The sequence below is a fragment of the Hylobates moloch genome, unplaced genomic scaffold, assembly GCF_009828535.3.
Source record: "Hylobates moloch isolate HMO894 unplaced genomic scaffold, HMol_V3 SCAFFOLD_4, whole genome shotgun sequence".
NCBI lineage: Eukaryota > Metazoa > Chordata > Mammalia > Primates > Hylobatidae > Hylobates > Hylobates moloch.
Window position 1 is genome coordinate 155,603,904 of NW_026652279.1, and position 72,089 is coordinate 155,675,992.

Below are 72,089 nucleotides of genomic sequence, written 5' to 3' on the forward strand. Positions count from 1 at the left end.
TAGCCGGGCATGGTGGTGGGCACCTGTAGTCCCAGCTACTTGGGAGGCTGAGGCAGGTGAATGGCGTGAACCCAGGAGGCGGAGCTTGCAGTGAGCCGAGATCATGCCACTGCACTCTAGCCTGGGTGACAGTGTGAGACTCCGTCTCAAAATAATAATAATAATAATTTCTATTTATTATTAATTTTCCTCTCAATAATGAGTAATTGTCATCATAGTCTGTTTTACTCCTTTCAACAGATTCTTTGAACATATTTATAAGAGCTGCTTTAAAGTTTGCCAAGTCTGACATCTGGGCCCTCTCACAGGCAGTTTCTGTTGTTTGCTTTCCCCCGTGTATAGTTTCCTGTTTCTACGTCTTATAATTTTGAAAATTGCATATTTTAGATAACTTATGGTAGCAACTTGGGATACTGTTTCTTCATGCCCTCTTTGGTTTTTTCATCTTGTGTCTCTCAGAGTGGAACCTGGAGTGGGGGCAAGGGCTGTCATGATTCCAATATTCTCACCCTGCTGAATCTAGGGTAGAGCCTCCATCCTATGAGTGGTGGCTGGTGGAACAAGAGAATCTGTAGTCTCTTTGCTACACTCACTTAGAATTTAGCTTCTGCAACATGAAGGTGGGATAGAAAGAGATGAGAAGTGTGGGGGACCTACCCCTCCTGAAGAGACACCATAGCCCTTGACTGCGGGCTGGGATATAGAGAATCCTATAATCTTGGCCACATCACATGGAATGGAGCTTGTGCCAAAGTGTGCTGACAGAGGGGAAAGAGGGAGCAAGTTGTTGTTCAAGTACCATCACCTCGTGCTGCTCTTACCAAGATGTAGTAAATCTCTTTCTTTCTTTCCCTTTCTTTCTTCCTTTCTTTTCTTTCTTTCTCTTTCTTTCTTTCTTTTTCTTTCCTTCTTCTTTCTTTCTTTCTCCCTCTCTCTTTCTTTCTCTCCTTCCTTCCTTCCTTCCTTCCTTCCTTCCTTCCTTCCTTCCTTCCTTCCTTCCTTCTTTCTTTCATCTTGTTCTGTTGCTCAGGCTGGAGTACAATGGTGTGACCACAGCTCACTGCAGCCTCGAACTCCTGGGCTCAAGTGATCCTCTCACCTCAGCCTCCTGAGTAGCTGGAATTACACAAATGTTTCTGTATGCACTGCTAATTTAAAAATATATATATATTGTGTGTGTGGAAATGAGGTTTCACTACATTGCCTAGGCTGGCTCAAACTTCTGAGCTCAAGCAATCCTCCTACCTTGGCCTCCCAAACTGCTGGGATTACAAGTGTGTACATCTCATGCCTAGCCCTGTAGTAGATTTTCTTGAGTAAATGTTTTTCCATTTGCTCTATGCTCTTAGGATAACTTATGGAGACTTTTAATTATTGTTTGTTTTAAATAATTTTTAACTAGTTGTTTTACTGGGAAGAAAAAACTTTCCAGAGTAGTCTTGTTAGTTCTGTTGATCCAAATATAATGCAAATAAAATCAAGGCTTTGGGTGTGATCTCACAGTTGTTATTCAGCTTTTATTTATCTTGAGGTTGTGTGCCAATTGGGATGGGACTAAGAAAAGGAGGTGTATATGTGTAAATCTACCACCACTGCTGAGTAAATTAACTCAAACATTTTCCATTAATGAGGAGGGAGATTAGATAAATAGTAAATAAAAGAGCAAACAATTCCCATGGCATGGAAAAATACAGGGAGGAAATACAGATCTTATTATACAAGACAGGAAACTCTGCTTAAAGATTAAAAGTAATATGATTGAATGTACTGAGAATTAACTTAAGAAGGAATATATGTCTGTGAAAAGTTGACATATAATTTATAAATGCTACAAGAGCCCAAATTATTCTTTGATGTAATTATTTTCTTGGAGCTGGTGTAATTTATCAATGCCCTTGGAATTATATGGAATCCTCACAGATAATATTTCAAAATCAGGGTTAGATTTTAGATCTACCTCTGCTATCATTCTTTTACTCATTTATTCATTATGTGTAAAGCATATTGTAACTGCAATGAACTATATGACTTTTTCTGGACAAACTAACTTTTAATTCACAAAACAAAAAGATTGGAGCTCTAGAATATTTTTTCCAGCTCTAAAATCCTAAGTGGCAAAGTAGAATTAATTATTATTTCATTAATTCAACAAATATTTCTAGGCATGAAGCACTGTGTTAGGGCCAGTGGATATTTTAGACATAATTCCTGCCTTATTGAAAGTAATGGACATTTAAATAAATAAGAAGAAGAGTGATGGCTTCAAGAAAGGGAAGCGTACTGAGTGCTATGCAGGTATGTCAGGATTTTCTAACCAACTCTGGTGGGATACAGGGCATTTCAGGGAAGGCTTTTCTGAGGAAGTGAAATTGATGCTCATCTTATCTGTTCCTGCTACTACAAAAAAAAATACCACAGACTGGGTAATTTATGAATAATATAAATTTATTTCTCAAAGTTTGGGAGGCTGGGAAGTCTAAAACCAAGGTGCCAGCAAATTTAGTATCTGGTAAGGGCTGGTTTTCTGCTCCAAGGTGGTACCCTGTTGCTGTGTCCTCTGAAAGGGATGAACATTCTGTCCTCACATGATGGAAGGGACAAAAGGGAATAAGGATGAACTCAATTCCTTAGGCCCTTTTATAAGGGCGCTAATCCCATTCATGGTGGTGGGACCCTCACCTGTGGGGTGATGGCCTAATCACCTGTGATGGCTCTCACCTCTTAATACAATTACCTTGGTGTTTAAGTTCCAACATGTACATTTTGGAGGAAAATATACGTTCAAACCATAATGTTGCTGGAACCTGACAGAGAATTAAATAGGGGATAGTGTGGGAAGAAAGCTCTAGAGCGTAATACATATTCAAAGCCCTGAGGAAAACAAATAGTCTCAGAGGTTTGAGGATCTCATACAAGTCCAGTGTGGCCAGGATTCAAGGCAGAAATTTGATAGAAATGAGATTGGAGTGGAATAGGGGGACAGAAATCCCAGAGAGCCTTATGTCAGCCATTTAAAGAAGTTGGTACTTCCCATACGCACAATAGTAGTTTATTTAAGCTTAATCAGATTTGTTTTTACAAAGATGACTCTGGCTGTGGAGTGGAGGGAGGAATTAGAGGTCTCCGAAATATCCACATAGACTGCCCCTAGGGTGTATATGAGGATGGTGTAAGTGGGTGCTTGAAAGATTTATAGAAAATTAAGTGGAAAATATTTGCTAATAGATTGGATGGGGGAAGCTAATTAAATAGTTCATTAAAACTATACCTTATGCCTAAAATTATCTAATATAATGGTGCTTATAACTTAGCTGGACAAAATATATTTACATGATTGCTAAAATGAAAACAAAGGAAAATAGTTTTTTTTTTTTTTTTCCAAAAGGAGTCTTGCTCTGTTGCCCAGGCTAGTGCAATGGCATGATCTCGGCTCACTGCAACCTCTGCCTCCCGGGTTCAAGTGATTCTCCTGCCTCAGCCCCCTGAGTAGCTAGGATTACAGGCACCCGCCACCACGCCTGGCTAATGTTTTTTGTATTTTTAGTAGAGACGGGGTTTCACCATCTTGGCCAGGCTGGTCTCGAACTCCTGACCTTGTGATCCACCCGCCTCGGCCTCCCAAAGTGCTGGGATGAGCCACTGCGCCTGGCCAGGAAAATAAAAATTTTACAAGCAGTCAGGAGTAAGACTAGTTCTTGAAATGAAAACCTTACATTCCTATTCTTTTGGAAATAGGTAACAAATTTGAGGAATTTAGGCATATTTGAGTTTCTCTTGAGAGCTGAGAAGCAAGGAAATATATTTTTCTGCAGGTGATTTTTAATAATAGTGTAGTTGGTTTTAATTTCAATTTCAATTGTTGGGAATGAAATAAATCCTGCTTCTCTTTATTTCTATGAATAAACTTGATCTAGGCTTTGAGGCCAGCCAGGTTGGCAGAACGTTTATCATCAATTATTCTGGGAGGTCTTTTCAAATTTCCTGGGTTTTATGCAGTACCAATCAACCCTTCAAATCTAAGGGCCCTCTGTGGCTTCCATGCTGTGTCTTGGACTCAGGACGATCTGAGTGCAACCTGACTATCAGTCAGATCCCACTGGGAAAACAGAAACCACACTAGGTTTCTGTAGAAGGGACTTGATATGGAATTTGTTACACAGGTGGTTAAGGATTGAAAGAGCAAAGGATTGCTAGGTAACCAGAGGTACTAAGTAGGAAGCTACTACCACCTTTAGTATTAGAAAAATAAAAGGAAAAATGGCCTTTACCAGACTCTAGGAGCCCATGAGAGGTCCGGGAGAGTTGGTTCTTACACCTCTGAGTAGGTAGTACCACTTGGCTGCTACTAGTATCTCTAGAATGATGAGGCTGGTTCTGATTGAATAAAAAGATGAAAGCTGAAGCCAACTGCATTTTCTGGGGCCATGCTGACAAGGAAGAAGAACAAGAGGAAAAGGAGAAGGAGAAGGAGAAGGAATGAAAACTTTTCGTCCTACATTTATTTATTTATTTAACTTTATTTTTGAGATGAGGTCTTGCTCTGTTGCCCAGGCTGGAGTGCTATGGCACAATCACAGCTCACTGCAGCCTCAACCTCCTGGGCTCAAGCAATCTTCCCTCCACAGCCTCCCGAGTAGCTGGAACTACAGGCACATGCCACTATGCTCAGCTAATTTTTAAAAAATTTTCATAGAGATGGAGTTTCACTATGTTGTCTACCTTCCATCTTTTAATTTTTTTTTTTTTTTTTTTTTTTGAGACAGGTTCTCACTCTGTCACCCAGACTGGAGCACAGTGGCGTGATCTCAGCTTACCACAACCTCCACCTCCCAGGTTCAAGCAATTCTCCTGCCTCAGCCTCCCAAGTAGCTGGGATTACAGGCGTGTGCCACTACTGCCTGACTAATTTTTGTATTTTTTAGTAGAGATGGGGTTCCACCATGTGGGCTAGGCTAGTCTCAAACTCCTGACCTCAAATGATCCACCTGCCTCGGCCTCCCGAAGTGCTAGGATTATAGGTGTGAGCCACCACAACTGGCCTCCCATCTTTTAATTTACCTGTAAAACTTTGTCTTAGTCAGCTTGGACTGCTATAACAAATTACCAGTCCTAGAGGCTGGGAAGTCAAGATCAAGAGATCAAAGCAACAGCAAATGTGCTATCTGGTGAGTGCTCATTCTTCCGGTTTATAAATGGCATCTTCTAGCTGTGTTCCCACATGGTGGAAAGGCAAGCAAGCTTCCATCAGGCCTCTTTTATAAGGATGCTAATCTCATTCATGAAAGCTTCACTCTAATTAATCGCTCACCTTCCAAAAGGCCCCACCTCTTAATACTATCACACTGGGGATTAGATTTCAATATGAATCTGGGGGGTGACCCAAACATTCAGACCATAGCTGCCCTCTTCTGGGTTCAGACTGCCATTTTCTTGTTGTATCCTCACATGGTTGAAAGAGTGCTAGAGAGCTCTCTAGGGTCCCTTTTATATGGACATTAGTCCCATTTATGAGGGTTCTACCCTCATAACCTAAATTATCTCCCAAAGGCCACATCTCCTAATACTACTGCATTGGAATTAGGATTTTAATATATGAATTATTTTGATTGATATATGCATTTTGGAAGAACACATTCGCTCAGTCCATATGAAGCCTCTTCTTGCTGGAACATAACAAGAATACCAGTTGTCAAAGGAATCTGGGAAATGAAATTTGCAAAGTCTCAGTTCCCGCATTATAGGCAGAATATGGAAGGGTGGTTTAGAGATGAGATGCACTAGGTAAAGGACAGGCTTGTTAGGGGACCGTATTGCTGGCAGCCTTGCTACTCCAGGACTCACAGCCCTCTCTTCTTCCTGCACCCCTCCTTCCTCTAACCTGAGGTAGCTCCATTCTGCCCTTGGCCTTTCTTTTCTTTTCTTTTTAAAATTTTACTGTAAATTGACAAATTATAATTATATGTATTTACAGAGTACAAAGCAATATTATGATATATGTATACACTGTGGAATGATTAAGTCAGGCTAATGAACATATCCATCATCTCAAATACTTATCTTTTTTTGTGGTGAGGATGTTTGAAATGTACTCTCTTATCAATTTTGAAATATACAATACATTATTATTTACTGTAGTCACTATTGCCCTTGGCTTTTCAAATTCTCTCAAATCCTTCTCCAACTCCGTCTCTCATCTCGATCATCTACAATAAATGCTGGTGTCCATTAGAACCAGAGCCTGAATCATTAACAACCAAAAGACTAGTTTTGATCTCCTTGAGGACAGATCTCCGAGCAGGTGAGGATACAGGTTTGCATTCTATCCTTATAAAGAAGAGAAAAAGAAAGAAAACAAAGAGATTACCTTCTGTAATAAAGCAAAACAGCCAACTGTGACCACGATCATAATACTGCCTGTGGTGGGCTCAATAAGGACCCCTGCTGATATCCACATTTGAATCCCTGGAATCTGCAGGGGTGTTACCTTACCTGGCCAAAGGGGCTTTGCAGGGCTGATTAAGTTAAGGACTCTGAGATGGGGGGATTATCCTGGATTATCTCAGTAAACCCAACATCATCTCAAAGGTTCTTTATGAAAAAATTAGGAGAGTCAGAGTCAGGGATGATGTGACCACAGAAGAAGTCTGGGTTATGTGAGACCGAGTCAGGGAATGCGGGTGGTCTCTAGAAGCTGAAGAGGTCGGGAGACAGACTCTACCCTAGAACCTTCAGAAGGAATGCTGCCCTGCCAACACTTTGACTTCAGCTTGGAGAGTCAAACTTTGGACTTCCAACCTCTAGAATGGTAAACTAATACACTTGTGCAGTTCTAATCCACCATGTTTGTGGCACTTTGTTACAGCAGCAGTAAGAAACTTATATGCTGACCACAGTTGAGCCTCAGGTTCTGGGCTGGAAGCTGAGCAAGCACCAGCTGCCCTTGATTCACTCAACAACTCAATGAGGTTAAAGGTATGATTCTCATTTCACAGATGAAAATGACGAGACTCAGAGAAGAATTAAATAGACTTTCTAGACTGCCTAAGCAGGGTGGTCGGTATGGACGCAGCTGGCACGTGGAAGCCACCAAGAAGCCTGTGCTTCTAACCATCATGAGAACTGCCTCCACCTGGATCCTGGCAACCAGCCCCAGAATAAGTCCTCCACACATCCTTTAAGGATTACAAAAGGCAAACAGTTCTGATTATGTATACATATCAGCAATTAAAGCAACGAAGTGCTGAAAATATGGCTGAAATGGCACCTTGAAATTTTGTTTATGATGTTAATTTTTTGAGGACCTTTTTGAAAAAACAATTGTTGCAGAAGTAAATTTCAAACAGTGTGGATTAACCTATAAATTCAGAATCAATGGAATCAAATAAAGTTTAATTCCATTTTTATATACAGACATGATACTTAAGAATACAAGTCTAAGCAGAATATTATTACTTTAAAATTTATGGGAAATGAAATCTTGGTATCAACCAGGAGACTGGTAGAGTTTTTGAGGACTACGGGCTTAAAAACAAAACAAAACCCTACTTTAAAAAATTAATACACCCATTTATTTAATAAATATTTACTGAATCTGTTATATTCAGAGCACTGTTCTAAATTTTTAGAACCTTATGTCTCCTAAGAAACAATTCGCATTCACAAATGGCTACAATATTAGGTCTTATGTAAGAAGTTTTTTAAAAAGGTGTATAAAGTAGGTGTGTTACTATTTTAGAGAAGTGGCTAGGTTTATGACCAGACTATTCAAGAAAAGCAGAATATCTATTGTCTGTTCACAAGTTAGATCACTTTCTGTTCTCTTCTGTCGTTCTTCTGCATCTCAGGCCTTAGAAAACAAGCAGCTTCGTTTTCCTGAATCCTTTGCTAGCAAGATTTTAGGTTAGACTCTGTCAATGACAGGAACTTACACAAAATTCACAGGCAAAAGAAACACAAAGCCATGTTATTGTTCCTTCAACAGTAGCAAACTATGGGGTGAGCTATAGTATAGTTGAGGCAAAACCATACTTCTTAATCCAAAAGTTTCTAGGTGTGTTTAGAAAACTAATAAATACTAATAAGAAAACAAATATTAATTGATCATAAGCTTATGTTCCAAAATTAGTACAAGATGCAAGAGTTTGAGATCTGTGACAGGGATACAAACTTAACCTACTCTACGACAAAGATGTACATAAAAAATATAGTTTCTCTGAGGCAGAAGGAGTGCTTAAGCCCAAGAGTTCAGGGTTACAGTGAGCTGTAGTCATGCCACTGCACTATAGCCTGGGCAACAGAGAAAGACCCTATATATATATATAGGTGTATATATATACATGGTATACCGTGTATATATATACAGACTATATATAGACTATATACATAGTGTATATATATATATACAGAATATATATATACATACTATATATATACAGAATATATATATACTATATATATTCTCTCTCCCTCTGTGTGTGTGTGTGTATGTATACACACACACACATATACATATATATACGGTTCCTGTATTTTGAGTTTTGTTTTTGTTTTTGTTTTTTTTGAGATGGAGTCTTGCTCTGTTGCCCAGGCTGGACTGCAGCAACTCAATCTCAGCTCCCTGCGACCTCCACTTCCTCGGCTCAAGCGACTCTCATGCCTCAGCCTCCCGAGTAGCTGGGATTACAGGCATGTACCACCACGCCCAGCTAATTTTTGTATTTTTAGTAGAGACAGGGTTTCACCATGTTGCCCAGGCTAGTCTCAAACTCCTGACCTCAGGTGATCCACCCGCCTCAGCCTCTCCAAGTGCTGGGATGACTGGCGTGAGCCACCACGCCCAGCCCAAGTTTTCTGTATTTTCTTGAAAATCTATCTAGTTTTCCTAAGGAGCTCTCACCTCCTAGAATGTCTAATCCAATTTAGACATCTGTCAGAACTAATAATTTAAACAACTCCTTTAGATAATGCTCAATCTTCTGAGATAATTGCATAATGTTTCTTCCACCCCTCTTCCTGCTTTCTCTGCTTCCCTGTAGAGGCATCTGGGCTCAGAGGTTAAATTCTTATGAGGAGGGGTCTGAAAGCCTAGAGAAATGATTAGCAGGCATGGGGCCGACTCTTCTCACCTTCTATCCACAAGGATTTAGGATGGCCTACCAGAGTCCCTAGGTGTGGAACTCCCACTAAACTGATGGTATATTTGAATTTGATATGGAGAAATTAAAAGACTGTCAGGAGCCACTCATCTACTGAACACAGAACATGACCATGATCTGCAGAGCCCCAAATTCTTCTCCGCTACCTTCTTTCTCACCATCATAGACATATGACTATTTTATTCCAATGTGTACTATATATGTCCACCTCTGCCTTTATAGCCAGGATCTATTTCTGATGCAGTTAGTATTCATTATTTTATTTTGAGAACTTTTCCTTCTTTTTCATGAACTTTTCCTTTGATTACAGGTGGTGACATTATCCAGCAAAGTAATGAATCAACATAACAGCTGGGATGTTTGACTTTCACACACTGGCTTTCATTAGGCAAAACATTATTGATCAAGTGACTCTGATGTATGTAATATACATGTGCTATCTGGAATATACATATAAAACACACCTGAGCTTCCTTATTTACAGGGAGTCAAAAAGGGGATCAAGGAAGTGCAATTAAAAAGAGTATTTAATTTCATAACTCTCTTCTTTACCGATTCTTCATATGTTTCTGGTATGTTTGGGCAAAGGGTTTTAATCTGCATCCAAGGAAGGGTAGTGTTGTTGAAAGCTGATGAAATTATGTTTGTTCCAACTTCATTCAGTTATGGGGGGAACGATTAAAGAAAGAAAGAGGCCAGGCGCAGTGGCTCATGCCTTTAATCTCAGCACTTTGGGAGGCTGAGGTGGGCGGATCACCCGAGGTCAGGAGTTTGAGACCAGCCTGGCTAACATGGTGAAACCCCATTTCTACTAAAAATACAAAAAATTAGCCGGGCATGGTGATGCGCACCTGTAATCCCAACTACTCGGGAGGCTGAGACAGGAGAATCGCTTGAACCCGGGAGGTGGAAGTTGCAGTGAGTCAAGATCGCACCATGGCACTCCAGCTTAGGCAACAAGGGTGAAACTCCATCAGAAAGAAAGAAAGAAAGAAAGAGAAAGAAAGAAAGAAAGAAAGAAAGAAAGAAAGAAAGAAAGAGAGAGAGAGAGGGGGAGGGAGGGAGGGAGGGAGGGAGGAAGGAAGGAAGGAAGGAAGGAAGGAAGGAAGGAAGGAAGGAAATAAGGGAGGGTTAAAAAGAAAAAAAGAGGAGGGTCAAAAGAGACTATGGATAAATAATTGAGAAAACCAATGGAGATGACTATGTGCAACGGAATCTTAGGAAGAGGAACTCAAAGCTCACTAACAAAAGCTTATACATTGTGAATGTTGGGCTTGAGTAAAAGGCAATTCTTGCTAAAATCACAATAGGCCTCTTTTTATTTTATTCTCCTATTTTAAAGTCCCAGTGTATTCATCAGCTCAGCTTTTCATAATTCTGTTTTTAAAAAGTCAAATAATATCTTTGTTGGTTACAAGGTCATTTTGTTTCATAGATATTACTTTATAAATGTAACCTTGATTCTTTTATTATTGTTATTCACATCCAGTAATAAAACAAAATTTTAAAAGGTGACTTTTTGCTGTTTCACATGACACTCAGGCATCTTAACCCTTTGTTAGACAAACATACATATACACACAGACCCGAATGCATGTGCAAATCATTTTCACCCTTGCTGACATTAAAAACTTGGTCTTGCACTGTTTTTAAATACTTAAGTTATTATTCATAAATCTTCTCCTCCTTAGATATAATTCATGATTCAATTTTATGTAAAAACTAAATGATACTTTATATAAGTTATAAGTTAGAATTGAATACTTTAAACTGAACCAAGACTATAAAGTTCAGTTATGCTATTTTTGAGCTATTTATAAAGCCAGTTTTCAATACGCTTGTATTATAGAAGGATTAAATTATAGCTTTGCAGTAGATTAGGTTTCTTTGTATTACTGTATTTACACATCTGGTTGGTCTCTTATGCATTTTTTTCCTATACTATCTTATAAACTGATTAGGACATAACTCTTTCTCTATTGTGTTCATAAGAGCCCACCATAGTATGGATTTAAGAAGCAAAATTAAATACCCAATATCTCTGGCTTAGAAAATCATTGGTTCTCAATTGCTGCATTGTAATTCTGTGCATAGATCTACCTACCTACACTGGGCTTTAAAAAGAAAATGCAATTAAAGACGTAGATTGCTGTGAACAAGGAATTATATTCTACCAATAGTAATGAGTAAACTTTCCCCATTCCTGACCCTAAAGACCATCTTTGAGCTTCATTATAGAAAGACTTGGATGATAGTTTTATGTTTTAATATAATACATAATATGTAAGAATGTTCACAGATCAGTTGGCATTTCTTTTGGCTTTAAGAAGCTGAGCTTTTGTGTCCTAAAATTATAGGTATATAATCCTCAAATCTGCTGTATGGCCAAAACAAAACAACAAAACAAAATAAAAAAAAACAAAAAAAAAGTTGAGCATGCTCTTTTTGTTTGTTGAAGACTCAATATGCATTATGAAAGCAAAATGTTTAGTATTTTACTCAATGATAAAGTGTCATTCAAGTGATAATAGCCTTCAGCACTTAGCAGTTTCTGGCTTTCATGTTTAAGGAAAACGGACTAGATGAACTGGTTAAAGTCAGCGCAAGGTGATGAGGCTTTGAAACTTTCTTGCAGTTTTGAGGATCTGGCTATAGTCTGCTGAAAATAGTGTGTATCTCAATTGAGAACTGCAAACTGGGAAGAAATGGGCACTGGTGAAGGTTTTGGTATGTAGGAAATATGTCTGGAAATTGTCCCTATTTGTAAAGTCTGGTGACATTTTTATTTGAAAACAATGAGAAATGAGAGTTTAAAATACTGGTTTCTGGTGTCCCTCCTCTGCACTGCTATTCCCTTGTGATTACTGCTGTACTTACCCCTCTCTTCTGTTAATCTGTGAACTCTCCCGGGGCAAAGACTCAGTTTATATAGCACAGTGACAGTGCCAGGCACTCACTAGATGCTTATGAAATGTTTGTTGTATGAAATGGGTAAATGCATGAGTATGACAGGCTTGGCTCGAAATATCCTCTTTCTTTTCTTTCTTTCTTTTTTTCTTTCTTTCTTTCTTTTTCTTTCTTCTTTCTTTTTTCTTTCTCTCCTTCCTTCCTTCCTTCCTTCCTTCCTTCCTTCCTTCCCTCCCTCCCTCCCTCTCTCTCTTTCTTTCTCTCTCTCTCTTTCTCTCTCTATCTCTTTCTTTCTTTCTTTCTTTCTTTCTTTCTTTCTTTCTTTCATCTTTCTTTCTTTCTTTCTTTCCTTTGCAGGGTCTCACTCTGTCACCCAGGCTGGAGTGCAATGGCACGACAGATCTTGGCTCACCACAACCTCCACCTCCCGGGTTTGAGCTCTCCTCCCACCTCAGCCTCCTAAGTAGCTGGAACTACAGGCGCTCATCACCACGCCTAGATGATTTTTATATTTTTTGGTAGAGATGGGTTTCATCATGTTGTCCAGGCTGGTCTCAAACTCCTGGGCTCAAGAAATCTGCCTGCCTTGGCCTCCCAAAGTCTTGGGATTACAGGCGTGGGCCACCATGCCTGGCCAGGCTTGATATATTCTTCTACTCCCATCTATGAGTTCCATGGATCAAGCCTTTCACTGTGCCCCACACATCATGAATACACATAACTCTACTGCCTACTTAGCTGAGAGGAGTATCCTGGAAGCATTCAGATTTGGGATTTGTAGACCGGAAAATTAAAGTGACCCACCACTTATATTTAACACGCTTTTGTTTTCCATCACCTCAAATATTTAAATATAATTATTCCAAAGGCCTTCTTTTTGACCATATCTCATGTACACTTATATTCTTAGAAAGGAAATGTCAGGGCTGAAATGTTGCCTATGTTACCTCTTATTGCTTTTTTTTGGCTGCATGGAAAATCTGGAAAATTATCATTCTTGTTGAGAAGTGTAAAAGAAGGATTGCAGATTTAGTAATAAATGACACATATTATTTTCTTTCTTCTCAGCCTTCCCAGTTTCTCCACTCACCCTCATTTTTTTCCCCATAACCTTCCTTCCCACCCTATCTCTTGTCAGCCTTTGACTGCAAGAGCTACTCTACCTATGAAAATGTGCATTGGACCGTGACCTGTACAGTTCCCGGAATTGTTCTCAGGGTGAAAAACCTTCATGGGTATTAGAAGCAATTAACGTTTCCATTTACCACTAGACCCAAAGCTTTATGAGCAGCAAAGATGTAAATTTATTTTAACCTTAAATCTAAAGTATAATTTCTGTGTGTGGGAAACCAGCAGTAGGAGACTAGTGTGATTGGGAGATACATTTCAATTAATTCTTCTACCAACACCATATCTCTTCTGCATCAGAACCTTTTATAGTGTTAAAATTAACAATTATGCAGCTGATGGCTGGCTAAATCCACCAGGGGACCCAGAGAGAGCCTCAGATAACACGACACGTATAAATCATTCAGGAGAACAATTCATGAAAGAAAAGTTATCTGTGTTTGGGATGACATTGGAAGAGCTAAATAGGAGTCAATTTGAAGAAGGGACATTTAGTCCCATTGTCCAGCTTGCCTTTTCCTTTTTTAAAAAATTGTGTCATAATATACATTTTTAAAATTAATTATCCATTAGCAGCAAGATAAATGTCTCTTCTTGTGCTAAGGAAATAGTGGCCTCAGTGGTGAAAGATTATTTCACATGAGTAGCACTCATAAAGAGAGCTGTTCCCAGATAAGGTGGCAACTGTTCTTTGAAGAAGCACAATGAAGGGTGACAGGCAAGCCCGTGTTGACCAAATGGAATAGAAGACCTGGAGATTTCAGTCCACTGATCAGTTACATAAGCGGAGAGATTCAGATCAGGAATGACATTTCACCGAACCACATAGACAGCAAAGTAGTAAGTACTTCAGAATATAACAACCCATGAAACTGCATCCTAGAGAGTATCAAAAACTATTTTCAGGGTTCTCTGACACCAGAATGTTTTGGAAGCACCTCTAGAAGTAGTTTTTCATGCTTAAATCTTCAGTTACCATAAAAATGTATATCCCAGGGTTTTTAATAAATGTATTGTTTTTGATGCATGGAGAATATATATGCATTCATTCTCTAATAAACTGGAATTTAATAGGCTCAGTTGCCAAATACTAGTCTTGCAAGTCATCTGTTTTATTAAACTTTTTATTTAATTTCATCCATAATACATTTTATTTAATTGATCCTTTTAAGAATCATATCTGGGCTGGGCACGATGGCTCATGCCTGTAATTCCAGCTACTCCAGAGACTGAGATGGGATTGCATGAACCCAGGGGTTCGAGGCTGCAGTGAGCTATGATTATGCCACTGCACTACAGCCTGGGTGACAGAGCGAGACCCTATCCAAAAGAAAAAATAAATCGTATCTGTGTGGTCTTGATTCATCTTTTTGACTACAGGTTTTGAATTTTAAACTTCACTCATAGTTAACAGAAATATTAAACTTGCAGTTTTCATGCGTGGAATAATAACCAGGCTAAATGCTTTATTAAACACTGGAGGTGACTCAATTGTTATATAACTTTCATTTATTTTAAATAATTTATTTTCTTCCCCACACTTGCACATTCTCCTAGTAACGTGCAGAAGAAATAAAAAAAATATGAGTTTTTGACATGGTTCAATAATTATGTCACAGTTTGGTGACATTTTTGCAATTATTCTTTAATGAGATATGAATTATAGTTGCCTTCATATCTATTTGCATCCAAAATACTTGGATAAAACGTATTGCCTTCTTTTTGTAGTTCATTTCATTGGGCCTAAACATGTTTATGACACACAGTTTTTAAATTGTGAGCACACACACTTGGCTTAGCACATATTAATTATTTCATTCTGGCATTTTGTTCTTTAGGAAGACATAAATGTTTGTGGTCAAATTTTGACAATCAATAATGGTGCAAAGATGTCAGCAATTAGTGCAACCTTTTCATTAAAATATAGAAAATAACAGATTCCAGAGCAGATGCCGTGAAACCACTAACAGTGTGTCCCATAGGAAAGAATCAACAGAAACAGAGAGAGTCTGAATCCAGACTGTTCTGTAACAGAAACTATGCCCCAATCAGGCCTTATAATTCTCCCCATCAACTTTTTAGTGAAGAGAAACTGGAGGTAAACATTGGAATGTTTAGATACTAACATATCTTTTATATATTAAATATACAGATAGGCATAAAAATATTTTTTATGTAATAACATGTCTTTTGTCCTCGCATATAGTGTAGTTTGAGTCATTTGTTATCAAGGAATCTTTTTGCTGTTTTTAGAATTGCAGGGTTAAGAACCCCTCTAGGATTTGCCACAGAAGGATGATTAGGCTGGGTAGACCCAGCTGGAGTAGTTCCTCCCTCTGCCAGACCCAGCCTCCTCCACATGATTCTTTCTGGTCTTTTAGACTCTATTCAATATGTTTTTCTTTTAAATCTAGATATAATTTACATGCCATAAAGTTTACCATTTTCACGTCTACCATTCAGTGGGTTTTGTGTATTCCCAGAATTGTGCAGCCATCATTACTATCTAATTCCAGAATACTTTCTTCACCCCAGAAAGAAATCTGTACCTGTTAACAGTCACTCTCTGTTCCCGCTCCCTCCAGCCCAGACAAATGCTAATCGATTTTCTGTCTCCATGGATTTGGCTATTGTGAACATTTTACACAAATGGAATCATACAATATGTGGCTTTTTGTGTTTGGCTTCTTTCACTATGTGCTATTCCCTCTGCTCCAAAGTAGATGCACATAGGATGGAAGAAAACTTTTCTGTTCTCATGGGGGTTAGAACATTGTAGGACAAGCAGGCTAAGTAAATATGTGCTGTACACAGTATGGGCAACACAGTTTCCTCTTGATCTGTCTCCAGTTCCTCTGGTGTACAATTTATAAATACAAAGTAATAGCCCCATTATGTGGTTGCCAGGGTGACATCACCTGCATAAACCAGAACTAGGCTAAGACGATAAAAGACTCTCATCTTGACACTTTATGTTCAAGTTTTGCATTCAACTTTTTTTTTTTTTTTTTTTTTTGAGACAGTCTCACTCTGTTGCCCAGGCTGGAGTGCAGTGGCGCGATCTCGGCTCACTGCGAACTCTGCCTCCTGGGCTCAAGCGATTCTCCTGCCTCAGCTTCCTGAGTAGCTGGGATTACAGGTGCTCACCACCATGCCTGGCTAATTTTTGTATTTTTAGTAGAGATGGGGTTTCACCATGTTGGCCAGGCTGGTCTTGAACTCCTGACCTCAAGTGATCCGCCCACCTCGGCCTCCCAAAGTGCTGGGATTATAGGCATAAGCCACCATGCCCGGCCTATTTGTTACTTAAGGATCAAGAGAACATAAACACCCATGATGGATTCATGGGGCACTTTTAAGTTGCCTTTAATACAATGGGCAGGCTTGCCTCACTTCCCTCTTCAGAGTTTAGTTTTTCATCCATTCATGGAGTAAGATGCCGTGATGTTAGCTGCCAACAGTCGCACACATTACAGCACATCGCTCCAGAGTGCAGCCTATTGTAGGATATGAAAGGCAATATTTTGGTAGTCTAGAATTAAAAATTGTCTCTTAAAAATTCACCTAACAACAAAAAATTCCTTTTCTCTTAGCTCCTTTAATGTATTCTGGGATCATGTTTTATAAACCAAATCAATAAGATTTCTTTACTCATAAAAGTTGTAAACATTCTCTGTGGAAACTTCAAAACTAAATCATACAGAAGAAATAAGAATCACCTATAAGCCTGCCACCTAGAATAAACTAGTAGTTTGTTTTTGTGTACGAAAAATTTCATTTCTTTTAAATTCAAAAAAAATTATTGAATGCCTCTTATGACCTAGGGGGAAATCAGTGGAGGATAAGAACAAATCTTTGGCAATTTATACAAATTATGATCACACAGGTTATAAGGCTTGTAGTGCCTGCATAAGCATTGCAGTGAGTATACTTTCCCGTATTTTGAAATATTATTTAAAAAACATGACTTTTAATACCTGCATATGATTGGGCTATAATTTCCAAATTGTGACTCATTTATGTTGTTTTCCATTTTTTATTATTAAAAATAATTCTGTCAAAAATAAGTTGAATAAACTTGTATATAACATTTTCAATTTTGTATATAAAATTTTCAAAATCATAAATTTTCAAAAAAATTTATAATTAATCAACAATAAATAATTAATCCTGAGAAAAGATTGATTAGAGAATTACTAAGTCAAGTATATCTTTCTCTTAAGCATATTTATACATATTGCTAAATTACCTACAGAATTATACCAATTTATACTCATAACCAGCTTTGATTGAGAGTGTTCATTTTTCTATTTATTCAAAAACACTGCTATTATTAGCATTTTTAGATAATTTGTAGGCAAATATTCTATCTTTAATTATTGGCAAAGCTGAAGGTTTTCGTATGCTTATTTTCCATTTGCATGTATTATGTATGATTCAACTATTCTTGTCTTTGCCCATTTTTTATGTTGAGTGTCTTTTATTGATTGATTAGTGCTCTTTATATATCAAATCATCTGTCAGATATGACTCAACTATTCGTCTACTTTGTTTTTTGCTTTTAAATGAATTATGGCTTTAAAAAATATATATGAGTTTTAAATGTTTTCGTAAGTTTCATTGGTTAATATTTTTCTTCATGGCTTTTGCCTTTGATTTCATGCTTGAATGTCTTTCTCCAATGTAAAGTAAAAGAAATTTAACTATTTTTCTTCTAGTTGCTATGCTTATTTTTATATTTAAATCTTTAATCTATTCGAAATTTGTTTTGGCATATAGCAATGTAGACATTCAACTTTACTTTTTCTCCAATAGCTATGTAATTGTCTTAGTTATTGAGTAAATCTTCCTTTTGTAAGTGATTTATGACGTCTTTATAAAACACTACATTTCTACTTGAATTAGAATAAGCCAGTTACTTTCTTTCATGGATACACTGAAATCCTGTGTGTTTTGCTATTCTTGTCAATTATTCCAGGAAGAGCCATCCACAAGTCTTACTATGAAAAATAGAGTAAAATTGGTGTCTCCAGATTTGAAAGTTTTCCATTTCTATCTTAAAAATGAAAACTGTGAACTTTTTTTATGTGCTCAAAATAAACTCTTATTAAGTCACTGGTGTTTTTTCAGCTTTGTTTGTTACAGCAGAAGGCATTATCTTTTTTTTTTCCTTTTTCAACTTTTATTTTAGGTCCAGGGGGTACATGTGCATATTTGTTACATGAGTAAATTGCATGTTGCTAGAGACTGGTGTACAAATAATGTCATTACCCAGGTAATGAGCATGGTACTTGACAGGTAGTTTTTCAACCCTCACCCTCCTCCCTCTCTCCACCCTCAAGTAGGTCCTGGTGTCTATTCTCCCCTTTGTGTCCATGTGTACTCAACATTTAGCTCCCACTTATAAATGAGAACATGGAATATTTGGTTTTCTGTTCCTGTGCTAATTTGCTCAAGATAATGGCCTCCAGCTGCATCTATGTTGCTGCAAGGGCACAATTTTGTTCTTTTTTATAGCTACATAGTATACCATGGTGTACTGCATTTTCTTTATCCAGTCCATTGTTGATGGGCATCTATGTTGATTCCATGTCTTTGCTATTATAGTGCTAAAATGAACATATGAATGCATGTATCTCTTTGGTAGAATGATTTATATTCCTTTGGGTGTATACTCAGTAATGAGATTGTTAGGTTGAATGGTAGTTCTAAGTCCTTTGAGAAATCTCAAAAATGCTTTCCACAGTGGCTGAACTAATTTACATCCCCACCAGCAACGTGTAAGAGTTCTCTTTTCTCTGCAGCCTCCCAAACATCTGTTAATAGCCATTCTGACTAGTGTGAGATGGTATCTCATTGTGATTTTGATTTGCATTTCTCTAACTATTAGTAATGTTGAGCATTTTTCCTATGCTTGTTGGCTATATGTATGTCTTCTTTTGAAAAGAGTCTATTCATATCCTTTGCCCATTTTTTAATGGGGTTGTTTTTCACTTGTTGATTTGTTTAGGTTCCTTACATATTCTGGATATTAGGCCTTTATCAGATGCTTAGTTTACAAGTATTTTCTCCTAGAGATTGTCTGTTTACTTTGTTGTTGCAACTGCTTTTGGAGACTGTCACGAAATCTTTGCAAAGGTTTATGTCTAGAATGCTATTTCCTAGGTTTTCTTCTAGGGTTTGTATAGTTTGAGGTCTTACATTTAAATATTAATCTATCTTGAGTTGATTTGTATATACAGTGAAAGGAAGGGGTCCAGTTTCAATCTTCTGTGTATGACTAGCCAGTTATCCCAGGATCATTTATTGAATAGGAAGTCCTTTTCTCATTGTTATTGTCAACTTTGTTGAAGATCAGGTAGTTGAAAATGTGAAGCTTTATTTCTGGGTTCTCTCACCTGTTTTATTGTCTATGTGTTTGTTTTTGTACCACGCTGTGTGTGTGTGTTTTTTTTTTTTGGTTACCGTAGCCTTGTAGTAGTATAGTTTGAAGTCGGATAATATGATACTCCCAGATTTGTTTTTCTTGCTTAGGATTGCTTTAGCTATTCGGGCTCTTTTCTGGTTCCATGTGAATTTTATTTATTTTTATTTATTTTTTCCCCCTCTGGAACATTCAAATTCACTGTTCCAAAGTTTAATTAAAAACACAATTTAAAAATATTTAATATCTTCTGAAAAGCATTTCTAAGTTAAGAATGAAAAAGTATATACATAATATATAATCAAATACCAGGTGCCTCAACTCCCACCAGGTCCACACTCAGCAACATCCATCTTTTTAGGTTCTTCAAGATCTTCTGTTAAATCTACAAAGTTGTTTTCCATGATGGGGGAAGGAATGGAAATCCCCATTGCTTTTTGAAATTCATACAGGCTTACAATATCACCTGGAGGTACTTGCTGTGCAAGTTTTTAAGATTATTGGTCACTTGTTCAGTGAGATGCATGTCTCTGCAGGAGGCACCCAAGAGACAGATCATACTGGGAGGGGTCTGGTGCTCAAATGCTCGTTCCAGGCTTCCTGGAGCTCCCTGAACAATTTGGTGGCCTCATCAAGTTTCTTTTGAATACTTCAGGTTCTTCAGAGTCAAAAATTTCAATTGGAGCGCCAAAGTTTACTACTTTCAGTGTGTGAGCCTGTCTTGAGTATTGGGGTCCAGACGCCCTGCTGAGTCTAGTTCTATAATCTCCATTTCTTTTGCTGTGTCAAGTGTCCTAGTATGGCCTTCATCTTCAGGCAATGACATCTCCAACTCTTGTAGGGTCCTGGAATTCCCTCCTTTTGTTAAAACATCCAGTAAACTATCTGCCATAACATATGGATAATCTTGGCATGTGGCCCAAAACTCATGGATGCTGAAATCTCTTGGAAGATCAGAGTCTTCCCCATAGGTTGGATAGATTAAATCAGAATGATCCTTGCTGATATTTGTAAACGTGGAGTCATAACGTGGTGCATAAGAACTGTAGGGTCCATAATTCAAGTCTCACACTTCTACAATGGGATCCACGGGATGGAGAAGTCCCAACGTTGTTGTTCTATCTGGTTTTCTTCTTTCAAATTCGCACTGACGGTTCACAAGCTGTCTGGTCAGCTTTCCTCCAGATTCCTTCACAGTTTGGTCAAGCTGCTTCTGCTCTCTCTCTGAATTATTGCTTTTAAACTTATCTTCAAGCATATCTTTGTCTATATTTTAATTTTCTTTGCCGGGACTCTTGAAGGCTTGTGCTTCGGCATCTCCAGAGTCCTCTCTCTCTAGGCCAGCAGCCTCCGTCCTCCCCACTCTGGCTCCATCCTCCCCAGTCTGTTCTATCTTTCTGCTTTCGAGTTTTTTGCAAGTCAGCCATGAAGTGTATGCTCTGCTTCAGGCTCTGAATTCTTTCCTGGCTAAGAATTGTATCCCCGAGTGCAACAGCTTCTTTGCAGCTGTATAATAAATGGTCTCTGGTTTGTTGTAAATCATGACATTAGTGCACATTAGTTTGAAGTTATCCTTTAGTTCTATCGACTGGTAGTAATTGTTCTTGACCTCTTCTTTCATAGTACTAAAATCCCTTGGGTGTTTAATGATCATGGAGTAGCCAGGAGCAATAAAATCAGTCACAGGAAATGAAAAGAAAGCACTTGGGTCTTTTCTCTGCAATTGTCTCATCAGTTGATTCAAAGCTTCTTGAAGGGGTGTCTGTTCTACTTCTTCTTGTTTGGCTAAAGAGCTTGTGAGAGGATCTCACATGGGCATGACACTGGAGGTCTTTTTCTGCCTCATTCTCCACAAGGTCTCGATCTCGCTTCTTTTTACCCTCCTTAACTCTCCTCCGTTTTCTCTCTTTTTCTTCCCCTGGAAGCTGCTTCTCTCCTTTCTTTCTCTTTTTCCGCTTTCCGTCCTTGTGTTTGTCATGATCTTATTTGCCTTGAAAGAGGCTGGAGTCGTGCCCTGAGCTGCCCGTGGAGAGTTCGGTGACTTCGTTCCCTCCTACTTTGAGGACCAGCCTCAAGGGCTTCTCTACATACTCCTCATAGAGGTGTTTGTCCGACTTGCGCTCCTTTTGCTGCTTGCCCCTGTCCGACTGGCCCCGGTGCCCTCCCCCAGAGCCAAGAGCAGGCACGCAGCGCAGCTTCCGGTCCAGGCCAGGCCAGCGCGGGGCGGGAGCGCCCCGTAGAGGCACCGCGTGCTGGGAGGCAAGGGGGCGGCGCGAGGCCCCTCTCGACCCATGTGAATTTAAGAATAGTTTTTTCTAATTCTGTGAAAAACGATGTTGGTAATTCGATAGGAATAGCACTGAATCTGTAAATTGCTTTGGGCAGTATGGCCATTTTAGCAACATTGATTCTTCTTATTCATGAGCATGGAATGTTTTTCCATTTGTTTTTGTTGTCTCTGATTTCTTTCAGCACTGTTTTGTAACTCTTGTTGGAGAGATTGTTCACCTCTGTGATTAGCTGTATTTCTACGTATTTTATTCTTTTTGTGGCTCTTGTGAATAGAATTGTATTCTTTTATTATTATTATTATTATACACCATCTTCTGCAGCATAGAATTGCATTTTTGATTTGGCCCTCAGCTTGGATGTTTTTGATGTATAGAAATGCTACTGATTTTTGTGCATTGATTTTGTATCCTGAAATTTTACTGAAGTTGTTTTATCAATTCTAGGAGGCTTTGGGCAGAAGCTGTGGGGATTTCTAGGTATAGAATCATATTGTCTATGAAGAGAGATCATTCAACTTACTCTTTTCCTATTTGGATTCCTTTTATTTCTTCCTCTTGCCTGATTGCTTTGGCTACGACTTCCAGTATTATATTGAATAGGAGTCATGTGAGTGGGGATCCTTCACTTGTTTCAGTTCTCAGGGAGAATGCTTCCAGCTTTTGCCTGTTCAGTATGATGTTGGCTGTGGGTTTGTCATAGATGGAGACCTGAATTATCAGGTCCTAGTGGATACCTGAATTATCCTAGTTAATATAATGCTTAATTTGAAATCTGATTCTTTTTTCTTCCCCAATTCTTATTAACGATTTAATATCTTCTCTACCTTATCTTACATATTTTGAACTACATTTGAATAACTACATTGCATTCATTTTTTTGTACTAATGTTTACATTGTTTCTCTTCTCTTTGAGTTCTACAGACTTATCTCTAGCTTTTATACATAATTTTTACATAATATTAATATGTGATTTACAGTGTACTCTCTTCTTAAAATTATTCATTTTACCATATTTTGTGGTTTCAAAGAGCTTTCAAATTTATTTTTGCCTCCTCTTTCCCTTCCTCCTCTTCCTCTTTCTTCCTTTACAATCCAGAAGTCTTCTTCTTCTTCTTTTTGTTTTTCACCTGTTATACCATGAATTCAGTTAATAGACTCTAGCAGCTCAGGCTCCTTTTCATTGGTTCTTACAAAGTGTGCTTCTCTGGGTGGAACAGGCTGCAGCTTCAGGTTTCTCTTTAGCTTCCCTCTTTATTCTGGTTATTTTCCTTCACACACTTTCAGGAAATCGTCTTGGCTCTTAGAGTGCTTAATATGCCCAACATGCATATTAATTCTCTCAGCAAGAATCTTGCCCTTAACTTGTTTGTTTACAATGATGCCAACAGCATGCTAGGTAACTTTGTAGACTCTTTTAGTTTTGCCATGGTGACATTTGTGGGGCATTTCTTTTTGGACAGTACCCATTCCCTCGGTGTCTACATTATTGCCTTTCTTGTAGATACGCACTTATGTTGCCAAAGGTACAACTCCGTTTTCTCAAAGGCCTAGGGGACCTCAGCAGTTGCTTCTCTTCTTTCCTCTGTGTTCATCATTTTATCAAATTACTGGAAGCTGGGAGTTGAGGCCAAAAGGTACTTTCCTCTTCTTAAAAGTAACCTGAGTGTTGTATCTCTTCTCTTTGCCTGGAATTGTGCTATTTCCTGCATTATTCTTCTTCTGGGACTCGAATTCTAACTGTTAAACTTGCTTCTTGTTTTCTTTGGCTTTTGCTTTTATTGAAGTCTCCCTTTCTTCCCCTTTCTCCCCATCTCCTTTGCTTCTCTTTCTTTCCCTTCATTTTTTCTTCCTTTTTTGGGGAAACTTCAAGGTTCTCTCTTCTAAGGAAACGTTTATTTACCTTCTATCTGTTGTTTTTGGATCATGCCAAATCATCATTTGAGTTTTGTTTTCTCTCACATTCCCTCCTGAAATCCATCCTGTTAATCCTCCCTGCCATTCCACCCCTCACAATCCCATCCCATTCTCTTCTCCCTGTTCCCTTCTCTTACACTCAGAAAAGTTGTGTGCACTTTTTGGGGCATGTTACCTGTTTTGTTTTTTTCTTCTGTGTTTTCATTCTGAGCCCTTAGAGCTGGCCCAGCAAACCTGCCTGGGCTTAGCAGTAAACCTGTGTCCTTTTTTATTACAAAGAGCAGACACATCTCCATAACCAAGACATTCTCACAGAGGAATGTGTGTGTGTCCGGGGGTGTGTATGTGTGTTTCTGTATCAACTTCAATCTTTTGCTGACTCGAAAAGTCAAACCAAGTTAAAGAAAATCATAAAACAGCCCAAAACTAACAGGTTTGATATTCCCTCTTTCTTCAGGTCTATATTATATATTCCCTTATTCCAATCAAATGTTTACTGTTATTTTTACTGAAACTGTTACTGCAACAAAAATATCTTTTTATTACTGTACTGTACACTTTAAAATGGCTAAGATGGTCAATTGAATATTTTTAATTTTTTTTTTTTTGAGACAGGGTCTCACTCTGTCACCTAGACTGGAGTGCAATGGTGTGAACACAGCTCACTGCAGCCTTGACCTCCCAGGCTGAAGTGTTCCTCCCGCCTCAGCTTCTTAAGTAGCTGGGACTACAGATGTGCACCATCATGCCCAGCTATTTTTTTTTTTAATTTCAGTAGAGATGAGGTCTCACTATATTGCCCATGCTAGTCTCAAACTCCTGAGCTCAAGTGATCCTCCTGCCTCAGCCTCTCAAAGTGCTAGGATTACAGGTATGAGCCAGCACTCCTGACCTTCAATTGAGTTATATGTGCTTTTTACCACAAAAAAAATTTTAATTGAGGCCACAATGTTTTCCATCTCCGTAGGTATATTCTTAAGGAGAATGAATTGTATTCTGAATCATTAGGAATGTTTTCCAAAAGCACTTATCTTTTTGTGTTAATACTTTATCCAAAATAAATGTTTTTTCCCCTAATAATATGAATCACCCACTAAACTCTTTGCTTCCTAAGATTTGAATTGTAAAGGTTCTTGTATGAAGAAAAAGCTCAATAAGTGTTTGTTGGATGAATGGCGAAACCTTAATTTATCTCATGCCAGTTGTAATAATAATTAATATCTTCATCACCACTACTATTACATCACATTTACCGCAACAGCTAACATGTATTGGCACTTGCTATGTGCCAGGGAATAACCCTTCAGAGATATTATCTAATCATAGCAGCTGTATGTAACTTTGTTTTTCTTTAAAATAACTTAATTTGGATTTCAAGATCTCATTCTATCAAGGTTATAGCTGCTTTTATCTCAGACACTTCTGGGTTGTTTTTGAATTTGTTTCTGGGTTGTTTTTCTAAGTTTTAGGGTAGCGACAGACACTTTTTTTTAACCAATGTAACTGCCTCCACCCCAACTCCTTTATTTACAGACTCTTGATACCATATTGAGCAGCGAAGTGCCAGCTGACTATTCCTTTTCTTTGCCTTCTTTGCAGCTGGGGTAACCAATTCTGGCCAGTGAGACATAAGAAGAAGTCAGCTGAAAATTTCTAGCAAAGCTTTTGATTTCAGATGGCTTGATGCTAGCTTCTCCCTCCCTCTTCCTTCTTCCTGCTTTGATCTCAGATATGATCCCTGGAGCTGGGGCAGCAATCTTATGACCATGCAGGAAAAGCCAAAAATTACAAACACACTGTTGAACTATAGAACCAATTTGTGTAACCATCTATTTTTTGGACATCTTATTATGTGAAAGAAATAAAGGTCTCTTTCTAAAGTCATTAGAATTGTCTTTTATGCTACTTGGAGCTGAATATATTGTTAAGTAATGCATGAGAGTTATAGAGTGCCATGGGTGTGATGGTCCTATTTTGTGTTAGGGTCACTATTATCCCATCTGGTCCTTCATTACCATTCCACACAGGTCATCACTGAGGTGTCTTGTACGGAATGATTGTTGTAAGCCCTGCAACCTTCTATTCTAGATCTTTGCTATGATGGTGTTGATGGCAAGGGTCCCATCTGTTTCTGTGCCACTCAGGGATACAAGGATATTTTCAAGGCTGGCTATGGCTCTGTGGTGGACTATTGCAATGATGCCTCTGATTTAACCACACCTTTAGGTATTCATGCCTTATATAGTCCTCCTCACACTGACTCTAGACTTGGTCTCATGACTTACTTTGGCTGATGGGTCATTAGCAAACAGTGCAAGCAGAGGTTCAGTAAGGTGCTTGTACATTGGGACTGGTGTGCTTGGAATGTTCCCAGCCACCATAGTATGAGAAACCCAAGCCCTACAGTGAAGCCAGTAGAAGAAAACTGAGACACTCCAGTTGACTCCCAACTGAGCAACCAGCCAACCACTACCAGCAACTGCTACCTATGCCAGTAAGTCATCGTGGGTAGTCCAACCTAGTTGAGCCTCCAAATGACTCCAGCCTCAGGTGAACCATATGGAGCAGACATCTGAGCCCAGGTAATTCACAGAATCATAAGAGGTAATAAAATGCTTGATGACTTAAGCCACTAAGGTTTGGGGTAGTTTGTTTCACAGTAATAGGTAACAGGAAAAGGCCTCTTCTTCTTAGGTACAAAATGATTTAGAGAGTCACAGTGTTATAATGAATAGTACAGCTATACAATTATTAAAATAGATAAGTATTTTCTTTCTCATTTTTGCTGCAAGTCATATATATATATATGTGCATATGAAACACAAGAAACCTGATACATTGATAAGCCATTTCAAAACACTACATTTTCTATTCTATTCTACTTAGCATTTATATAGTGCTCATTATCACAGAATATAGGGGTTTTACAATATTATTATTTAGCATTTATATAACACTTTTTGCCTTCAGTGTATACTACAAATTATTTTACTTTAAAATCATTTAAATTTTAAAAGTACTTTAAAATCATTTAAATTTTAAAATTATTTCATAACTCTTTTTGCAGAGGAGAAAATATATAACCCATATTGGGCCCAAATATATCTTCCCTGACTATGTGTATATGTTGACCGTATGGAGGACTGAGTCCAAGGTAATGAGTACAAATGGAGCAGCAATATCATTGCAACAAAGACCATACCAGAAAATCTGTATATATGTGTGTGTGTGCATGTGTGTGCATGTGTGTGTGTGTGTGTGTGTGTGTATTAAAATGAGTCCTAGCCAATTGCTCCCTTCAAGCAATATTTGACAAATATCCTAGAAGCCATAAATGTATTTGAAAAACAATTCCAGCCAGAGCCAATGCACTGTGGTAGACCAGAGCAAAAACTCTGGAGTGAGACAGACGGACAAGGTCTTCAGCCTCTCTGATTATCAGCTTTTTCATTCATAAAATGAGTATGTGAAATTTCCTAGGGTGGTTGTGAAGTGTACTAGTCCGTTTTCATGCTGCTAATAAAGACATACCTGAGACTGGGCAATTTACAAAAGAAAGAAGTTTAATTGGACTTACAGTTCCATGTGGCTGGGGAAGCCTTGGAGATAAAATGTTATATAAATATTGCTAGTCAGTTATAATCAACCATAACAAAACCATATGTTTTGTGACTGAGAGAAATGACAAAGACAAAGTGACCAACTCAGCATCCGAAAAAACAGCATTTATTAATTGCAAAAACAAAAAAGTGGAGGGGGCTAGTATTTAGGACAGCTGAGGCAAAATGCAAGGAAATGGTGAATGGCATGAAAATGTTGAGAATGTAGGGTAAATCCTAGATCAAAAGAACTGAAAAATTGCCCTCTCAGAGTTATGCTGGCATTAAATAAGAACTAATTATATTTTACAATTATAGCCAAATTCAGACTTGGAAAAAGAAAAACCCACTGGCATATAAGACCTAAAAAATAATATCTGGCCAGGGGTGGTGGCTCACACCTGTAATCTCAGCACTTTGGGAGGCCAAGGCAGGTGGATCACCTGAGTCCAGGAGTTCGAGACCAGCCTGGCCAACAAGGTGAGACCCTGTCTCTACTAAAAATGCAAAAATTAGCTGGGCACAGTGGTGCACGCCTGTAGTCCCAGTTACTTGGGAGGCTGAGGCAGGAGAATCGCTTGAACCCGGGAGGCGGAGGTTGCCGGGAGCCGAGATCATGCCACTGCACCCTGCTATCTCTGGGAGGACGCTCCTTGCCTCCTGCAGTTTCTGGCAGCTGCAGGCTGTCCCGGAGGCAACATCACTCCAATCTGCGGCAGTGGTCACACTGCCTGCTCCTCTTCTGCCTGGGTGTCTGTGTGAAGTCTCCCTCTGACTCTCTCTCTCATAAGGACACTTGTCATTGGATTAAGGCCCACCCAGATAATCCAGGATGATCTCATTTCAAGATTCTTAATTAAATCTGCAAAGACCTTCCCCCCGCCCCCACCCCAAATCAGGTCACAATGCCAAGTTCCAGGGATTTGAAGTAGATATCTTGGAGGGGCCCATTTTTTGACCTACCACATACCCCAACTCTATGTATGTGGAAGAAGTTTCCAATTTTTTTGAAAGTATCCAATTCACTTGTTTTTATTTTTTGAAAAATCATATTCTGTCTTGTACATGGCCAGCTATGGACTTGTTTTTAATATCCTTCTTGCTTTTTCTCCATCTCCTGCCCTGACTCCCATCACCCTAGTGTAAGCAGCAGCAGCTCCTTTCAGCTCTCCCTTCAAGATACATCTCAAATGGATTTTTTGGTCTTTCTCCACTGCTTCCACTCTGGTCTCAACAGCATTGGTTTTTACCCAGATTCTTGCTGTAGCCTCCTCTCTACCCTCCCTGACTCACCTTGTCCCTCACAGCAGCCAGAGTGGAAGCTGTTCAAGAGTATACCAGAGCCCTGGTGAGGTGTCTCTGCCTAATACCCCCACACAGCACACATGGTCAAAAGGATAATGTATTTGTGGTTTCTAGGTTTACCGGCTGTCTCCTCGCTCAGCGTTGGAATGTAAGTGCCATCAGAGCATCTTATATTTTTGAGAAAAAGTTAAGATGGACATCAGGAGTGTCGAACTTAAAAGGATCTTTGCAGGTAACTCTGGGGATCTGAACCAAAGCAGGCATTTCAGCACCGTCTCCATCTACTCCTATTACAAGGATCACCCCAGGACATGGCAAGATTCTTTCTCAGCCAAGAAGCCCTCAATTAGGGTTAGAGCACTGAATCTCCTTCGGTGGGAAGGGGATCAACACCTTTTGGAAACATTTCCATGGGGGCCAAATAATAAATTTCTGGCTGACCTTAAATCAACCTAAATTTACATAGTCATTTTATCTGAATCTTCACGCACTCAAATTTTACTCTAATTCGGTGGGTCCTAAATTGTGGCTTCCACAGCATAGCCATTAGCATCACCTGGGAACTCCTTAGAAATGCAAATTTTGAGGTCCCGCTCCAGATCTACTGCTTCTGGCTTTGGGGTGGAGTCCAGGTGTCTGTGGTAGAACAAACCCTCCAGGTGTTTCTGATTTTTGATAAGTTTGAGAACCACCGCTCTAAGCGATTTAAATGGCTTTAATCACTCTCATTTGTGTTAAGCTTGTTTCTTGATCCCATCTTTGTTATTTGAGAGTTTGGCAGCCTCCTACTATGTCTATCCTATTTCTTTTTCTAATGGAAACTTCTTGGAAAAATGTTTTTCACATATTTACATTACATAGAAGAAAACTAGCTATATGCCAAGGTGTTGTCTGTGATAATGTAATTTAGGTGATCTTTACTTTTTTCAAAAAAAATGTAGAAAAATTTAATATGTACTGTGTTTAAAAAAAATATTGTTTGGGCTTGATGGTTCATGTCTGTAATCCCGGCACTTTGGGAGGCCAAGGAGGCCAGGAGAGTGGATCGCTTGAGCCCCAGAGTTCAAGACCAGCCTGGGCAACATGGCGGGACCCCATCTCTACAAAAAATACAAAAGAATTGGGCGGGCATGGTGGCGCCCACCTGTAGTCCCAGCTACTCAGGAGGCTGAGCTGGGAGAATCACCCTAGCCCAGGGAAGTTGAGGCTGCAGTGAGCCATGATTGTGCCACTGCGTTCCAGCCCGAACAACAGAGTAAGACCTTGCATCAAAAAAGAAAAAAAAAAGTTATTATTCTCTTCATCACCAAGCAGTTGATCTGAAGAAGCTCTTTTCTTGAGCTCCCATACAGCATTCTTTCTTTCCCGAAAATTATATTACTTTTAAGAAAGTATATGAAAAAGGTGGAAACTCAGATACATGTGATATCAAGAGCTTTTTAAAAAATGACCTGGTGGTGCTGGGGCCTGAGGTAGCTATTCAAGAAACTTAAAGTTGGATTCTCACAACGTAGATCATGAAAAACTCTGAAGATCTAAGTGTCAATACTGAAGACATAGAAGTGCTACAAAAAATGTGGAAATTCCTTTATAAACTTTAAGTAGGAAAGGTCTTTCTAATTATGACTCAAATGTCAGAGCCACTCTAAAGAGATTCCTAATTTTAACTTCATTTTAAAAAACCCAAACCTACTACTTGATGTATCTACCACATATCACCATATAAATAATAAACTGAAAAAAAAGAATTTGCAATTAACAAAAGGATAATCTCCTGACTTTAAATAAACAAGAATCCGTGATCCATTAGAAAAATAAGCAAAGGAACTGAACAAAAAAAGAAATACAAATGGTTCTTAAATAGGTGAAAAGATATTTATCTACCTCATATAAGAAAAATACAAATAAAGCCATTTTTAATTTATAAGATTAGATTAAACAAATAAGTTGGACAACACGCATGTTGGCAAGGATGTGGAAAACAGACGCTCACAAACATTACTGATGAGAGTGTAAAATAGTGTCGCTGCTATGGAGGGCAATTTGGCAATCATTATCAAAATGAAAAATGCATCCTTCACCCTTTGAACCGCAAACCCCTTTCCACATATTTATCCTACAAAGACATCTGCAAACTTTAAAAATTGAGGTATATACAAGATTCTTCACGGTGGCATTATTTTGGTAATAGTCAAAAAGAAGAAACAAATACAGTGAAACATCCACACAGTAGACTACTATGCAGCTGTGAAAATAAATGAAGAAGTTTTATGCATGTACTCTTATGGAAATACCACTGGGATAAATGAACTGAAAAGAACAAAGTGCAAAGCAGTGTATGTAATGTTGTTTTTGTGTAAGAAAGGGGAGAGGATAACAACATGCTTTCATATTTGCTTATATCTGCAAAAAGAACTCAGGAAGAATGCAGAGGAAACTAAATGAGTAGCTGTTCATAGAGAAGTGGAAGAGATGAAAACCAGAGTAGAGGTGATGACGCGGGGCAAGTGAGCCCCCAAATTGGGGCTTAGACTGGGAAGGTCCGTGGTTTCCCCCAGGAAAGAATTCAAGGGCAAGCCAGTGGTATTAGCAACTTTTATTGAACCAACAGTGTATAGCAGCAGCAGAAGTACCGCTCCCTGCAGAGTAGGCCTACCCCATAGGCAGTGTGCCCAGAATAGCTGCTCGGAGGCAGTGCTGCAGTCATATTTATACCCACTTTTAATTATGTGCACACTAAGGGGCAGATTATGCAGACATTTCTAGAAAAAGGATGGTAACATTTGGGTTGTTGGGTTGTTGCCATGGAAAGGGGTGGTAACTTCCGGTTGTTGCCATGGCAATGGTGAACTGACATGGCACACTGGTAGGTGTGTCTTATGGAAAGGTGCTCCCGCCTCCTCCCTGTTTTAGTTAGTCCTCAGTTTGGTCTGGTGTCTGGGCCCTGCCTCTGAAGTTGATTGAGTCCTGCCTCCTGAGTCACGTCCTGCTTCCACGCTCAGTAAGACTTCTCAATGTTTACTCTGTTAAAGCATTTTAATATTTGAATCATACAAATGTATAACTCTTCAAACAAAATCCAATAAATAAAGTCTTTAAAGAAAAATATATTGCTTTTTATAATTCTAGGAGTAACACCTACTTATGGAACATTTTAAAAGAACAGGGATATAAAAGCAATCCTTTCCCATTTCTAGAAATAATCACTGTAAAGATTCTGGCATATTTCCTTTCAATCTCACAAGCAGATCTCCATAAATATTTGTGTCTATACTTACAAAGTTGAGATCACACTTCAATACGCTTTTGTACTTTGCAGTTAACACTTGAGATAATTTTACAAACATTTTATTATGTCATTTTAAAACTCTTGATAATAATCATAATCTTAATATTCGTTCTTCAAAAAATGCTAACAGTAAAGTCCATTATTCCTAACCATTGATTTAACAAATTCATTCCTAATTAACTGTAGCCTTAGGCTTCCCTCAGGTTTCCCAAACAGGGCACATGCAGGACAATGCTTTCAGGACATCTTTGTCAGAGCTCCCTCAGCCATGCTGAAATGCTGTTTTGCCACATTAACAGGAAGCGCCATGGGAACCCCTCTAGAGGGTTTGTTAAGAGGAGAGGAGCTCAGAAGGCGTGTTCATGGAATACACAATTCTTGAACTTCATCAATGCCCATGACTGTTGTCATTGTTGACTGACACAGTGCTGGGATATTTCACTACAGGCATACCTCAAAGATATTGTGGGTTCCATTCCAGACCACCACAGTAAAGTTAATCTCTCAATAAAGTGAGTCACCCAAATATTTTGGTATCCCAGTGCATATAAAAGTTACGTTTACACTATAATATAATCTACTAAGTGTACAATAGCATTATGTCTGAAACAACAATGAACATATTTTAATTTTATAATACTTTATTGCTAAAAAATGCTAATGGTCATCACCATCTGAGCCTTCAGTGAATGGTAATCTTTTTGCTAGTGGAGGGTTTTGCCCCCATGTTGATGGACACTGACTCATCAGGGGGTGGTTGCTGAAGGTTGAGATGACTGTGGCAATTTCTTAAAATGAAAAAAAAATGAGGTTTGCCACATCAAATGAGTCTTCCTTTCATGAAAGATTTCTCTGTAGCATGCAATGCTGTTTGATAGCATTTTACCCACAGTCGAACTTCTTTAAATATTGGAGTCAATGTTCTCAAGCCCTGCAGCTGCTTTATCAACAACATTTATGTAATATTTAAATCCTTTGTTGTCATTTTAACAATACCCACAGGATCTTCATCAGGAGTAGATTCCCTCTCAAGTAACCACTTTATTTGCTCCTTCATAAGAAGCAGCTCCTCATCCACTCAAGTTTCATCATGAGACTGAAGCAAAACAACTACATCTTCAGGCTCCATTTCTAATTCTACCTCTCTTGCTATTTCCACTACATCTGTCGTGACTTCCTCCACTGAAGTCTTGAACCCCTCAAAGTCATCCGTGAGGGTTGGAATCAGCTTCTTCCAAACTCCTGTAAATACTGATATTTTGACCTCCTCCCAAGAATCATGAATGTTTTTAATAGCATCTAGAATGGTGAATCCTTTCCAGAAGGTTTTCAATTAACTTTGCCCAGGTCCATCAGGGGAATTGCTACCTATGGCAGCTATAGCCTTACAAAATGTATTTCTTAAGTAATAACACTTGAAAGTCAAAATACTCCTTGATCCATGGGCTGTAGAATGGATGTAGTATTAGCAGATGTATTAGTCAGTTCTCACATTGCTTTAAAGAAATACTTGAGACTAGGTATTTTATACATAAAAGAGGTTTAATTGGCTTGGGGTTCTGCAGGCTGTACAGGAAATATGTTGCTGGCATCTGCATGACTTGGAGAGGCCTCAGGAAACTTACAATAATGGCAGAAGGTGAAGGGGGAGAGAGGTGTCTCACATGGCAGGAGCAGCAAGAGCAAAGGGAGACGTGTCACACACTTTTAAACAACGAGATCTCATGAGAACTCACTCACTGTCGCCAGAACAGCACGAAGGGGATGGTGCTAAACCATTCGTGAGAAACATCTCCATGATCCAATCACCTTGCATCAGGCTCCGCTTCAAACACCGGGAATTACAATTCAACATGAGATGTGGGTGGGGACACAGATCCAAACCACCTCAACAGGCATGAAAACAACATTAATTTCTTTGTACATCTCTATCGGAGCTCATAAGTGACCAGGTATATTGTCAATGAGCAGTAATGTTTGGAAAAAAGCGATGTTTTTCTGAGCCGTAGTTCTTAATAGTGGGCTTAAAATATTCAGTAAACCATGTTTTAAACAAATGTGCTGTCATCTGGACTTTATTTTCCCCTTTTCAGAGCACAAGTAGAGAAGATTTAGTGTCATTCCTAAGGACCCTAGGATTTTCAGAATGATTAATGAGCATTGGCTTCAACTTAAAGTCTCCAGTCACTTAGCCCCTAACAAGAGAGTCAGCCTCTCCTTTTAAGTTTTAAAGCCAAGCGTTGCCTTCTCTCTAGCTATGAAAGTCCTAGATGGCATCTTCTTCCAATCCAAGGCTGTTTTGTCTCCATTGAAAATTTGTTAGTATAGCTACCTTTATCAATGATCTTAGCTAGATCTTCTGGATAGCTTGTTGCAGCTTCCCCATCAGCACTCGCTGCTTCACTTTGCACTTTTATGTTATGGAGAAAACTTTATTCCTTAAACCTCACAAACCAACTCTGCCAGCTGTCAGTTTTTCTTCTGCAGCTTCCTTACCCTTCTCAGCCTTCATTCGTTGAAGCTTAATTATTTCTAGCTTTTGACTTAAAGTGGGAGACTTGTACCTCTTCCTTTCACCTGAATACTTAGAGGTCATTGTAGGGGCTATTAATTGGCCTAATTTTAATATCACTGTGTCTCAGGGAATAGGGAGGCCCAAGGAGGGGGAGAGATGGGGGAATGATGGTCAGTGGAGCAGTCAGAACAAAAACAATATTTATCAATTAAGTTCATTGTCTCATATAGGTGTAGCTCATGGCACCCCAAAACAATCACAATAGTAACATCAAAGATCACTGCTCTCAGATCAACAAAACAGATATAGTAATAATTAAAATGTTTGAAATATTTCAAACTTTGAAATTTGAATATTGTGAGAATTACCAAAATGTGACACAGAGACACAAAGTGAGCACATATACACGAAGTGAGCGATATACTCTCTCAACGCAGGATCTACATGAACCTTCTATTTGTAAAAACGCTGTAGTATCAAATGTTTGCATTGCTGGTAAAACTTGGAATGGAGAGGAAAGACAAGAGGATGTCAAGAGGTGGTCTTTGTTTAATGAGTTATTCATAAGCACACTTATTATGTAGCTCTTCCAGTACTACAGTGGGGTGTGTGTGTGTGTGTGTGTGTTTTGCGTGTTGGTCCATTTATTTTTACAAGTGAAATATGTAAACATATTGAAATGAAGTTTAGCAAGAAGTCACACAGTCTTGTAGTTAGGTTATAGAAGATTTAAAGTTGAAAGACTTGCCTCTGAATTCTGGTTCTGACTCTTAAAAACTGTCCTTTTTTTTTTCAAAACTCTCTGTGGGGGTGAGGGGAGGCCCTGTAGCCCACCCAGCTCCAAACTAAAGAGCCTGAACTAGATTTGGTAGATGTGTCTTTATTTATATTTATATATATTTTGTTAACAGGGCTATAGCATGATTGAAATAAGATTCAGCAGAGGCTAATTTGGCAATGCTCTGGCGGATGGAATGGAGAAAAGAGAGACAGAGACAGCAGACTTGGGAGTAGTCCAAGGGAATGAAGGAGGGAATGGAAAAAGGATACTGTGAAGGAAGAACTGATGGGGTTTGAAAATTGCTTTAATGTTAGGGGCAAGGAAAATGGAAATAAATTAAATAAAATAAAAGACCTATATTTAAAAGAGCAGGCAGTGAGGGATTAATTTGGAGGTGGGAAAGGGCAAATAATGAGTTTAGTTTCAAACAAGCTGAGCTTCAAGTGCAATATATACACAAAGAAAGAAAGAGGAGTAGCAAGATGAGATGGGCAAGAAAAGTTAAATATGTGGGTAAAAGAATTCAGATGCTAGACCAGAACTGGGGGCAGCATGAGAGACACATGGTAAGGATGTTCCCAAGATGGTCTGGCCAAGGTTCTCTTCGGATCCATAAGGCAACAGAAAACATGGATTATTTAATGAAATTGAAACAATAAGCAGAATATTGAGGAGTGACATCAAATTTGAATGAAAGCTCCATTCTAAAGCTTTCATTCATTTCATGAATTATTCTTAATGTGAGATGGGGGGTTTATGATATATCAACTTAAGGAGTACTAGAATCTAAAGCCATTGTCTTCAAGTGGAGACTCCAGGGAACACCCAGCAGTTGATGAAATCAGAAAATTTTTATGTCACCCCAAAGGAAACTAAGATACAAAAGATTGAGATACACTGCCCCTGCTGACTGTGAACAACATTTAAAATCTGCCCTTGGCTTTGGGAATGCTTTGAATGAATTTGCTGTGAGTTGCTTAAGAAGAGGCAGAGGGTGGAGTTTGAAACTAGAATTGTTAGGAAGAAATGAATTAGATTACAGAGATAGAGAAGATGCATTCTCATTCTAACCCAAATATATTAGGTCTTTAGGTAACTGAATAGACAGGAAAAAAAAAAAAACAATAGCGAAAGCATAGACTGCAGTTTCCCCTTGAGGTGGTAGCCTACATGAAGCAGTTGAAAGAAGCATGAAAAGTAGTTTCTTATAAGAACTTTAATCAGTCTTTGATTATCCACATTGGTCTATGTACCTTGCAGATTAACCTTGGAAGTTTCACACTTGTTTTCTTCTAGTTGGCTACCTCACATTGACAATTCCAAAGAGTATACACCCATTTTCATTTAAGAATATATAAAAAAAATTAAAAATTATTCCATGAAAATAATTCATAATTGTTTGCTTTCCAAAATTCAGTGTGAAGAGATTTTTAAATCATCTGATAATTTAGGAAGATCTATATTAATATAGTGTTTCAATAGTATCTTAAAAATCAGATTGAATGACTTCCTGGAGTGAAACATTCCCAGTCCTAAATCATTCTCTGGGAAGGGAGACATATTTGAACAGCTGTATATCAATCTTTTTTGTCTCATTATATACAAGTCTTTGTATTTTCCATGTCCCCAAATCAAAGACCGCCAGAGACACAAAGTTGGTTTATTGATGGAATTGGGTCTGTTGGCTCATTGTGATGAGGGAGACCTCACATCAGGAGGGACCATGGGACATCTCAGTAAGAGGATGGTGAAAAGATCTTATTATAGGCCTAGGACATGTTTAGGAGATATTAGGGAGGGTTCAAGGCTGCTGTCAGGAAGGAGGGACTATTCCACGATTGACATTTTTACATTGCAGGTGAGAAGAACAATGCAAGGCTAACATTGTAATTGTCAAAGCAGCAGCAGTCACTCAGCCTGAATAGGGGATGTTTGGATGCTTTTGTGGCTTGGACAATATTCTTGTTTTGTCTTAATAGATCAGAGTGACTGAACGGCCTTGAACGACATTGGTATCCTGTGCTGTGAAATAGCGTATGTTAAATGGTTGAACACCATGGCCTAGCTGTGAGTGGCGAGCCAGCTCGTAGCAACACTGGGGCCTTGCTGATAGTACCAGCCTTGCTCTCCACTAACTGAGGCTGCTTTTCTCTTAGTATGAGCTCTCCCCAAATGCTGCTACTTTCCTGTTTCTCAGCAATTAGCACCATGTGTGTTTATTCATCCCACAAGTTTCTATTAAGGACCTCCTGTGTGCTAAAGCTATAATAGTAGGCAAAACAGATACAGATCTCTTAAAATTAGAGACAGTGAGTAGAAGAGGGAAATTCATTAATTTTTAAAAATCCAAATATTTCATTACAAGCTGAGATAGTTATTATGAAGGAAATATGCAAAGAGTTCTCAGAAGCTGTAACTATTCTAAAGAGTCAAAAAATGATGTTTGAGCAGAAATCCAAAGGCTAGGTGAGAGTTGGTCAGGTGAAGAAGGTGGGGAGGGGGGGGGGGAAAGGCATTCTGGGTAGGCTGAATGGTCTACCATTCAGAATGCAAAGACCCTGAGGCAAAGAGACTTTGGAGAAACCCAAAGAAGGCCAGTGTGGCTGGCTCCCTACTCATCTCTAAGCTATTTCCAAGTCTTCTCTTGGACCAAACAGTATTTATTATAATATTCAGCATTTTAAACAAAGAGTTAAAAAACCCAGTGGGTTGTTTGAAAGCCAATTAGCTTTAGCTGAAGAAAAGCCACCATGATGGCATATCAGAGTTAATACAGTTTCCAGAAGCAATGGTCTTAGCCTCTGAGAACTCATCAAAACCTTTAGTGTTCCAATTTGAACCTAGAACCTTGGTGTTTTCACACTGAATGCTTGGACCATTCCTGCTCTTCTCCCCTAATTTTAAAATTACTTTCTTGTATTCTATGTCTTTTCTTAATTCCCTAGCCCCACTGAGGGTGGAGTTTTATCCTATTCCTCTTCACATGCCCCCCAGCACCTTGGCATTTAGTTGGTTTTGTTGGTTTAACTAATGTTTATTGAGTAATGTACCCATTTACACCCTACACTAGGACACAAACTCTGAAAGGATGGATCTGCCCTCAGAAAGCTTAGAGTTGTGCAAGAATCTAACCCACCATCTGATAAAAGTGAAATCCAACTTTTTGGCCACCTTATCGAATTATTCAACATAAATTTCTGTATAGCTCCTCCCATGATAAAATAATCTTTATTTTACACTTCAAGGAAACTACTTTTAATACTGTTTTCTATTTTTTTCAAAATGAAGTTTGATGATTACAAGATGGTGTTACTGTTGTTAAAACCAGGTGGCTTAATTGTGATCCCATTTGCAATTGATGTTTTCACCGTAGGGTATTTGAAAATGAGGTGTGTTTCCTTTTATGTTTTCAATGGCAGCCCCTTGTAATGGTTGTATGAGCACAAGACTGAGAATTAGGAGCCCTTCATTCTGTTCCTGACTCACCAGGTTACCCAACTTAACCTCATCTCTTCTGTGAAATGGGGATAATAATACTTACCTCCCTCACTGGGGTATCATGAGTATTAATTAGTGTTTGTCAAGTGCTTTAAGATCTTCAGATGAAAGGCCCCGTGGAAGCTTAGTATAAAGTACTATTCTATAAATCTCCCCCACCCCCCACTTTCACCTGAACAGTGATTACCAACTATAGCCAGCTCTAAAAGGCGCTAATGCCGCATTCAGACACGACAAGGCAAGTTTTATTGGTCCATTAGGACATGTCTATTTGAGGGAATTAGTTTTGTGAAAATGGTTATTATGCCAAGGGCTTTTATTTTAGGCAATCGTTGCTCTTAATAGTTAATAGTTAAATATTAAGCCATTTGGAAAGACTGGTTTCACGTTTTGATTGGAAGGACAAGCCTTCATGCCATGCCATTTACATCTAAAGAAGCTTAGGCATGTGGTGTGGGAGAACCTACTTCCCATAAAATGGAATTATATTTATATGGAGCCAACTTTGGTTTCTGAGAAACCAGCTGGATAGTGAAGACAATACTATCCACTTAATTAGAAAAGGAAGAAGTGACTCCCACATATAATTTTCTGGATTCTAATTTCAAAGAATTCGTAACTCACGAAAGATTAATTCTGTCATTAGAACCACATTTCATATGTGGCAGCAAGCTAAATCAGTTCATGGTACTTTTTTTAAAAAAAAACTCTTAGCAAGCTAATGTTCAACTGCAGAAAGGGGGCATGGACTCTTAAACAGCTGATTGTTGGATTGAAATAATGTATGTTCTTTGAATAATCAAAGCACTATTAATTTATCCTGTTCCAGGTTTGTTTGTATGTTTTTTTTTTTTTGATCTACTATCAGAGATTTTCCTGGTTCAAAAGTAATTGATTATTTCCTCAGAAAGCAGGGTATTAGCTAGATGAGACCATTTCAGAAGCTAATTGAGTTGTTACAATGAAGATCTTATTGAGAAGTCAGGTGACATATTCATATTTTCATGACTACAAATTTCTTTTTAAAAACATAAAGTAGAAATTCTTTAAAAAGTCAATTTCCTCAGTCATTGCAGAATTGTGTTTTTAAAAAATTTGAAAGGCAAGACAGAAGATAGAGTGACAAAATTTTACCGTTATTTTTTCATAGAGAAAGTAATAAACTAGTTTCTGATCATATAGATCACAAGGTGACTTATCTTCATGAAATTAATTCATGTCATGTTCATAAACACTGACCTCATTTAGATTCATTCCCACTTTGTGATAATTTAGGTGTAAAGAGCAGTAAAGCCACCATTGTTTTACCCATGAAGACAGTTCTCTTTAAGTAAATTCACTGTGTAAACAAGGGAAACGGGCTTTCTTTACTTAAGAGTGAGGTCTAACACTGTCCAGGGCCTGAGAAACCAGTTAGTGGCATTGTGGGCATACAAAGAGCATGTCAATTACAGATGATTCTTACCTATCTATCAACATAGATAAATGCTCCCCGGCTAAAACTTATAACCCCGTTATCCTGATCATAATTTTGCTGTTTGTTTACTAAAACAAACACATATCTTTTTTTAAAAAAAATCACAGATTTAAGTGATCTAATGAGCTTTCTTCTGTGTTTATTTTATTATTCTAAAAATATTTTCATTAACACTGAAAATCATTTATTCATTCATTCAACAAACACTACCCCAACTGAGAATGCTATTGTCCCTGACTGGGAGGTGGGAGGGTAGAAAGACATTTTTAAAAAATGTTGGCCAGGCATGGTGGATCACACCTGTAATCCCAGCCCTTTGGAAGGGCAAGGCGAGTGGATTGCTTGAGCCCAAGAGTTCAAGCAGCCTGGGCAACATAGTGAGACCTCATGTCTACTAAAAATAAAAATTAAAAAATTAGACAGGTGTGGTGGTGCACGCCTGTGGTCCCAACTCCTAGGGAGGCTGAAATAGAAGGATTGTTTGAGTCCAGGGGATCAAGGCTATGGTGGGCTATGATCATGCCACTGCAGCCTGGGTGACAAAGCAAGACCCTGTCTTCAAATAACAAATATTTAAAATTTGTTGTGTAGTGTGACATAGAAAGGAAAATCTTATTTATTCTGGCAAATTCTGGGGAAGGCAGATGGTGGAAAGTATGATGCCAGGCTGCATCTTCTTAGAAAACAGTGAGGAGTTGTGAGAGGTGGGGAGGGGGCAGGCAGGAATGGAGGGGTAGCTGGCATGCCCCGGGGTGGGCAGACTGAGAAGCAGGGTAGGCTCCAGTCAGCAGTGGCCTTACTATTCATGCTAAACAAGTTTGATTTTATCCCAAACATGATTTGACATTGTTGGAGTGTGTTAGTAGTGGGACGTGACCAGATTTAGGTTTAAAAGGTCTTTTGGGGGCCGGGAGCAGTGGCTCATGCCTGTAATCCCAGCACTTTGGGAGGCCGAGGCGGGTGGATCACAAGGTCAGGAGATAGAGACCATCCTAGCCAACATGGTGAAATCACATCTCTGATAAAAATACAAAAATTAGCTGGGCGTGGTGGCGCGCACCTGTAATCCCAGCTACTTGGGAGGCTGAAGCAGGAGAATGGCTTGAACCCTGGAGGCGGAGGTTGCAGTGAGCCGAGATCACGCCACTGCATTCCAGCCTGGCAACAGAGCGAGATCTCTTGGGAAGCCCTGCTGCTTTCCAGACCTGGCTTATCATCAAAACCACTAAAAAACACAAACAAAAGCAAAAACTCTTTTAAAATTTCTTTGCAAACAGTGAAAACACAAAAAAACCAGAATCATATAAAAAAGGAAAAGCAAACAATTCCTTGTTTCCTTCACACTTTCACTAACTTACAAAGGTTGTCTATCACCTTTTTAAAAGTTTTCTTCCAGTCTTTATGCAGATCCAAGCAAATATGACTATGAAATCTTTTCACCAGGCATGGTAATCCTGTTATCCCAGCACTTTGGGAAGCAAGGTGAGAGGATTTCTTGAGGTCAGAATTTTGAGACCAGCCTGGGCAACATAGTGAGAGCCCATCTCTACAAATAATAATAAAAATTAAAAAAAATTATCTGGGTGTTCTGGACTCCCCAAGGCCAGCGGCCTCCACTCAGGTTCTCCCATCCTGGGGTGAGGCTTCCCCTGGCCTGGACTGCTCCATTCACCTGTGGATTTGTGTGAAATGCGACCTCAGAAGGGTCAAGACCCCCACAGGGAGGCCACAGCAGGGCAGCTGGTGCCTCAGGTCCTCACCCAGACTGTGCTGGGTCCCCTCTGTTGTGGGTTTGGGGTCCATGTCTCCTACCAGCCACTGCTTCCTCCTGGGCTCTCAGCCTCCCACCCCTCATCTTCTCTCCTGCGGTGGCCCTGATGTATGGTGACCACTGCCCCGCTCGGCTCCTTACTCCAGTCATACCCTTGAGCATTCTCAAGCCACCCACACTGGGAGATTCCAACTCGTGGAGTTTTTGGTTGTTGCGGGAGGTTGGGCGTTTTCAAACATTAAAGATGTTTTGAGTAAATAAATTTGCTTCATATAAACCACCCCCTCAAAAAAAAAATTAGCTGGGTGTGATGGCACATGCCTGTAGGCCCAGCTACTTGGGAGGCAAGGCGGGAAAATGGCTTGAGCTCAGGAGTTCAAGGCTACAGTGAGCTATGATTGTGCCACTCCAACGTGGGCAACAGAGTAAGGCCTTGTCAGGAAGGAAGGAAGGAAAGAAAGAGAGAGAGAGAGAGAAAGGAAAAAGAAAAAGTCTTATTTTCCTTTTCTTAACCCGAAGACAGCATGTTATAGTCATCATTCTGCAACTTGCTTTTTTTTTTTTTTTTGAAGCAGGGGTCTTGCTAAACTGCCCAGGCTGGTCTCAAATTCCTGGGCTCCAGCAGTCCACCCCCCTCAGCCTCCTGAGTAGCTGGAATTACAGGTCTGGGCCATGGCAGCCATCTGCTTTTTGGAATTGTTATGGAAGGGCTCAACTGGGGAGTCTTCATCTGCACAAGGCTCCTTGCTGACAGTGATAATCAGATGGAAATACAGGCCTACGCGACGGATTGAAAGAATGTAAGTTTGGAAGCAAGAGCCCAGTTCAAAAGCAGTAGGAGTGGAAAGAAAGCCACATTTCCAGGGATATTAGGATCCTTGGTAAGAGAAATTCCTATTGTAATTAGGCTAAAATCTCCAACATATTCAAACGAGGTGTTTTCTATTCCTGGTAAGTCAAGTTTCACCCCTGTAGCCCGCTAAACGAGGAAAGGGTAGGTGCTGCTGAGGGAAGAAGGAGGTGTGGGGTAAGGGGATACTGGCTTGGTGGAGAAAGTGTAGGCAGGCAGAGCCTTCTGCTCTACTCCCCTCAGGGTGAGAAGGAGGGACTGGGTTTGATCCCTAGGGGGTCCCTCGGGAATCTTGTGGGGAAACAGGAAGGCACCTCATATTCTCTGGGGGCCTGCAGAGAGATGCTTAGGTTGGCTGAGCTGCCTGACAAGCCTCCTAGAAGGTGACAGCACTGGGCATGGCAGGTCCTTGACCTGGAACTCTTCTGGGTGGACCTTCTATAACAGAGCCCAGTGAGGATCAGCGCCATGCCTCAGGACTGCCACGGCATTAGAGGACTGAAGCGGCTTCTCCACAGGATGGGCTTCTGGGCCCAGGCTGAGCCACCGAGCCCCCAGTGCCAACACTAGGCATGGGGTCAGGATAAAGACCTGGACTGTTAGACCCAAGCCCCCTGCTCTTCCCCGAACCCTTGATACACACGCCAAGCTGCCACCTTGGACAGGAGCCGAGGGAGGGACAACAAATCTGATAAAGCCAGGATTTATCCAACGAGACAAATGACCTTAAACATATGTTTAAGTTAGTGGGTTAGGCCGAGTTTATGTGTATTGCCAACAATGATGAGCAGGTGATTATAACAAGGAAAAAAAGCAATTTTTTCTTTACATATCTAACTGTAAGAAATACACATGCAACTCCACTGCACTACTGTTAAAGTTTTTTTTAAATAATATATTAGATTTTAGACTTCTCCCAAGACCAGAACATTCAAAGATGGCTAAAATAATTGTGCTCAAGGCCCAGAAAAGCTCTATTAAAATATGCAGGTCAGAGAAGAATTGAGCCGATTACAGATATGTTTATTGGCCTCATATTTTAAAGGTGAAAATTAGGAAGGCTCTTAAAAGAGTTACGAGGCCAGTGGTAGGACTTGTTTTAGAATTGCCACTCGTGAGGCCTGGCTTTCTCTACTTAAGACTATTCTCTTTTTACTTATCACTTTTGTGGTGTCTTTGGCATACTTTTGTATTTTACTATGAAGGCATGGAAAAAGTTGTGTCATTAATAGAGCTTTGCAAGTAGCAATCACTATGGATCTCCAAGCCCCCGGGCCACTGGAGAATTGAGCAGCCTAAATCTCTGCAGTCTGGCTGGAGACTTTGCTGCATTGCTGATGATACATGTTGAGCAATAATTGTTTTCCAAAGATACAGTTTTGATTTGTGTACTATAAAAATCATTGGTCTTTTAAGGCTGAAAGAATCCCTGCTCTCAAAAAGGACATGATTCCTTGGTAGAAAAAAAACTGATCCCTGAGAAAATTCACCTTCAGCATAGCTGGTTTCCTAGATACACGTTTTCCCTTTGAATGTGATAGTCACAGTGGCAAAGCTTCCAGACGAGGGTCTAGTTACCATTTCCATACCACTGAAAAAAGTAGTTGGATGTGCAGCATTCATATGTGCACACAGCTTGTTCTGTTAATTGAGGCATAAAACACGGTATGAAGAACTGACAAAATTTTTTTTCTTGGGCTCCTAACATGTTTGTGCTGTCCAAAATTTATCAGCAATTGAGGTGTACCGTGTAAAGAGTTGACATACATTGTTTGATCACAAAACCATGTGGTTTTTAGGTAAATGGCTTAATTGTATAGCATTTTTAAATTATGTGTAATTGTAAGACTTGGTGTTACATAATTTGGTTGCTGTTGCTCTTCATTAAAGACTTTTGATAGTAATATAAGCCTTGAGTACTCGGTGATGCCAAACGCTTTAACCATTAGATGTAAATATTATTACAGCAATAAAACATGTCCGTATTCCTCCTGGTATAGAAGTTATGCTTTTTTAGAGAAAGAAAAAAATGTTTAGAAGCTTTTTTGTAAATAAAAGAAAATAAAAACCATTAAAATAACATTTTCACTATAGGACAGATAATTCAGAGAAAAACAATTATGAATTAAAACATTTCAAGTGAAGAAGTCAAGAATTTACTATTGAGAAAAAAAGAAAGCTTAACCAGATTGATTCAATGTATTACTTATAATTGTTTGATTCTGATGTCACTCTTTCCATTCAGGTAGTTTTATGTTTGGAGTTCTTTTGGGGAAGAATTTATGTCTTATTTCTCAAATCTTCTGGCCCTGGGATCTTCTTTCATCTTAGATTCAATCTTTCCTGCCTTTTCTAAAAAGAAAAGCCTTCATACATGCTAAGACTGCATTTTCAATTTTTATCCTGGTAAAGCAAAGCAAAAGCAAGCAAACAAAATTTCAGCTATTTAAAATAACTGTAATCTGCTTGGATGTTTTGAAAGTTAACTAAGAAAAATGGCAGGGGAAATTTCACATGGGTAGCATTTCAGGGACTTCTCTTAGCTTTTCAGTTTTCACAATGGACGTCTCTTTTTCAGTCTACTTTTGGAGGCATTTGGGTGGAAATGGGGAGAAACTGAGTTACTTGTCAAAATTATTCCATGCAAGAAAATGTGTTTTGGGGTCTCAGTATTAACCATTTGGGCAGAGACCCACTAATTGTACAAGGAAATGGATGAAGTACTTGCCAATGGTCTTTGTGTGAGGCTGATTCATATTATGATAAATATTTACTGAGTGCCCATTATTTGCCAGGCACTGGGAATTCTGATGGGATTTTACTCAGAATCATGCATGTTTAGTTCACATTTGATGAATCAGAAAGCAAGCTTTAAACCATGTGATGGTTAATATTGAGTGTCAACTTGATTGTATTGAAGGATGCAAAGTACTGTTCCTGGGTGTGTCTGTGAGGGTGTTGCCAAAGAAGATCAACATCTGAATCAGTGGACTGGGAAAGGCAGACCCACCCTCCACCTGGGTGGGCACAATCTAATCAGCTCCCAGCACAGCCGGACTAAAAGCAGTCAGAAGAACGTGGAAAGACTAGACTGGCTAAGTCTCCTGGCCTTTCTCCCATTCTGGATGCTTCCTGCCCTCACACATCGGACTCCAGGTTCTTCAGGTTTTGGACTCTTGAACTTTCACCAGTGATTTGCCAGGGGCTCTCAGGACTTCAGCCACAGACTAAAGTCTGCACTATTCGCTTGCCTAATTTTGAGGTTTTGGGACTTGGATTGGCTTTCTGGCTCCTCAGCTTGCAGACGGCCTATTTAGGGACCTCCCCTTGCGATGGTGTGAGTCAATTCTCCTAATAAATGCCACCTCATATATACATCTATCCTATTAGTCCTGTCCCCCTAGAGAACCTAATAGAAACCAGAAGCATCAATTCTCTTCTAATCTTTGGGGAAAAGAAATCTGGCTTATTTTTAAAAGTATAGCTAGTAAAACAAATTTTCATCTCTTTTTTTAGTTCACACAGTCAGCAGGATGATAGTGGGAAAGGCATTTACTTACTGTGGACCTTGGGTTTCTCATCTAAAATTAGGGAATTAATTAGAACAAAACATTTCGAAGTGGTTCTCAAACTGTCATGTGCATTGGAGTCGCCTGGAGGGTTTGTTGAAACACAAATTTCTGGACCCCACCCGCAGATTTTCTGATTCAGTAGGTCTAGGGTGGGGCTGAGAATTTGTTTTTCTAACAGGTTCCCAGGTGATGCCCATTTGGGATCACACTTTGAAAACCACTGGCTTAGGGTACTTTGATCTAACCATAACTCCTGACCTTCAGTGTTTAATGATATGTGATCTTTTCCATTAAATTTTCTCAAAAGATTTTTCTTATGATAATTTCATCCAAGACTGCGCAGACTAGCACCTAGAACATTTATTCAGTAATCCCTCATCCCAACGTAGATTTCCAAAATTTGGACACTGTGAGAGTTAAGAGCAATTCCTTTATATCCAAGAATGCATGAAAGTGATCTTCATTTCTGGATTAATGCCTTATTTATTTACACGTAAGTGATAACCAGCTCTGCTCTGCTGAAACTTTCAGCCGCTTTCACTCCCCCCTTTCTTCCTGGCAGATCTTGAGTCTTTGCAGGGAGGAAAAGGAGAATACCTTCTTGGTATGTAAAGTCAGGCACAAACATTGATGAGTGGAAGTGTAAATAAAGTTGTGGTCAAGTCGTTGAGCTTTTCTATAATCAAGCAGGTTCTGAAAAATATGTGGGATCTATAGAAAGATGTTTTAATGTCTGTGTAGGGGGTGGTAACTCTAAAATAAACTCTTTTTTTTTTTTTTTGAGACAGAGTCTTGCTCTGTTGCCCAGGCTGGAGTAAAGTGGGGTGGTCTCAGCTCACTGAAACCTCTGCCTCTGGGGTTCAGGCAATTATCATGCCTCAGCCTCCCAAGTAGCTGGGACTGCAGGCACAGGCCACCACGCCTGGCTAATTTTTTTGTATTTTTAGTAAAGACAGGTGTTACCATGTTGCCCAGGCTGGTCTCCTGAGCTCAGGCCATCTGCCCACCTCGGCCTCCTCCCAAAGTGCTAGGATTGCAGGCACGAGCCACCGCGCCCAACCTAAAATGAACTCTGACACATGCCGCAAATAAGAAATTGGAGGAAGCATTGTGACCAGGTCAATGTCCTTTGGCTTCTTTTTTTTCTTCCCCCATCTGATTTTCATCCTTTTGTAAATTTTTCCCATATCAAGCTACAATCTCCTTGATCCAACTCTTGCATGAAAGTCTTTGGCTCTCCCCATTGGTGGCCCAAAAGGATCTTGAACCCTGGGCAAATGGCAACGACCTGCTCTTGGCCACCTGGATCAGGTCAAGTTGGGCTTAGACCTTGGAAGAGGTAGAAGCAGTGGGGCCTGCTCATACCTCCAACACATCCAAAGTTGCTGTGGGTCTTCTGGTCAGCCCACATCTGGCTACATCTGTCATGTTCAATTTTATACTATTCTAAGTTTTCATTAAGGTACATATTTATCAACAACAACAACATACATGATACTGATATTTGCATCTCATTTTACAATTTTGCATTTAAATAGTGGTAGGAAAATGGTCTTCCCTTAGGGTGATAGGCTCATAAGATTAGAAAAAATCTATTCTGGGATTTTCAACTTTATTCAAGAGCATCACAGTTCAGAGAGTGCCTTTGGGGCCACCAGGGATGGAAGTACGGAGCTGGTTAGACAGATCCCCTCAATTAGCTTGGCTTTCATCTTTTTTATTTCTTAGGGTTCTACATAGGATTTTGTTTAAAAGACATTTAGCAGCTTTAAAAAGTGCAGTTTGAGGCCAGGCTCACACCTGTAATCCCACCATTTTAGGAGACCAAGCTGGGAGGATCATTTGAGGCCAAGAGTTTGAAACCAGCCTGGGCAGCATAGCAAGACCCCATCTCTACAAAAAATTTTCAAAAAAGTGGGGCATGGTGGCACACACCTGTAGTCCTAGCTACTCAGGAGGCTGAGGTGGGAAGATCACTTGAGCCCAGGAGTTCAAGGCTGCAGTTAGCTATGATGGTGCCACTGTGCTCCAGCCTGGGCAACAGAGTGAGATCCTGTCTCTAAAAAAAAAAAACAATACTCCTGTTCGAAAACCACCAATTTAGTCTAACCCCCCATTGTGCAATTGAGAAAACGGAGACTTGGATATTAGTCTAAGGTCATGCAGTTAGAATTAGCTGGGCGGAAGGTGTGGTCTCTACAAGTTCAGGTGATTTGTTTTTCACATGTCTGTCTACAGGCCCCAGGTGGTGACTAACATTCATTTTTAAATGCTCACATTATTTATTCATTTATTTTTATTAACTTTTTGTGAATTGTATTCTCTGATGACTGGCATCTTTATAAGAGAAAAGAGAGGGAGATTCAGACAGACACAGAGAGATGCAGAGAGAATTTTTTTCACCTAAAATTAGCCATTTTAAAGTGTCTAATTGTGTGGCATTTAGTAAATTCACAATGTTATGCAAACAACACTTCTTTCTCTCTCTCTTTTTTTTTTTTTGGAAATGGAGTTTCACTTTTGTCACCCAGGCTGAAGTACAGTGGCATGATCTTGGCTTATTGCAACCTCCACCTCCGGGTTCAGGCAATTCTCCTGTCTCAGCCTCCCGAATAGCTGAGATTACAGGCGCATGCCACCATGCCAGCCAATTTTTGTATTTTTGGTAGAGACTGGGTTTCACCATGTTGGTCAGGCTGGTCTCAAACTCCTGACCTCAGGTGATCCACCCACCTCGGCCTCCCAAAGTTCTGGGATCACAGGCATGAGTCACCACTCCCAGCTAAGCATCACCTCTTTGTTATTCCAGAACACTTTAGTCACCACAAAAGAAAAGAGTTCCCATGAATCAATGACACTCCATTCTTTAAGCCACTCTAGCCCCTGGCAACCACAAATCTGCTTTCTGTCTTTGTGGATTTGCATGTTCTAGATGTTTCTTATAAATGAAATCATATGATATGTGGTCTTTTGTGTCTGGCTTCTCTCATTCAGCATAATGTTTTCTAGGTTCATTCACATCATAGCACGTTAGTGCTTCTTTCCTTTTTATGATTGAATAATATTCCATTGTATGGATATACCACATTTGTTTATTGTAGTTTCTTTATTTTCATTTTTTCTTCTAAGGCACCCTATTCTTGTTCCTGGAAGCAGGTGGCCTATATGATTGAATCCATGTGGGTGGGAACAAATAAGGATGACAGCTAAATAACTACACTCAAGGCCTTCCTTTCAATTCTCCAGGGCCTGTTGTTGGTCCCTTTAGTAATCAGCTTGGCACTGACCTTGAATCAGTCACTTGATCTCCCTGTGCCTCAATTTCCTCAGCTATAAAGTAGGCTTGATGACTGCCTGCTACCCATCCCACAGGGAATAACGAGTTAATGCTCATTAAAAGCTTTCGGCTTCTCAGATGTTAGGCACCATATATTGTAGATAAGTACAACGTAGCAATCTAATAAGCATCCTCTGGGAGTTCAGTTTGTTTTTCCTAACTTCCTTTGTTAAAAATGACAAACCTCAGCAAATTTTCCCAGGCATGCGGGGTGCACCCTTTCTCTTTCCAGAACATGCCTTACTCTTGGTCATAGTAGGGGTATGCTCTCAGGGCTACCTGAAAGGGGTCTTTTCTCTGCTTGCTCCAGCACATTACCTGTTCATCAATTCTAGAATCAATGTAGGGTGTTAAAGATGACTGAGCAGCCACCATATGCCAAATGTAAGACAATTGGGTCTACGATCTCATTAGATTCTTATGGCAGCCATGTGATACAGATGTTACTCCAATCTGAATATGAAGCCATGGAAGCCCAGTGGGATTATGTGACTCGTGCAAAGTTCCAAAGTCAGGAACAAGAGGAGGTAGGACTCAGTCCTGCTTGTGTAACATCTTCGCACTCTGTGCTGCTTCACTTTCAGAATGGACTGGTGGCATTACTGAGAAGGTTTTGAGTGGTCATATTGGACTCTGTGAATCTGAAAGGTCTTGAAAGAATAGTAAGATGGAATGGAAGAAGTAAACATACTGATTTGAATGGGACACCCCGTAAATTCATGTCCGCTCAGAACCTCAGAATGTGACCTTATTTGGAATGAGGATCTTTGCAGATGTAGTTGGTTAAGATGAGGTCACTTAATCTCCGTGTGCCTCAGTTTCCCCAGCTATAAAGTAGGCTTGATGACTGCCTGCTATCCATAAGGGTAGGCCCTAAGTCCAATGACTGGCACCTTTTTTTTTTTTTTCCTTCGATACAGAGTTTCACTCTGTAGCCCAGGATAGAGTGCAGTGGTGCGATCTCCGCTCACTGCAAGCTCCGCCTCCTGGGTTCACGCCATTCTCCTCCCTCAGCCTACTGAGTAGCTGGGACTACAGACACCTGCCACCGTGCCTGGCTAATTTTTTGTACTTTTAGTAGAGACGGGGTTTCACCATGTTAGCCAGGATGGTCTCGATCTCCTGACCTCGTGATCCACCCACCTCAGCTTCCGGAAGTGCTGGGATTACAGCCCAGCCGACTGGTGTCTTTTTAAGAGAAAGTAGAGGGAGATTCAGATGCATACAGAGGGAAGAAGGCAGAGGTGGGAGTGATAAAGCTGCAAGCCAAGGAATGCCAAAGATTGCCAGAAACCACCAGAAGCTAAGAAGAGGCAAAGAAAGAATCTGCCTTAGAACCTTTGGAGGAAGCAAGGCCCTGCCAGAGTCTTGATTTCAGACCTCCAGCCTCCAGTACTGTGAGCTAATACATTCCTGTTGTTTTAAGCTGCCCAGTTTGTGGTACAGAAGTCCTTGGAAACCAGTACATAAACCTTCCTACATTTTGTACGTTGGCCTGTGGACTCTTCCACTGGACTCTTCATGTCACAGTTAATTATGGAATGAGAAGATATTCTGAACTGAACTGTTTAGATTATCAGAAATTGAAATTTTATAAAAAAAAATCCCTTCCCATGAGCAGCCTTTAGTCACCTGGCTATGATGATGCTCAAGAAACAAAAATGTAGGTGGAAAAGAAAAAGTTCATAAAGGAATAGAATGATATGTATAAGTAAGTATAACTACTATAGTAAGTATGATACCCTTAAGTAAGAACAATTACTAAATTTCTGTTTAAAGAAATAGACTAGAAGGCATAGGTTTGATGCCCAGGGAAGTGAAAAGATTGCTAGAGTTTGAAACACATTATTTAACGAAAAAGAAGAAAGAGCTGGAAACAAATAATAAATAAATTGAGCTGGGTGTGGTGGCTCACGCCTGTAATTCCAGCACTTTGGGAGGCTGAGGCAGGTGGATCACGAGGTCAGGAAATACAGACCATCCTGGCTAACACAGTGAAACCCCGTCTCTACTAAAAATACAAAAAACAATTAGCAGGGCGTGGTGGCGGACACCCGTAGTCCCAGCTACTTGGGAGGCTGAGGCAGGAGAATGGTGTGAACTCGGGAGGTGGAGCTTGCAGTGAGCCGAGATCGTGCCACTGCACTCCAGCCTGGGTGACAGAGTGAGATTCTGTCTAAATAAATAAATAGAAGCGAAGAACAAGAAAATGTTAACCTGAACTTGAAATGTTGGTTGCAACATATTTACCAAGACTAGTCTTCTGGTGAGTGCATCTGGAAATTCAGGGTCAAGTGGATTTTTCTCTCTGGGTTGAGTACAGGGATTAATGGAACACAAAGATGATATCATTTATCAAAGTAATATGGATTAAGTTTGGGAGATTTTTGACTGATCTCTGCTTGTGTTGCTTTTTATTAATTGGTTCATCTTACACTTCACTGCTGAAGCTTATACAGAGGGTGGTAGTCAAAGTTTGGCTAAAAAGAACCTAATTTTCAGGTTGAGGAGTGGATAATCAGCCATTTTTCATTCAGTTGGGCAGAAAGAGCAGAGGATAGATGATCCAAAGTCCTGATTTCTATTTTAAATTCTCCATCGACTAGCTTAGGACCTTGCATAAGATCACCCAATATCCACAAGTCTCAGTTTTCTCTTCTGTTTTATGAAAGTACCAAGCAACATGATGTGTAAAATACCTGTATGTACTATGAATAAAATACCCCTTCCAGTTAAATAAAGAAGCCAAACATGATAACGGTGTTTCAAGATGTACAGAGATTGGGGTAGGGGCCAACTCACAGGACGTAGGCAAATGTACTGTTTATTCGGAGCAGAATTAATGATTTAAGGTGAGGTTTCATGAAAGCCTAAGTACATAAGTCAAATGAATTCTATCAATTAACTTGATGATATCTCAAATTCATTGCTGTACATGCAGGTCCAAATGATCATATCCCCCTGATATTCTGCATTAGAAGAAACTGACACAAAGCCTTAAAATGATAGTCTTAAGAAAACAGATTAATGCATTAATATTTTATAGCAAAACCTCTAATCTAAACAAAAAATGCTTTCCAAAAGTAATGACAATGGAATGAGACCATGTGATGGTTAATATTGAGTGTCAACTTGATTTAATTGAAGGATGTAAAGTATTGATCCTGGGTGTGTCTGTGAGGGTATTGCCAAAGGAGATTAGCATTTGAGCCAGTGGGCCGGGAAAGGCAGACGCACCCTTAATCTGAGTGGGCACAATCTAATCAGCTACCAGCATGGCCAGAATATAAAGCAGGCAGAAAAATGTGTAAAGGCTAGACTGGTTTAGCCTTCCAGCCTACATCTTTCTCCCGTGCTGGATGCTTCCTGCCCTCGAACATTGGAATCCAAGTTCTTCAGCTTTGAGACTCAGACTGGCTTCCTTGCTCCTCCATTTGCAGATGGCCTATTGTGGGACCTTGTGACTGTGTGAGTTAATACTACTTAATAAACTCCCTTTTACATATATCTATCCTATTAGTTCTGTCCCTCTAGAGAACCTTGACTAATACAGAACAATGAACTTAGTAAAAGGAAATGAGATCACCTTTATAGTCTTCTACACACACATACCTGCACATAAAAATGTCAAAATGCCTTGTTTTTGGTAGATGCTCAAAAAAAATTGGTTGGATGAATAAAAACTTTCCTCTTGCATTACACCAATTATTTCCCTTTCTCTTCCATTTTTACTCTGTTTTTATAAAATATTATATTTTTTATAAAATATTTTTATATTTTATATTGTTACTTTGATTTTCTAGGGTTTGGTTTTGTTTTGTGTTTTAGATTTGGGAGCAGCATCATAAAAAAGCTGATCACCCAGACACCTCCTTGCTCCTTCCCTGGCAGTCCCTAACTGATCCATTTAGGCTAAGGTTTTGATGAAACCATGAAACTCACCACTAAAGATTCCCAAGACTTCATTCTCAAAATAATAGTATGCTCATTCATTTCAAATGCAAACTAACAAAAAATACCCAATCCAAGTTTTCCTGCAAGTTAAACCAACACCAAAAGTTATTTTTCTGTGCCAAATTTTTAGTACATTAAAAGTTATGAGTATCTGTAGGTTGAATTTTGGCCAGTAAGGACAGTTTCCTTTCCTCGACAGGACTAAATTTTTATGGGGAACTCTCATAATCAGGATTTCTTTAGCAATCACATCTAACACAATTTCTGAATTCCGTAGAACTAACTGACTACCATTGTCTATATCAGTTTATAGTCTCCTGGCAGTCACAGGCCATTCATCCTAATGGATAGCAGAGTTTGCCGCTGGAATTGGGTGGGAGAGCTAGAGCTTGTAACTTATCCCTTTTGGGCCATCCTGTCTTAAAACTGTTTCAGTCCATTTTCTGGACACTGTGAATATTCAGCTTACAAGAATGTCAGTCATAATTCATATTTGTAAAAAGAGCTTTCAGATCCATGGATGAAAGGCATGAGATAAATACAGAGTATTATGATTATTAATCATGATTGTTGTTATTATTACGATTGCTGGCTATTATTACAGTTTTATTAGAACCTCTCTAAAGGTCATGTTCATGATCCTGAAGTTTCTGAAGAACAGGATTCTTAGCTCCTTTATCAGGCCAGTTTATCCATTGCTTCGTTTTAACTGTTAAGGATTTAAGCCAATTGAATTATTAGGGCTTAGTGAGAATAGCTCCAGCAGAGTTGGAGGGTAAATCATATCAGCTTTTGTGAACAAGATTCAAGATTACACTCAAAAAAAGTGAAGAGCTCTCTTTATGTTATCCCTCTCCTATCACTATTCTGAGACAAGATTTTCACTCTATGGAAATCAATTATCTTATAAGGAGGATAATTTAGCATTAATCACCCTGTTGACAGTTTATAGACTCTGATTCTAAGTTCTCTATTTATATCTCCAATTAAAATAGTATACTATTTGTATACTATTTTATATTATTTATCAGTCTACAGAATGACAAATAGTATACTATTTGTATAGTATACTATTTGTCTATTTATATATTTGTAATATATATATTTGTCTATATATTTACATATATCTATCCTATTAGTTCTGTCCCTCTAGAGAACCCTGACTAATACAGACCAATGAACTTAGTAAAAGGAAATGAGATCACCTTTATAGTCTTCTACACACACATACTTGCACATAAAAATGTCAAAATGCCTTGTTTTTGGTAAGTATGCTTAGTAAGTAAGTATACTATTTGTCATTCTGTAGACTGATAAATAATATAAAAATATAAAAACGTGGAAAAATGTAATGTCCACCCTCAATAGTGCCCAGCCTCATTGGAAAGAAGACAAGTAAGTTGACAACTACAGTGCTGTGATGGAAATATGCATAGCACCCTCATGGAACTCAGGGGAGAAGCCACCAGACTGTGGAGCAGGAATGCCTGGGTAAGGACGCAGCAGGAAGCAAGAAGGAGTAGGAAGAGGTTCTCAGAGCAGGTGGACTAAGTAATGAAAGATGTGCAAAAGTCAGCTAGGGAAAGAAGAATAGATTTTATGATGTATTTTGAGAAATTTGATGTACTTGGAGAGTAATGAGACTTAGGAGAAGTGTTAGGAAATTAGACTGGTCAAGAGATATGGGCCAGAACCCAAGAGCCTTGGATGCCATGCCTAGGAGCTTGAATTTTATCCTGAAAGTAATAAAAATCATTAAATTATTTCAAGTAGTGACTTAGACAACACCATTTGAGAAAGATCATTTCTGCTGTAGACTGAAGGATGTTTAAAGGGGTGAGGATGGAGAAAGATAGATCTTTGGGGGAGAAAAATCAACAGAGGTTGGTGATTAATTGGATACAGAAGGCATGAGAAAGGACCTATGGGAACTACCAGATTTCTGGCTTCCATTAGCCCCTGTAGATGATGGTACCACCCACCAAAATGGGGAATACAAGAAAAGGCACTTTTTTTTTTTTTTTTTCAGAGAAGATGATAAATCCTGTTTTTTTAGATGTTGATTTGAGGTGATTATGTGATAAATGTCTTCCTGCTTTATTTCCTGTACCCCCTTTAGTGAAGATTGGTGAAAGAGAGGAAAGGAAGACACCTGTAGGCAACCCAGTCGAGAAACAGAGGCCACTTGACTTTTTTTTCACTGAAAAGATTAGTATTTAATGTTGAGTAGATATTGCTCTACTGTCTCTAAGATTTACCTTGACAACTAAGAAATAATACCAACAACCTTGAATTAAGGAAAGAAAGGAAACAGAATCAATATCCAAATTTTCTCTAGGTCAATATAGAAATTCAGGCACTGGAAACATTTCACTACCCAGGCTGGGTGGCAGCTTCTGCACCTTGCATGCTCGTGCTGTGAGGGAATCCCACAGCAGGCCGTTCAAAGAGCAATGGGAGATACAGGTTGCAAGTTTCAGCTCTATCATTGACTCTGTGATTTGAAATAAAGAAAACTGTCTTATATGCAGCAATCTTAATGACTTTCTTTCACATCTAATAGTTATAGAGTCTTTTCAAAATGTAAGTTCCACAGATGTTAACAGCATCCACACACTGAGTTCAAACCCTGGCCCCACCACTTCTTAGTGACATGACTTGGGCGATCAATTGAACTTTTTGTATCATGCTTTCCTCATCTGGAAAAAGGGGATTAAAAACAGTAATTACCCCATATGATTGTTGTGAGAATTGAATTATTTGATATATATATAAGGTAGTTAGAACAGTGTCTGGCACATAATAAGTTATATGTGAATGTTATCTATGATTACTACCAATATCAATTGTTATTTCTCATGAGGAAGATTAAGAACTTCACTATTCATTGGCTATTTAAAAATGTAATAGATTGGCCAGGCACAGTGGCTCATGCCTGTAATCCCAGCACTTTGGGAGGCCAAGGCCGATGGATGACTTGAGGTCAGGAGTTCAAGACCAGCCTGGCCAATATGGTGAAACCCCATCTCTACTAAAAATACAAACATTAGTCGGGTGTTGTAGAGGACCCCTGTAATCCCAGCTGCTCGGGAGGTTGAGGCAAGAGAATTGCTTGAACCTGGGAGGCAGAGATTGCAGTGAGCCAAGATCGCACCACTGTACTCCAGCCTGGGCGACAGAGTGAAACTCTCTCTCTCTCTTAAAAAAAAAAAAAATTAATAGGTTAAATAACTTTTTCTTTAGTCAAATATGGTTTTAGCTTTTGGTTGCTTCTTAAAACATAATAAAATTTTTATAAAAGCGCCAAAGAATTAATTATTTGTGCTCTGAAGTCTGTACCTTCCCTTGATATCAAATAGGTTTGCACCTGAGTATCTTGAGGGCAGAATGTGGGCTTCTGGGAAAAACTTGTTTCTGTCTAAAATGTATTTAAAAAAGGGAACTTTGGCAAAGTACCAGTGAAGGAGTCGTGGATGATTGTGACATGTTGGAGAGTTTATTTCCTCAGGAAAATATCCAGAGATATGGCAAAGGAAGAAAAATGAGTTTTGAAAAAAAAATTAAGGCCAAGGGAGATTTTCATTTAAGTTTTGGAGGCAGAGATTCATTTCCTTAAAATATCTAGTGGATTTAGAAGATGACACAAGCTTTAGGAAGGCAAAGATGAAGAATCAATGGAATGATGACTAATTCCTGTCCTAGCCCTCTGCTATTGTTTTCTAATTCTTTCCATTAATTTCTCACAATTGTGTGGGGTGGACTAGTGACTATTTCTCACAGGTGAGTGGACACGATATGTGGCCCCTTCTAGTCAAAGATTTTAAGATGTTGTTCCTTATTTACACTCTTGCCCCTTTCTTTAGCTGGATTTATAGTGACAAGGCCCTAGGGTGCGGCAGATCCACAAATGGCATAAGGCTGAGTTCTTGAATCACTGCATAGAGGAATGGCACCAGGAACGCTCACCTTGGCTGACATGTGAATGGGAAATAAACTTGCATTGCAATGGAGACACTGAACTTTCGGAGTTTATTTGTTTTAGCAGGTAGTGTTTCTCCAGCTAGAATGGTACACATTATTTTCTTTTTAGTAATCATTTATTTTGTGAAAACTTTTTGTTGCCCAGGCTGGAGTGCAGTGGCACAATCATAGCTCACTGCAGCCTCAAACTCCTGGGCTCAAGTGATTCTCCTGCCTCAGCCTCTCAAGTGGCTGGGACTATAGGCACACACCACCATGCCCAGCTAATTTTTAAATTTATTTTACCTTTTTTTGTAGATACAGGGTCTCACGATGTTTCCTAGGCTGGTCTCGAACTCCTGGCTTCAAGCAATCCTGCCTCTGCCTCTCAAAGTCTTGGGATTACAGGCATGAGCCACCTGTGTGGCCAAAACTTTTTTTTTCACAAAGATCCAACCATAAAATTTGTATTCTTGGCTGCTTTCTGTAAATGTATATATGAAGGGCTTGGAAGCCTAATTTTCTCATCTGCAAAATAGAAATAAAGATGATGCAGAATAGAATAATCAAATGAAATACACTGAAGTACTTTTAAGCTATGGAGGGCAAAAATATGTAAAATCATATTAAGATTGTGCTAGTGTTTCACAACGCTATGACATCACACGTGCTGCTCCTTCATTCTGGAATATCCCCATCTCACTTCTCTTCGCAGGGCTCTCAGTGCTTGATTCTCCCATTTAAAATGCTTGAGTTGTCTTCTCTCTAAATACTTTCAACATCTCATGTCCTCCCTTTTACTGCTTTTCTCCTTCTTTGCCCTACCAGGAAGTTGTTCCCTTCTCCTAAGCACTGTGCACATTATTATTAATTAATTCAACAAATATTTACTAATCACCTACTATGTGTCAGACAGTCCCAGCTAGGAATGGATGGGCTAGCAATGGATGACAGAAACAAAGTCCTTGCCCTTATAGAGTTCATAATTCAGTAGGAGAAGACAGACAATAAACCAGTAAATACATTTAAAACTTATTTTAGACAGTGGCAAGTGCTGTGAAACAGATAGTGGAACGATGTGAGGGAGAATCAGGAGGAGGAAAGAGGTGCCTTCCACTGTGTGTTCAGGGACAGCCTCTCTGAGAAGGTGCTGCTTGCATTGAGACCTGGATTACAAGAGAGCACAGAAGTGAGTGGTCTAGACTGGGGTCAGAGGAGTAGCCAGAAACCAGGTCATGAAGGGGCTTATAAGCCATGGTGAGAGTTGGGTTTTATTCTAGTTCTGATGGGAAGTCATGGGAGAGTTTTAAGGAGGGAGAAGGGTGAACTGATTTGTGTTTTGGGAGGATCACTCTGGCTAATGAGAGGAAAATGGATTTTAGTGGCCAAGAGTGGAAAAAAGCTAAGAGGCTAGCACGAGGGTCTCAGAAAAAGATGATGGTGCCTTGGATCAGAGTGAGGCAGAGGAGTTGAAGAACAGTGATAATGATATCATCAGCCACACAAGTAAATCTTGATTCAAATTCCATCAAGCTATGTGACTTTGGAGAAATGGCTTCATGTCTAAGGCTACGTCCCTCTCCTCAATATCTGTCTTAACAGATGGTCAGGTTAAGAGAAGATAAAGTATTTATTACCTTGATAGATACTGTATTTGTTCAGAAGTCTTCTTTCTCATAATATTGTGGATTTCTTCAAGGCCAGGATGATGGCTTAGTTCCCACTGTACCTCAGGAGCCCAGTTCATAGCTGCCACTACAGCAGAATTTTTTACTACATGTATATGTTTAGTTATGGGAATTTCTGTCTGTGGATTTCAATGTCAAATCTAAGTTTTAGATACTGTCATTTGGAGCCAAGTTAAAAAAATTTTAATTGCACTCTTTTAAAAACAAATTTGAAAACTATAAAACTCTTAGAAACAAAACACAGGTGTAACATGTAAAAAACTCTTAGTAGAAAACATAGGTATAAATCTTTGTGATCTTGGTTAAGATATGAAGCTTAAAGAACAGCAACCAAGGAAAAACAGATAAATGGCATTTCATCACAATGAACTCTTGTGCATCAAAAGACACAATCAAGAAAGTTGAAAGTCAATCAACCAAATGGGAGGAAATATTTGCAATCACATATCTGATAAGGGCCTAGTATTCAGAATACATAGAGAACTCTTACAACTGAACAATAAAAAGACAACACAGTTTAAAAATTGTGTTGGGCAAAGGACTTGAATATACATTTCTCTATAATGCACATGAAAAAATGGTCGACATCATTAGCAATCCAAGAAATGCATATCAAACTACAATGAGATAGCCCTACATACCCATTAGCATGACTATTAAAAATAGGGCAATCTCCAAACACCAACAAGTCTTTGTGAGCATGTGGAGAAACCAGAACTCTCATACATTCTTGTTGGGGATGCAAAATGGTGCAGCAGCTGTAGAAAACAGTTTGGCAGTTCCTCAAACAGTTAAACATAGAGCTGCTATGCCACTCTACTTCTAGTTAAACATAGAGTTGCCAGCAAGTCAGCTGGGCATGGTGGCTCATGCCTGTAATCCCAGCACTTTGGGAGGCCGAGGAGGGTGGATCACGAAGTCAGGGGAGCGAGAGCACGGTGAAACCCTGTCTCTACTAAAAATACAAAAAATTAGCTGGGCACAGTGGCAGGCACCTGTAGTCCCAGCTACTCGGGAGGCTGAGGCAGGAGAACGGTGTGAACCCAGGAGGCGGAGGTTGCCGTGAGCCGATATCACGCCACTGCACTCCAGCCTGGGCGACAGAGTGAGACTCCATCTCAAACAAACAAACAAACAAAAAAAAGAGTTGCCAGCAAGTCTACTTCCAAGTATACACCCAATGAATTGAAACATATATTCACAAAGGGACTTGTATACAAATTTACCTAGAAGCATTATTTACAATAGCCAGAAAGTGAAGATAACCAAAATTCCCATCAACTGATGAGTAGAAGAACAAAATGTGGTATACCCATACAATGAATCACGATTCAGCCATGAAAAGGAATGAAGTACAGATACATGCTACAACGTGGAAGGACCTTGAAAACGTTATGCTACACAAAAGGCCACATATTGTATAATTGCATTCATATGAATTGTCTAGAGCAGGCAAATCCATAGACACAGAAAGTAGATTAGTGACTTGCCAGGATATGGGGTGTCTGGGTATGGGGCAGGATGAGGAGTGACTGCTAAATGGGTATGAGGTTTCTTTGTAGGGTAATAAAAATGTTCTGCAATTAAATAGTGGCTCTGGTTGCACAACATTGTGAATGAACTAAAACTACAGAAATGTCTACTCTCAAAAGGTGAATTTTATAGTATGTGAATTATCTCACAATCAAAAAATGGTTTAGATGACCAACTCCACTGTTTTACCCCGAATGCCTTAAGTTTCAAGGCACCTTTAGCACAGGAGCTATTTAATCTACATCTCAGGTCTGTTCGTTCCGGCCAGGGTGGGCCTTGTGGTAGAAACAGCCTTCAGCTCCTACACCAGTAAACTCTGTTTTTCCTGGAAGAATTCCCCAGCTAAAGTCTGACACATGCCACATCATGGATGCAGCCTGAGGACAGTATGCTACGTGAAACAGGCCAGTCACGAAAAGACAAATGCTGTATAATTTCACTCATTTGAGGTACCTAGGGTAGTCAAATTTATGAAGACAGAAAGTAGAACGGTGGTTGCCGGGACTGGGGGAAGGGAGAATGGGGAGTTATGGTTTAATGGCTATGCAGGTTCCATTGGGTAAGATGAAAAGAATTCTGGAGATTGACTGTACAACAATGCAAATGTCCTTAACACTACTGAACTGCACACTTAAGATGGTGAATTTCATGTTATGTGTATTTTACCACAATTAAAAAATGTTTAAATGGCTTTTGCCATCACATGTATACAAACATGTACACATACATGTACATATACATACACACCCTTTTCCCCCCTTAATTGCATCCATCATCAGTGTGAGGTTCCAGATGGCTCCAAGTAAAACAAAAACAAACACAATCAACCCAAACTCGGGCCCCTGTGAAAGATTAGACTTACACTGCTTTAGATGGCAAAAGCACCAGGGTTAAAAGACCTGAGCTTCTACACAGGTTATTTTGGTTTAAAACTCTGCACCTAAAACATCAGCCAGAAGCATCTCTTTCCTTCCATATAATGGATTGTGTCTTGGCCTGTCTTTACCTTAATCAAAGTTCGACTCAATAGTAACAAATGGCTTGAGTGTTCTTCTGAGGCTCTACTCGACAGGCTATAATTAGAAATACTTTACTTGACCTTTATAAGTCATGATCCCCAACAAAATTGTACCGAATCACATTTGAAAAATGCTCTTGCATCTTTTGTGAATACGGGCAAGATTACAGGATACTTTTATTTTAGAATAATTACATAGTGACCTTCAGAGTTATTTGCAAAGGTCATATTCTCTTCACATACCCTTGATTTCCTTTCAGTTTTTCCTTTTGTCCCACCAGACATAAATTTAGCAAAGGAAGAAGAAAGAGAGAGAGTGTTTTTTTTCTGTGGATGAAAACTGAAGAAGATAGTTCAAAGTCCCCATAGGCGTTCAGAGGGCTGTGGGCTATGATAGGCTATTTTCTACCATTTAGCTCCTGCATTATCACTACTCCTTTTTCTTCATTATTCTCCACTTATCACATGCAGCATCACTGCAAAGCCCAAATAGAGAGTTGTAATTACCCGGCTGCCACCTGATAGTCCCCCTTCTATCATCTTTATCTCACTAGGCCTTGCTGTTTCATCATCGGATAAAACTTGCCCATGGCAATGCCTGTGATAGTGCATCTCAGAGATACATTTAAAGTTTACTCATTTATCGCAGAAAAATGCTGAACCCGGGCAATTATTAGATACACTTGCCAGTTTAGTTTTTCACTAAGGTTAGTTTAACTCCTTTTTGTAGCAGCCATTTTTTCCTTTTCTTCTTGGAAACACCCAGGTCACAACTGGCTACTGAGATGAAATTTTAACGAAATTGTCAGGCATCAACAATACTGAGGGTGCCTATTGTCATATGTATGTGTGTGTGTGTGTGTGTGTCTCTGTGTGTGTGTGTGGGGCACGTGTTCATGTGCGTGTGTTGCCGGCCATTCAATTCGAGCAGTTCTCTTGTCAGGCACACCTAAAAAAAGCAGCACGCTCCTTTGAAGGGGCCTTTTGGCTCTAAAAAAGCCACTAGGTACCAAGACCTTATGAAGTATCACATTTTGTAAAGGGTGATGTCACATTTGGCCTGCTGATGATTGTAAAAATCAGAACACGGAATGGTTGATATCTAAAAGCATAAAAACATATATTGGGCACCTCTTTGACAGATTTCTTGAGCTTTTTATTTATTCAATATGAGGGAATATAACCCAAGGGTAAGTCTCAAGAATAAGTGCTGTATATATGCATGTCGGTGTGGGTGTGTGTGCGTGCACGTGCTCTACACATGTACTCTCACTCCCTTTAGTGCAATTAGAAGGATGTTCATATGTGATAATGTATTTAATGGATGGCCACTGCCCTCATCAAAGTCTGTTATAAATTCAGTAGGCTGTTTTTCACTCTGGCAAAAAGGTCTGTTAAGAAGCTAAATAATTCTAGTACTAATTTTTTTTTTTTTTTTTTTTTTTTTTGAGATGGAGTCTTGCTCTGTCATCCAGGCTGGAGTGTAGTTGTGCGATCTTGGCTCATTGCAACCTCCGCCTCCCGGGTTCAAGCAATTCTCTTGCTTCAGCCTCCCTAGTTGCTGGGATTACAGGCAAGCACCACCATGCCTGGCTAATTTTTGTATTTTTAGTAGAGACAGGGTTTTACCATGTTGACCAGACTGGTCTCGAACTCCTGACCTCAGATGATCTGCCTGCCTTGGCCTCCCAAAGTATTGGGATTACAGTCGTGAGCCACTGTGCCCGGCCTCTAGTGCTAATTTTTATAACACTTTTATTTATGCTGAGAGTGTTAACAGTGCAACTGTGAAACTAATTCATATTAAAAGATCTTAATTTGGAAGTGAAGAATAAAATGAGCAAAAATTATTTACATTTATTTCAACAATGGCAATTGCATTTAAGTGGACTTTAAAAAAACTCAATGCAAGTTAGTTTTAGTAAGAACTTTAATAATCTTCCTTTACCTTGTCAGACACTTTTGAAGGCAATCTAGCCATTATGGAAAAGGCAGATTTTTGTGTGTGATTGGGCATCAGTATGGGAAAAAAAGTGCCTTGCACAATATTAACAAAAGGTGCACATTTCCCAAGTGTAGGACTTAAAATGTGGGATTTTGTGTGTATGTGTGTGTTTGTTTTTTTTAAGAAATAGGATCTCTCTCTGTTGCCTGGGCTGGAGTGCAGTGGTGTGATCATAGCTCAGTGCAGCCTCAAACTCTTGGGCTCAAGCTATCCTCCCGTCTCAGCCTCCCAAAGTGTTGGGAATACAGGCATGAGTCACCATGAGCAGCCTAAAATATGGTTTTACAGATGTGGTTTAAAAAATTACATCTCTCATGAATATTTAATTTGGCTTGATTGATTTACTTTATGGAATGATCTATGTAAAACAACAGTCATTCCATATAATAACCACTGTCTATTAAGCCACTGTAAATACACTCAGGTGTGCACACACACTCACGCACATGGATAACAATGTACCTTTACACAATTTCCCACTTTGTTGAAAAGCTCTTTTGTCCCAGGATTTGATTTCTCTTCAACTTCCAGGTAAATTAGGATTGTGCCCCACACTTCTGTAAAATTGTTCTCCCACAGAGCAGCTCTGAAGGAAGCAGGCACTAGAGAAGTTAGTGGCAGTACCATGAGGATAAAAACTTACTATACATACATTAAGTTTATTATTTATTTTAAAACTATTTATTTATTTATTTTTGTGTGTGGACATGATAGTTATGTACAAAGAAAGTTACAGAAACCATCAGAGTGGGTGCTCTGTGAAAGGGAGCAGCCACGTATTTTTAGAAAGGAATAAAGAAAAATAATTGGATAGAGGGGCTCACATAAAACAAAGATGTATTTCATCTAATCCCATTTTTCTTGTATTTTAACCTTTACTTTTTGGTTCTGTTTGAGCAACTTACTCTGTGCTATTTTGGAAGTGTTTTCTACTCATTTCGGGGAAAAAAAGTCTTGAGATTATGTATTCTTAGTTCAAAGCAGCTTAATCCATGGGAATATGATTTATTTATTTGCTAGAACTTAAAATGTATTCCCTGTAAAGAGCAGAAATAGTGAATTAAAGCAGTCCACAGGCCACTCAAAACACAACAATGAATTGGGAATTTTACTTTTATCTTCTATCAAATGGAATTAGAAACTGATATAAATCCATAAGTATCATCCCACCTCCACACACCCCCTGTTTTTTTTTTTGTTGTTTTTTTTTTTTTGAGACAGAGTCTCTGTCTGTCACCCAGGCTGGAGTGCAGTGGCATGATTTTGGCTCACTGCAACCTCTGCTTCCTGGGTTCAAGCAATTCTCCTGTCTCAGCCTCCCAAGTAGCTGGGACTACAGGTGCATGTCACCACTCCCGGCCAATTTTTGTATTTTTTGGTAGAGACAGGGTTTCCCTGTGTTGGCCAGGCTGGTCTCAAATTCCTGGCCTCAAGTGATCTGCCCACCTCGGCCTCCCAAAGTGCTGGGATTACAAGTGTGAGCCGCCGCGCTCGGCCTACCCCACTCCTTCTAACGGCGGTTCTTCATGGCTAGAAGAGAAGACTCACTCAGCACTTGGCTGAACTTCCACGTGAGCCACTGTATGTTTTTCAGCTTCTGTGATGAACAGTCTCAGCCAGGACCAGGCAGCGGGCCATGGGAATGCAGTGCAGTGATGGCTGCCTATGCTCTTATTCGTACAACCTCACTTACTGATGTGGAACCTCGGGAAAGTTACTTAACTTCTTCAAACCTCAATTTTCTCATCTGTGCAATAGGCAGAATACTATCATCTACCTTACAGGGACATGTAAATATTGAGTGTATGCACTAAAGCACCCAGCGTGTAGATCAGTCAGTTATTTCCACTTGTTCTTCGAATGGGGGCCCGGGATGAATGGGGAGTAACACACAGGCCCATGAAGCTGGTAGGCGGGACATTGCTCTGCACTTTGTCACGTTGTGGTCTCCATGAGTGAGGCTGGTTTTCCTCTAGCACAGTTTGTTTTACTGAATGGCCAGGGCTGTTTTGCTCAAGTAGAGTCACAGAAGAAAGCTCATTTCATGAAGTGATTAGGACACACAAGATTGTGTCTCTGACAGGTAAGAAAACCCTGACAGCCCATTTTTCTCATGAAGCAAAGAGTTTTGTTGCATATTGCATATTTATGAGGTGAAGGGGCCACTGACTTTTATACCTTGAGAAGCCAAAACAATGCCAGATGTTAAGAATATAAACCTGAATTTCACTTTGGGTTTATGAGTCAACCAGAAAAGGTTACATTAAAACTGAAAGATTAACAACAACAACAAAAGCAACCTCTAAAACTTCCTCCAGAAAAAACTCCTTTCATTGAGCAAGCAGAGGCCTAACTGGAAGGACATGATCTTTCTTTTCTTTACAACCCACTATGGCTATCAGGGGCAAGGCAATCGTAGGCATGCATCAGAACAAATTTTGTCGTGGCAACTGCCCAAACATGAGGATAAGAATTTCTCAAATATCTATGACTTCCTCCTGTGTCAGCATAAAACTTGGAGGAGAAGCAATACATACTGACCAGCTAGATTAAGCTTGTCCAACCCACAGCCCGGAGGCCGCATGTAACCCAGTACGGTTTTGAATGTGGCCCAACACAAATTCATAAGCCTTCTTAAAACATAAGATATTTTTTGCAATTTTTTTTAGATCATCAGCTATCATTAGTATTAGTGTATTTTATGTGTGGCCAAAGACAATTCTTCTTCCAATGTGGCCCAGGGAAGCTAAAAGATTGGACATCCCTGAACTAGGTAGTTATGAACCCACTATTCTGTTTAAGCTGAGGATCACAAACAAAATGCCCCTCAGATTCAATATATTTCTAAAGTAACTTTAAATCCCTGTCTTATTTTTTCTTGTTCAGTGTCATTGGAGAACATTCGGAGGTTCTTAATTGGGGGTCTACATGAGTTTCAAAGGCTTTGTGGACCTTCTGAAAATTTCTGCAAGGTTTGGAGTGTATGCTCCTGTTTCTGAGAGTGAGTCCATAGTTTGGATCAGATTTCAAAGGGGTTTGTGCCCCCATAAATGGCAGAGAACCGCTCTTTTGCAACAAATTTTCCAGGAAAGAGAAGAGCAGAAAATCTGAAAGAAGAAGGATAGAAGAAAGAATGGGGCTGAGGTTTTCAAAGAATATAAAAGAACATGCAATCTTATTTCTCCTTTTTGTGCTACTTTCTAATACACTTTGGTTGGCCTTTGCCAAGCCCTTTGGCTGCAGTTCAGGAAGGTCAAAAACTCAGGGGTTCACTGTGTTTAGAAGCAGCATTAAAACGGTTTCATGTAAACCCCCACCCACTGCAGAAACAAGAGCCAGGTCATTAGTTTGAATTGGCTCAGATTTTTCTGTTTCAAAGAGCTGTGATTTGCGTTACGTGCACCCGGACACAAAATGGCATGTCATATCATGCACATTTCAGCTCAAATTTTCTAAAGCCTATGTATGTCATCTCTCCTGACTACCTCTTACCACTTTGAATAAAAAAGTATAGGTGTTACTATGGCAGCTCCTGAAAGCAAGTCTATTGATCTATTAAAAGAAGCACTTTTAATTAAGCAATAATATGTGGTTGAATTGGGATGCCAAGTAGTAAATGTTTATGACCACCAGGGGAGGGCATTGCAGAAACTTATTTGAGTTATTTGCCAGGCTTGAAAGCTGTTCTTCCAAGAAAAGTTTTCTTCCCCATCAGGAAGCCAATATATCTGTAATTTTTGTATTGTTATGTTTTAAGGACATCAAGCCTGAAAGCCACGTTTCAAAATGGATGATCTTATTTGACTTGTGCTTTGATGTCGCCTTACCAATAGAATTCATGATTACTTTTGAGAGGTATTTTTCCCCATGGCCCTTCCTGAACAGAGAAAAGGCTAATAAAGAAATGATTACAACAATCTCAACTCATGTTGTTGCCTTTTTAAAAGTCTGAGACCCTGTACAATTAGAATAGTGGATCTTCTGGGTATTGGATAAACCTACAATGGAGCCTGAAAATTGAGGCTATTTCCTTATTGCCTGGTCCCTTTAGTTGCTGGATGTCTCTGTCTATAAGAGAGATTTCTTTTCTTTCTTTCTTTCTTTTTCTTTCTTTCTTTTTCTTTTCTTTCTTTTTCTTTCTTTCCTTTTCTTTCTTTCTTTCTTTCTTTCTTTCCTTTTCTTTCTTTCTTTCTTTCTTTCTTTCTTTCTTTCTTTCTTTCTTTCTTTCTTTCTTTCTTTCTTTCTTTCTTCCTTCCTTCCTTCCTTCCTTCCTTCCTTCCTTCCTTCCTTTTCTTTCTTTCTTTTCTTTCTTTCTTTGAGATGGAGTTTGGCTCTGTCGCCCAGGCTGGAGTGTGGTGGCACGATCTCAGCTCACTGTAACCTCTGCCTCCTGGGTTCAAGTGACTCTCCTACCTCAGCTTCATGAGTAGCTGAGACTACAGGCATGCACCACCACACCCGGCTAATTTTTATATTTTTAGTAGAGACGGGGTTTCACCATGTTGGTCAGGATGGTCTCAAACTCCCAACCTCAGGTGATCTGCCTGCCTAGGCCTCACAAAGTGCTGGGATTACAGGCATGAGCCACAGCCCCCGGCCAAGAGAGGTTTCTTTAATTGTGCAATGTCAGGTTTTTTTCTCAGTCCTAACTCCCAGCCTTGTCTTATCTTGCACTCACCTCCTCACCTAGTAGGTTATCCTATCTCTTTTCCATCTACTAAGATTGAAATATGCTTAAGGCCCAGCTCAAAACCTATACCCGTGACAAGTCTTCCCCTTAGAGCTTCAGTCCTGACTGATTTTCTTTTCTTCCTGAGCTTATTTGCATGACAGCTCTGTCTCTGTTATACATAATCTCATATTATTGCAGTTTCACAAATGTTCCTTTTGTGTTTTGGACCAGATTGAAAACTTCTTGTGAGATCATGTCTTGAATATTTCCTGGTAAAATATTGGATATATAGGTAGGTGCTTACTAAATAATGTAAGATTAATAGCTACTGACTTTCTTGATGTGATTATCTGACATTGTAAGTTGGATAAAATTGGTTAAGCAAGTTTCAGCCTGTGTTTGGGAATTTCCCTCCGTATTTGGTTTTCTACCACAATTTAACAAAAATAAAGGAAAAGAGGAAAAAAAGAAGGATCCATGGCCATACCCAAAGCTATTAAAGTTCAGTAAGTCCAGGCACAGTAGCTCACACCTGTAATCTCTGTACTTTGGAAGGCCAAGGAGAAAGGATTGCCTGAGGCCAGGAATTCAAGGCCAGCCTGAGCAACATAGCAAGACCCCATCTCTACAAAAAATAAAGTTCAGAAATGTAGATAATACACATGAATTGTGAGTTAACGGGCAAATTTGTGCAGGTCAGCAGGTCTCAGCCACAATATTGTGATTTATCAAACTGGACTCCCCAAATAAAATGAAATAGTTGATTTAATACAGTAATAATTAAACCTCCTCTTTTCTGCTTGGGTCTCAGGAGGAAAAAAGCACGTTTTGCATTTCCCTTTGTCTTGATGTAGCAGCTAATGGTTGATGATGCTTGGTGGGGAATAATGGAGACAAGGAAGATGTGTGTGAATCCTGAACTTCAACTGGAGCTGGTGTGTCAGTTGGACATGCTAAAGGCTAAAAGGGAAGTACCTCCAGCTTGCGCTGCATGACACCATCATCGTCATATTAACCACATCGTCGCAGCCAGTGTGACTGTGCATCTTGGTCTGACCGGGAAAATTCCAGTTTAATCCTAAGGTGTGGCCGTCATTCTTAATAACACACCTTTTTATTATCAAAGCTGTCCCAATGTGATGATAAATTATATAGCCACTCAACTCATAAACAATATTTATTGAGCACTTGTTACACACTAGGCATTTACTTAATATACTATTTGTTTTGTCTTCACAACAACTTTATGAATTAGGTGTTCCTTTTAGCCCCAGTTTACGGATGATGAAATTGAGGCGGCATTTAAGAAACTTACCCATGGTTATCCAGCTTGAACCCAGCAGTCTGGCTCCAGAACCCAAAATCTTAAACACTTTACTGCTTCTTGCAGAGAAAATACGGGGATCTGCTCCACATGATCCCCTACTATCAGGTCCATCATAAAATACTATCACCTCAGTGGAAATACCTGAATCTCTGACAGTTTTTTACCCCGGAGCCATGTGTCGGAAAATGGGAATCTAGTTAATTTTAGCCATTTTAATCTTGTTGTCCAATATAACTTATAAATGAGCTTCTTTTCCTCTTAAGAGTCTGGCTCGAGAGTGCCCAATTTAGTTAAACCACAAGTTTAGGATTAGAAAGGACTGCAAAGGCTGCAGATTGTTCGAGTTAGCCCACAGGAGTTGCTCTGCCACACTGTCATTTGTTAAAAACCAACTTTGTCACTTAGGCAAATCGCCTCATTTTGCCTTCATTTGTCACCCGCATGCCATGAGTTGTATTATTATCCACATTTTAAAAATGAAAAAATATACCGAAGAGTTTAACTGACCCGTGATCACTTAGCTAATAGGCCTCAATGCTAGAATTTTAAACCAGGTATCTGACTCCAAAGTTTATAATTTTTTGACCTACTACGGCCTACTAAATACTCAATTATTGATTAACCAATATATAGGTAGTGTGTGTGTGTGTGTGTGTGTATGTATATACACACTATATATACATACACTATACATATATTGATTTATTGCTTATACATATAAACATTTTTCATAATGCCCAACGTACAATTAGGTGACACTGCCTTTATTCACTTATTGAGCAAATATTCACTAAGTACTTTCTATTTTTTTAAAAAATATGGGGTCTTTCTGTATTGCCCAGGCTGGTCTCAAACTCCTGGGCTCAAGTGATCCTCTTGCTTCGGCCTCCCAAAGTGTTGGGATTATAGGCATGAGCCACCATGTCCGGCCTCAATGAGCACTTTCAAAATATCAAATTCCATGGTTGACAGTTGGGGATGTGGTGCTGAACAATATAGGGTTCCTTCCTTCATGAAGCGTGTATGCTTTAGAAATGGGAAAGACAGACACACAAAAAGATATGCTACAATGTGATTAATGCTATAAGCAAATGGTAAAATGAGAACCTCATGATGGAAAATGATGCATTTTCTCTGGGAGAGAGTATGGAAAGAACTGACACAGAGTAATGATGGGAGATGAGCCAAAATATAGGTCAAAACTAGATTGTGAAAAAAGATATATGCTACATAAAATTGTTGGATTATGTTCACAGGGAAACACACGAGGTAATTAGGCATGGGAATGACATGGTTACATTTTGATTTGAGAAAAATGGCCAAGGATAGAGAGGAAAATTAACCGGATGCAGAAGATATGGAGGTAGACGATAATTACGAGGTTACTGGCCAAGTGTGGTGGCTCACATCTGTAATCTTAGCACTTTGGGAGGCCAAGGCAGGCAGATCACTTGAGCCCAGGAGTTCAAGACCAGCCCTGGGCAACATGGTGAAATCCGATTTCTACAAAAAAAAAAAAAAAAAAAAAAAATTAGCCAGGCATGGTGGTGTGCACCTGTAGTCCCAGCTACTTGGGAGGCTAAGGTGGGAGGATCACTTGAGCCTAGGAAGTCAAGGCTGCAGTGAACCAAGATCATGCTACTGCACTGCAGCCCGGGCAACAGAGTGAGACTCTGTTCCTCTCTCTCAAAAAAAAAAAAAAAAAATTTTGTAAAAGAGGTTATTGGAGTGGTCCAGCATAGACATGATCAACACTTGACCTGGTCTAAGAGTAGTGAAACTGGTAGACAGGAGATAGATTCAAGAGCCATTTCAGTAAGATCTACAGAATGTGTATTTAGGATTGGATTTGACATTAGGTATAAAAGGGCTTTGGTTAATTCCAAGGCTTTTGGCTTCTGTAACTTGGTGGATGCTGGTGCCCTTTAGTAACATAGGGAAGAAAATATGTTTTGCTTTAGTCCTAGTTGGAAATATGGATCGGGTGCTAGTAAGACAGGCAGTTGCTGGAGAAATGGGTTGAAAAGCATTTCTAAAGAGGTGTTTAAAAGTGTAGAAATGGATGAAAACTTCCACCCTCACTTTGATTAGCGAACACTCCAACATGGTGGACTACTT

General features: G+C 39.5%; 1 pseudogene; it reads right to left on the minus strand.

Moving 5' to 3' along the window:
- Positions 1–19,838: 19,838 nt before the first annotated feature.
- Positions 19,839–26,201, minus strand: LOC116467509 (bromodomain-containing protein 7-like; annotated as a pseudogene).
- Between the last annotated feature and the right edge of the window lie 45,888 nt (positions 26,202–72,089).